We start from the raw sequence: 72,089 nt of genomic DNA, 5'->3' as shown, positions 1-72,089 counted from the left end.
CCGCGCTGCTGCTGCTGCTGCTGCTGCTGGTGCCGCTGGCGCTGCTGGCCAGGCTCCCGCGGCAGGCAGCGCTGCAGCCCGCCGGCCGGGCGGTGCTCATCACCGGCTGCGACAGCGGCTTCGGGCACCTGCTGGCGCTGCGCCTGCACCGCCTGGGCTTCACCGTCTTCGCCGGCTGCCTCTGCCCGGGCGGGGAAGGGGCGCGGCGGCTGCTGCGGGAAGCCGCTTCCGGCTCCGGCCGCCTGCGGGTGCTGCCGCTGGATGTCACCCGGGAGCGGGACGTGGCCGCGGCTAAGGAGTTTGTGCTGAGCAACCTGCCGGAGACAGGTGAGAGCATCCTGCGCCCACCTCCTACTCCGAAGGCAGCGCGTTCACACGGCGCTGCTCCGGGCTCCGGCTCCTGTCCTCTGCCCCCGGCTGCCACCTGCCAAAGGCCCTTCCCAGAGACAGCAGCCACTCGCCCTCTGCACCGGGGCCAGGCAATGGGTGGGGGAGCTCGGGACACTGGAGTAAATCCGGAGCAGCGTTTGTACCGGTGTAGGAGCAGGGTGTGGTCCTAGACTCAGGGCTGGGAGTTCAACCAGGGCAGATATGGGGGCAAAAATAGATGATCATCAATAAACTTCCATGTGTTGTAAATTCCTTGGGGCAGGGACTCTGCTGTCTTTGTCTCTTGTCCAGCTCCAAGTTTGCTCTGAGGCTTCATCAGTAAAATGTATTGACCTGGCCATCAAATATCAACGGAAACAAAATTGTAAACAAAGTTCCCCAACGTCCCAACCTCCTCTGCTGGTGCATACCCCTTTTATCTGGGGTATTTCATAACCCTGCTGTATCCAACCATCTGACAGAGCTGAATACACCATTTGCTGGGAGAGGTGCTGAATATATGCTGCTGGGGACAGAGGTTCATGAAATCTTTCTTCTGAGGTTTGGCTGCTTGGGGTTTGCGCTCCTGGGGTTTGAGCTCAGAGATTTTGGTTGGGATGAACCCAAAATTCAGCTGGGACTACTCTCAGCCATTTTTTTGAGACTTAGCCATAAACCCACCCAAACTGTTGTTAATTTGTCCTGTGGCTGCACCTAGGAGGCCCTACATGGACCCAGGACCCCTTGTGTGAGGTGTTGTGCAAACACCGAATAAAAAGACAATCCCTTCCCCCAAAGAGTTTACAAGTATGAGCCGCCAATAAATCTTGACTAATCTTCAAGTTTGTAATAAAAAAGGAAACCCACCGAGTGTTGCTTGTCTGCGGGTTTCTTTGTGAGTATTTTGCACAGATCTAATCACAGGTTGTAATTGGTAGGAGAGCAAATTAAGATGTACAAGCAAGAGAGAAAAAAAGTTGCTTCGGGAGTGATTTGAAAAGAGGCGAATAAATTCAGGAAAGCTGCAGAAAGGAAGGCTCTTGTACCAAGAATGACCAATTATTTATCATTCTAATGTTTTGTGTTATAAAGCTAGTGCATAGGACTTGGTCAGATTTGGGATGGATATTGAAAAGCAAATGCAAAGTCTAAGCCTTATACGGTGTGACTGGCTGACCTGACACCAAAGGGAGCGGAGGGGAGATGTGCTCATTTGAACTCCTCATTGGACATGTTACCCATGGTAGCAAAAATGAGGCAATTTCTCTTAAATTAGGGACAGCATGTAACCAGAATTGCGTTGTCAGCTGGGCATGCTAGAGATAGAAGAGTGCACGGGAAGCCTCCTTGGACCAGCTCCCTGTGCCACCTGCACAGCAGAAAGGTCAAATTTCCCTCTAGCATGAGCAATGAGATCCATGCAGGAGGACACCTTTGCCTGCATAGAGCTGCATTAATTTCAGCAGGGCTGTGTACTAACACAAGTGCACCCACAATGATTTCTCTGCAGAACTGGATGGTTGGGCACAAAGTTGGTGAGGGGATGACAGCACCCATTAGCCTCCACATGATACATGAACTTAAGGTACATTATATTGTCCAAAATAATCACAAGCAGCACAAATCCCTGTTTATCCTATCAGAATAGTGTTAGACTGCCATGAGTGAACTTACTGGATCCAAAGCATGCACAAATTAATATGTGCCACGCAAGGCAAAACTCTTTATAGACTTAAGTCTGCAAGGCGTAAACACTTCTATTATCCATTGAAGCCAATGGAGTTGCATCGGGGATGGATGTAGCCCAGTACATTTACTCAGTACTTTGCAGCAGAAGTTAAGTGCATTTGTAATTCTGAACAAATGATTTTCATGAACACAAAAATTATAATGAAGAATAAAGCACATGACACAACCATGGAAATGCAGGCCACATTCTTGACTAGCTTGTTAGGATATGTCATGGTGAAGAACAAGAATATAGAAAGTAAACAAAAGCACAGAAGCCTCTCATTAAGTATGTGTATTTATGGGTTATCCTGACCTCAACTGATTAAGTCTTCCCCTTTTAAGTTCTTTCCCCAGCTTTAGAAACAGCAGCTGAATCCCAAGGGTGTTTATAGGCTAGACAGAGCCCAGGGACTTAAAGGAACATCACGCTGAAACTTCTGTTCAGGGGCAATTAGTTGTACCTTATACCAAAGCAGTAGCTGGCATCTATTCAGCAAAATCTTGATTAATAAGGTTAGCTTGCCAAATTGGGGGTATTATGAAAGACTCTTACGGCAAGGCCTGATTCATGGGGGCAGCAGGGAAGGGAATTTTCCAGGGATTATGCTTGTTGATTCAGCTCATTTACACGTATCAGAGGGGTAGCTGTGTTAGCCTGGATCTGTAAAAGCAGCAAAGAATCCTGTGGCACCTTATAGACTAACAGACGTTTTGGAGCATGAGCTTTTGTGAGTGAATACCCACTTCGTCAGATGCATGTCATTTACACGGAATGTCCAGATCATGATATATACATGATCTTAAATTGATCTAGACTTTTAAGGCCTGATCCAAAGCCTAAGAGAGTCAGTGGAAAGATTCTCCTTGCCTTAAATGGGCTTTGGACCAGGCCCTTAATGAGACAGTTATACCTATTCTGTTATATTACATTATACATAATCAGGATCTTGTATGTATTATACATCTGATGATGGCCTTTCACTTTTTTGTTCAACCTCTCTGCTTGAGCAGCTATTGAGTGTGCCATGGAGAAAACCAGGTAGTCAAAAGGTAAAGTGGTTTTACAAATCCTACCAGCATGTACTTTACTTCTAAATTACTAAGCAATCTTTCTCCTACAGTATATTAAGTACAATGGAGCCACTGGCGTAATTTAATATCTGATTCAATACAGTGAATTCCAAAGGCCTTATTAGTGGTTTGCACAATATAGGGGCGTAAAACATTAATTTCAAGTGGCACAAAAGCCGAGAAACCGATGTATGTGGGATTGACATTAGCAACCTCCCTCCATGGGCTTCTTCAACAAGCCAGGATGTAGTGTGATCCATCTCTTTAATTATAATGGGCTAGGTTGTGCCCTCCCTCCTTTCATGATTGTCCTGTATGCAGGGGCACTGGAACAATTTGTATCATGGTGGTGCTGAGAGCCATTGAACCAAACTGTAAACCTTGTATATAATGAAAACCACTTCAAATGAGGAGTGCTGCAGCACCCCCAGAACCCATAGTTCCAGCATCTATGCCTGCGTAGGTGGACAGAGTAAGGACCCTGCCTCCTTTGTGAGGCCTGGATAAGGGTCTCCTAGAATTTCTAACATTGTGCACATGGGAGGACACAGTGGTTTAGAGACTGTTTCTGAGTTGCTCGCCTCCTCCTTCCTATTTCTCTAGAGCAACTCACCGTAAGAGGGTGGGCCAGATTTATGTGTGGGTGGGTGTTTTGTGTGATAGGATGAGGTGCTCCTTAATGCGGTGTAACCAGTTACTTTCTCTGCAGTGCAACCTGGAGCTCAGAGCATGTATGGTCTCCAGGGGACATTTCACCTCCCAGGTTAGCCCAATATTTCTGAGGGCCTAACTCTGCAGCCCTTACTCACATCATTCACTTCCTTGGGACTCTTGATGAAAGCTATTCACCTCAGTTGATTTCACTTGGACTCCTTGTCCAAGTAAGCACTTCCTAGTGTGAATAAGGGTTGCAGAATCAGAACCTAAATGAATGAAACATTAAAATGAGAACCTCATCTCCCTTGTCTTAAAAAAATTATAGATAAAATTCTACATCTCATTAGGCTAAATATTATTTAGCCACTAGATAAGTACTGCACTCTGAGTGCTGCATAGAGTTCCAGACAAAATGTAGTGCCTTTTAAACAAATCCAGATCAAGCAGGAACTCAAGCTGTCTAGAAGTGTTCACTTGTGCCTGTAGATACAATAGTTTTTTATAATAAATTCCTCCTGCTTAAGAAGGACTGTGATCCTGGAATTCCATATGCTGTGACACAGATTAGGCAGTATTATTTCATGCATAATAATGACCTTCCAGCCAAATCTTCCAAAGGGGCCACAGATTTTGGGTGCCTCAGTACAAAGACTTCAGTGGGAGTTGCGGGTGCTCTGCACCTTGGAATATTGGGCCTAAGTGACTTGTTTATCAGTAACAAAAAAAAAAACAACTAAATTAGTGAACCATTTGGATAACGGTTTTAATACAAATTTTGATACAAATGTCGCAAATGTATTTTTTGGGAAAAGCAATCTTTCTTTAAAAAAGTCAATTTTTTCACCTATTTTTCTGTCTTTGAAAAAAAGTACATCTTTTTGTTTTGTTTTTTCACAAAAAAAACTCTTTTCATTCAGAAAAAATCTAACCTGTGTAATCATGACCTACAACTACCTACATGGGGAGAACATATCTGATAGCAGATAGCTCTTTATCTAGCAGATGTGGGTAACAAGATCCAATGGCTGGAACTTGAAACTAGACAAATTAAAGGTTAAAAAAAGGAGCACATTTTTAACAGCGAAGGTAATTAACTACTGGAGCAGTTTATGAAGGGATCTGGATTCTATATTATACCCAATCTTTAAATCAAGATCAGATATCTTTCTGAAAGATATGCTCTTGTTCAATCACAAGTTACTAGGCTTGATGCAGAAATCCTTGGTGAAATTCTTTGGACAGCCTGATGCCGGAAATCAGACTAGATTATCATAATGGTCCCTTCTGACCTTAAAGTCTATGAAAACATCTTTCATTAGAATAAGTTCACCTAAGGTTTCCCATTCTAACTGACGAGGATAGCTAGTTTCTAGTTTTAAGTATTGCTGAAGAATTTTCTGACGCTCTTAATACCGTGAAGAATACAATTGTATGCATGAAAGTGGTGTTGGAAATTTTTGAGTCACTAAACAGACGTGATCTGGCAAATAGCTGTCTTCTGAGCCCCCTTTCTTAACTGATAGGCCAATATTGTGTCATCTTTGTTTCCTTTGTCATAAAAGGAGTATTTATTCACTCTTTTTCTCTAAGGAGCTGATTCAGTTTTCCTCTAGTGTTTATTACATCTCTAAATAATATTTCCTCCACTTTGGCCTTCTGCAGAACATCCATTACTATTTGTATTTCACTATCACCTAGAGACCCCAGAGAACATCAGGGCTGCATTGTGCTAGGCATATATATACACGTGGTAAGAGACATGCTCTGTTCTGAAGACCTTATGGTCTACATAGATAAGACAAGCAGAAGATAGGGAATTGAGGAGCAGAGAGATTAAGTGATTAGCCCAAGGGAATCCGTGAGAGACCAGGAATGGCATCCAGATCTCCTGAATCACTGGATCACTGTTGCCTTAACCTAAAAAGCATCCTTCTTCCCAAGTCCTAACCTATGTTCTCCATCTTTTCTAGGGCCCCTCTGTAGGCTGCAGGTCCTTTGAACATCGTTCACTCATCAGGATTGCTTTGGCAGCTTTCCGTAACACATCATCACGACAGCACTGTGTTCCTCGTTTGCCATGTTCTCTGACATATCACTTCTCACGTTTTTAAGGCTGTTCTCCTTTTGTAACATAGTGTTATGTGGGACCTAATGCTACTGGACCCATGGGAAGTCATACTTCAGCAAAATCAGTACCAAATCAGATACCAAAGTACTGGTAATACTTGATTGGATACTCTCTCTCTTTATAGATTGTTTCTCTCTGTTGAGCTATGGTCTATTCTAGACTATAAAACCAGGTGCTTCTGAAACTTGTTTTCCATGGATATGTTGCTTTCTCTAGACAATTTCTGACAATTGTGGATTCCAGGGGTCTGTTATCCCTTTTTATTTGTTTTCAGGGCTAGGAACCCAGTTAACATTTCCTGCTTTGTAGATGGTTCCCTTAATACATTTAGTCAGAGGCCTTGTTATCGTGCTTAGGTCTGAGAAGGTTGTGTCATTCAGAGCCTGATCTAAAGCCATGGAAGTCAATAGGCATCTTTCCACTGACTTTAACGGGCTGTGGATCGTTATTTATTATAGTAATCCTCTTGTCATAAAAACATACCCTGCAGTAAGATGTCTCCCAGCTGTTCCCCTTACAGTTGTCTCAACTCACAAGGAGAGTCCTCATTTAATTAACCTCTCTTCTTTTCCTCCTTGTTATAAGTGGTTGCATAAACTTTACTTTCCAATAATTGTTGTCTTTTATAAGGGAAGATGTGTTCCTCACAGGGCTGTAACGTCAAGATCTATTTTTTCAGGTGATTAAGTACTTTCTTCCGCTTGATTGGATTGTTCTGTCTGTGTACATTCCTTGAAAATACCTTTAAATTCTTGAATCTGATATTTCTGAATCTATTATCCAGGATAGGTCCACGCTATTATATTTTTCTTCCAGTTTGCCTGCAGTCATGTACTCAATCTGGCAACAATAGCAATCATGACAACAGAACAATGTAATCAAAACCACCAACTATTCTTGGAAAGAAGCTATTCTGATTAAGGCACTGGTCTGGGACTCTGGAGACTTTAGTTCCATTCCTGCCACAGACTCCCTGTATGACCTTGGGCAAGGCACTGGATCTCTCTGTGTCAGTTTTTCATCTGTAAATGGGAAATAATGTGTCTTTTGTCTGTCTCATCTATTGATATTGTAAGCTCTTCAGGAAAGGGACTGTTACTCTGTATCTTAAAATACTTAAAATACTTACGCTGTATATCTAAAATACTTAAAACAATGGGTCCCCAATTTTGGTTATGGCTTCTAGACTCTACTGTAATCAACATCATCATCACTATGGAAGATGGTATAACACAGAGCCTTCATTACTGAAACACCCTCTTAAACTATTTATAACATAACAAGCAGAGCTAAACGAAAAGTGGCAAGTATGTTTCAAATGAAAAAAATAAAAATAAAAAATGATTTTTTAAATGTTTCAGTTTTTGAAACCACACAAATACACACAGAAATAAATAAATCAGTTTTTTTCTTCCTCTCTCTCCCCTTTTTTCTTTTTCTCCTTTTTTCATTTTGTCACTGAAACGGAGGTGGGAAAGGGAAAGAACAGGGAAGTGGGGGGAAATGAAAGATTTCCATTGGAAAAAAATATCAGTTACATTTTGTTTTAAAAAAGACCATTTTTTATCAGAAAAAAAGTTCAGATGAATTTTTTCAACCAGTTCTAATAACTGTACTTTTTTCAGTGGATTCTGAATTGCCAACACACTTCAATACATGTAAGGAAGCAGGAATATTTGCTAACAATATATTTCACAGAACCAGTAACCCAACTGGCATCTATCTTGTAACACGTTCTCTGGTTTTATATTCCATAAAACGTGTGGTTAAATACTCCCTTCCACATACAAAATTTCCCTTCCTGTCTGACTGCTCATGCATAACCTGGAGAATCTCAAAAATAATTAAATTTGATATTGCAAAAGAGAAATAAACCTAGAGACAGTACATTTTTTATGTTGCTTTTCACATTTTTCACCCTCTTTTCGTCTTGGATTCTCATTTGCGGATTTAGAGTGCAGTTTCCTATCCAGGGAACTATTTAGATTGACAGACCATGGGCTTCACTGCCCAGTAGCCTTTTGCAAGAAGTCAAGGAGTTTATTAGCTTCTTATGGATGTGCCGAAAGATTTGGGTTTGTTGTAAAGAATATGCAGCTTTGCAATGTGCCACACTGCAGATGTGTACCCAGCTCCATAAGATTTTATATATTTTTAAACCAGAGTGAATTGTATTATATTTTTCTCTGTTTCTACCCTAACATCAGAAAGAACATCAGGATACCTTCTTTATATGAAAGAGACATCGTTTCCTGTGGCAGGGATAGGAGTTTTTCTTTGTCCTTGTGAGAGCCTACTCCCCTTCCTGGAAGCCCCACTAATCTTAAATGAGGTCTCCTAAAGTGAACCTCCAGATCCTCTAGTTTATCTGTTAATCTTTGTCCTCAGAATCCATTTTAACGACCATGGTGTTAGTGAGACTCTCCCCCCAGTCCTCTAATTCTGTTTGCAGTTTCAGTCCTTCTGTTTCTGATAGAATCTGTACTTTGCCCAATGGCTGTCCAGCACTCAGAAACTGCCATGAGCTCAAGTGAATGTGTGTGTGTGGGAGGGGGGCACAATTTCTGAGAGCTGGATAAACATTGACTGAGATCCTGACCAAGCACTGCCTTGACATCTGGAAAGATAAAATCTAGTGAAACCAGCCTAGTGGCTTTGCAAAGGCAGCTGCGAGAGAGGAGAGTCTGAGCAAGGAGATCCTGGAGCCTGCTCCACTGGGGTGGTCTTGGGAGAGGCGTGATAATATCCATTAGGTCTGTGAGCGACGCTGCTTCCCTAGCCAGGAACCTTGCTGGTGTGGTTGCAGCAGGCTGTGGTCCCTCCTACAGCTTTGTAGCCATAGATAACTGGGCAGATGCCCAGCACCCCATGTCAGGATTAAGAGGAAAGATTCCATTACCCACTCCAGCCCCTACAAATACACCATTTTCACTGATTCTGTGTAGGGCATGTGAAACTGACCATTTGTATCAAATGCTGCCTTCAGATAACAATGTGCAAGGCCCCTGGCAGGGCTCACAGTAAGCAGTAAGCAAAGATGACGAACCTGGGAGAGACTTAGGGGAAGTCTTCACTGCAAAATTAAATCAACCTAAGTTACGTTGATGTACAGCCACTGCAGTAATTAAATCGCTTTCGCATGTCCACACTGCACTCCTTGCGCTAGTGGTGCGTGTCCTCACCAGGAGTGCTTGTACTGACTGTACTGTCATTCTGGGGCATTGTGGGATGGCGTCTGAAAGGCAGCAATGGTCGGTATAAGCCCAGTGTCTACACTGACCTAACTACAGCGACCTAAGTGCTACACCTCTTGCAGAGGTGCAGTTGTTAAGTCGGCGTACTGGGCAAGTTACATTGATTGGAGCCATATTTTTGTATAGACACTTGTAGTTAGGTCAACATTACGTTAACCTAACTCAGTTATTGAGTCTAGTACACACCTCCCTATGTGCTTCTTAACTGCTGCACAGGTATTACAATGCTGGTCAGCCTGGAAATACCTGCAACAAGTATCTGAGGACGGGATCTGGAGTAATGTTTTTGACTCAGTCTCATCTTTTAAAATGACTTAGGAGTCTAAGTCCATTGACTTTCAATGGATGTGGGCTTCTAAATACCAAATCACTTTGGTGCTTGAGGGGGAGGGATAGCTCAGTGGTTTGAGCATTGGCCTACTAAACCCAGCATTGTGAGTTGAATCGTTGAGGGGGCCACCTCAGGATCTGGGGCAAAATCAGTACTTGGTCCTGCTAGTGAAGGCAGGGGGCTGGACTTGATGACCTTTAGGGTCCTTTCCAGTTCTATGAGATAGGTATCTCTGTCTCTCTCTACATATATACTTCTTAAAATAGGATTTAGGCTCCTAAGTTACTTAGACACTTTTGAAAATGTTACCATTTGGCCTTTAGTCTGCTTAATATTGTTTTCACAAAGGTGGTCTGAGTTACATAGGCCTGGTCTACACTACGCTGTTAAACCGATTTTAACAGCATTAAGTCGATTTAACGCTGCACCCGTCCACACTACACTGCTCTTTATATCGATTTAAAGGGCTCTTTAAATCGATTTCTGTACTCCTACAAAACGAGAGGAGTAACGCTAAAATCGATATTACTATATTGGATTAGGGTTAGTGTGGACGCAAATCGACGTTATTGGCCTCATTATTTTACAGAAGCTACCCACAGTGCACCGCTCCAGAAATCGACGCTAGCCTCGGACCATGGACGCACACCACCGAATTAATGTGCCTAGTGTGGACGTGCACAATCAACTTTATAATATCTGTTTTATAAAATCGGTTTAAGCTAATTCGAATTTATCCTGTAGTGTAGACGTAGCCATAGTTACATGTAGTTAAAATACTTTGGTGCACTATTTTGGCAGCAGAAAGTGGCCTCCCAGATCATGTTACTCATAAATAACTTAAGGAGACAATATAGTGAATGATTATTAAATAGTGCTCAACAGTCTGATATGGTCCAGATAATGGCCACAATTATGTTGCTTCCTTAAGAAAAATATGCACATGCTTATGAATACAAACCTAAAATATAATGTAGCAAAGGACTTATTTCAGATTGCTCTCATTGTGGTGTTCGGTGATAATTCAATATATAAGCTGCTTGCAAGAGCTCGGCTTTATTCTAGGTCAGTTCCAACGGGGTGGGCTTTAGAGTGCCTCACCCAGCCTCTGTCTGGGAAGCCTAGTCCTCAAATGCACAGACCAAAATGACGCCCATTTTATGAACATTGTTGAAGCTCTGACGGTGTTGTATCCAGTTTGTCTGGTGGTTAAATATGTTGCAATCAGGAGAAAATTTTTCCCCCTTCAGGTTTTTGGGGACTGGTGAACAATGCTGGAATATCGACATTCGGCGAGACAGGGTGGCTGCCTATGGAGAAATATGAAAAATTTGTGGATGTGAATCTCCTTGGGTGTATAAGGACAACGTTGGCATTTCTTCCCCTTCTAAGGAAATACAAGGGTAATCCTAATCCAATGTCATCTACAGTTGTAGAATAATTAGTTTACTATAGTTAACTGAAACAAAACCAGTACGTTGTCCAATTTCCTGAAATGTTACCTAAGAGGACAACTTGATCCTAACAAGAGGACAAGGACGTATAAGGTGAAATAAGTAATTAGTTTTAGTTTATGAGGAATCAATGACATCAATATCTGTGATTGAAAACAGAGGGAAATGCTGAATGATAGTTGTTAGCATTCTTCCTTCGAGTGCAGGAGACTCAGCATTGGCACTGGGACACATGCAGCATGGGCAAGGACTTGCTCTGGTATTTAGATTGTACTATTTTATTGTTCTTTGCTTCTGGGAGGAAAGATGATCTTGTGGAGAAGGACTCAGGAGATCTGAATTCAATTTTGGCTCTGCCACAGGTTGTCTGAGTTTGAGGGCTGGTTCCTTAATCTTTCTGTGTCTCTGTTGTCCCCATTGAACAGATTGGGGATAATAATATTTCCTTTCTTCCACCTTTTGTCTTTATTGCCTTAAGCTCTTCGAGGCAGGGATTGTCTCCTACTACGTGTGTGTACAGGGCCTCTCACAATGAGGTCTCGATTGAGGTCTGGAGGTGCTACTGTAACACAAAATTAGAAAGGACCCTGTGATCCAGAAATGGATGCTTTTATCCTACCATTTATCCCTTAGTCACAAATACACAGCTGTTCAGCCTCCTAGTAACACTGCTTATGATTTTTCAATATACGGGAAAAAATGTAATGAATCCTTAACACACTGTAAAATGAATGGCCATGTTACGCACATATCACAAGAACACAGCACTGCGTGTGCCTCTTTAGAAGCTATGGAAGTGCTATATTGCTAATGTGTGGGACACGGTCACTCTTCTTCTATGATATGTCGCTGCTGACACTCTATCACCTAGATCCTGCAAAGACTTTTATGCATGTGCTTAACTGTAGGCACTGTATGGTGATCCATTGATGTTATTCCTGAAACACTGCCATGATTGTAACAACTTATATTTTGTCTGACCCCAGCGCCCTCTCATTCTGGCCAATGAAGATAGGTCCCGTGCAACGGAAGTGCAGAGTGATTCTGGAGTGGCCAGGCTGCCCTGAGGTTCCTGGGCCATTGTGTCTTCCTAGCACAGTACTTAGTACAATAGCACCTAGATGCCAATATCAGAGTCTCATTGTATTGAGTGCTGTACATACATACACATACTCTGGGCTTGTCTACACTAAGGGGGGAGATCGATCTAAGTTAGCATGAATAACGTAACTGAAGTCGACATACTTAGTTCTACTTACTGCAATGTCTTCACAGCGGTGTGTCGATGGGATATGCTCTCTCATCGATACCCCTTGCGTTTCTCACGGAGGTGGAGTACCTGAGTCAATGCTAGAGCGATCAGCAGTTGATTTATCACATCTATACTAGACATGATAAATTGACCCCCACTGGATTGATCGCTGCCCGTGCAGACATGCCCTAAGATGCAATCCTTGAGCTGAACAGTTCACATTCTAAATAGGCAAGGCAGGGAAAAGGAAATACTGTGATCCCCATATTACAGGGGAGCTTTGAAGCACAGAGACATTAAGTGGCTTGCCAAGGTCACCTGGTGACTCTGACACAGGAGTTGAACCCAGATCTCTTGAGTCCTTAATCACAAGACCATCCTGCCTCTCAGTACCTAAGGTATCATCATACATGTAAACATTTCTGGTTCTATGGTATAATTATTTGTGCAGCTATAGGAGTAAGTTGTTGAGATGGGCCAGAGCACAATTCCTTGTTCTGGATACCTTTGAACTTCAGTAGACTGGTACATTTGACAAAAATCATAAAATGATTATAACAATGGCACAAGCCATGGAAATCACCGCCAAATGGAATGAGAAGACACACATTAGTGGAAATTAAACTACCTTTCCAGGGCTAACCTTCTTTGAAGTCCATGAAGTTGCACTGGTATAAAACTGGTGTTACAGTGAAATCAGACCCATCATGATGAATAATTAGACACTGTCTCTCTCCCCTACTACAATCCTCCTTTTAGATGCACAAGCCCTTCATTTTTATTTCTTTTATTTACGCACTGATTTCAGGAGTTGCCTTGCTGCAATCTGTTTCCTCCTCTCTGTGAAGTAGTTATACAATTCCTGGTCTTCCACAGTTTCCAGAGAGGACCCGGATATATTTCACCAAGGAGCTCAATAAATGTAGGAATTTCGTGGGTCAGGGAATCTCTAGTTGCTGCTTAAAGCATGGATCTTTGCATTTATGTCCTCACGCTACACTCTTTATATCTGAACTTACTGGCTCAGAACTGGTAGGATGCAAGTTGTGACTATATTACACTTAATCTGGTTCAGCACCTGCAAATAACCAAGAAATGAGACTTTTGGAGGAAGCTTGGTTTTCTGAGCTACAGAGCTGAACATACTATAGTAAGGTTATGCTAGGAATGCACATCTTAGCCTCGATGCAGAGTTAGGCAGTTATGAGGGAAAGGTTATGAGGGAAACAAGGGATTTAAATATGAAGTTATTTGAACATTTGAACAATGTTTCTTTTCCCCCTCCAGGACGTATGGTCTTTATGTCTAGTGTTACTGCATACTTTACTTTGGGGAATGGCGTTTACTCTATGACCAAAGCAGCCATAGAAAAATTTTGTGATGCCTTAAGACTGGAAATGAAGAAGTTTGGAGTGCTGGTAAGATAGTTATTCAGCTATTTTCCCTCACAAAAGCTGTTTATATATTTCAGGAATAACCATTAATTTTGCGGGAAGAAAAGATGTATTCTATATTTATATAGCACCTTTCCTCCTGAAACTCTATACACATCACCGACCTGCCGTTATTTCTGGGGTGGAGGGAAGCAAGCAGCTGACGCAGAGGATATTGCATATTGATGAGGGGAAAGGGACATTTTGGCCAAGCAGACTCTTACTCTTGTGAAAAAACATATTTAAAAGTCCCTCCCGGTAAACAGCATGTAAATGCTTATAATAACACTGGAAAGATAAAGAGCCGAGTCAACCCTGGGATTCCAGCCTCTGATTCCAGGATGTCTAAGATACAGCTTCTTCTAGGATTTATGCTGGTTTCTAGGTATGTGATCCCCAGTGTGGCCTAGTGGATAGGATACCGGCTTGGGAGTTGGGTGCTCTGGCTTCTATTCCGAGCAATGTGGGACTTTGGGAAGACACCTCCCCTGTGTTCCCCCTCCCATCCTTTGTGTGCCTCATCTGTTTACATTGTAAGTTCTCTGGGGCAGGAACTGTCTCTCTCCCTGAGTTTATACAGTGCCTGTCAAGACGAAGAGGTTGAAACAACACACTGTAACTAAACCTTCCCTTCAGTGGGGCTGCTGCTTGCGAGGATGAGGACTTCAAAAGTGAGTGGTGCGGGGTAAGAAGGGAGTGGGACCAGGTTGCCCAGGGAGTACATTGACCTGGTGTCTTTCACTCACAGAGCTCCTCTGGAGTTTCCAGAAGGAGGTGAAGGTTCACTCCTCTGGTAGAAAACCTGAGTGCAGGAGACATCCCTCCCCACTAGATTGCCAGCGGCTGCGCTGATGGTGAATATACACCCCCTGAACCAGGGCTCCTCTGCTGATGGAACACTAATGAGCAAACCTAAAGCTTAGATCACTGAACAGCTCATCTAGCTTTGTCCCTTTGAATCACTCCTCATTTAGTGCTCACTAAATGTTCCCCCTGAAGTAAATACTACAGCAAAGACTAACCGTATGCACTGCTCACAGCAGTTTGGTTGTGGAAAAGCTGTTGCTGTGTTTCAGCAGCCGCCCCCTTTTGGAAAACAGTATAAAATCACTTGCATTATACACTTTGAAATACCTACGACACGATGAGGATTTGAACTGCTTAGCTAAGGATAATCTTTAGTGCATGGAAGTGCTTAGTTTAAGAGGTTAGCTGTTCTATTTGCTTGGACTTTAATGTTCAAAACTATATTTCTCTAATAATTACCTTGCAAATAAATATAGTGGTGGTATTTATGAAAATTACTTTTATATCCACTCACTATGGGCTAATCTGTGGCTGGCCCTTAGCTAGTCCCCCTTGTCCCCTTCACTGCACAGCCCGCCTAAAGGCTGGCAGAATGCGTCTCCTTGAGAGTCTCTCCCTCTTTTCTGGAGCCACTCTCCCAAAAGGGGGCAGGGAGCAGATGGAGCCATGGCTCTACATAAGAACATAAGAACGGCCATACTGGATCAGAGCAAAGGTCCATCTAGCCCAATATCCTGTCTTCCAACAGTGGCCAATGCCAGAGGGAAGGAACAGAACGGGTAATCATCAAGTGATCCATTCCCTGTTGCCCATTCTCAACTTCTGGCAAGAAGAGGCTAGGGACACCATTCCTGCCCATCCTGGCTAATTGATGGACCTATCCTCCATGAATTTATGTAGTTCTTTTTTGAACCATTATAGTGTTGGCCTTCACAACATCCTCTGGCAAGGAGTTCCACAGGGTAACTGTGCATTGTGTGAAAAAAATACTTCCTTTTGTTTGTTTTGAATCTGCTGCCTATCCCCTCTACACATTGGCCAGCCAAACTAACTGCCCACCCAGTGCATAGTATGTTACAACTATTAAAGGGATACAGCAGTTTGTGCTCTCCGTAGCAAGGCAGGCCATTCATCCAGTAAATGGTCCTGCTTTTCTAAGGTTTGTCCCCCATCCTGTACTGAGACAAAACCAGGCATGGTTTTGTCTGGGGGATGCCATTTTGAAGAGTGTGCTGTCCTGCCCTTGCCAGCGTGACCGCATACACATCATGAGTGTGAGGTCCAGTGCTCCTTGCTTTGCATTGGGTCTGTGCTGCCACTTACAACAGGCTGTGGCTAAATGCCACAATCTAACCCTATGGAGTAAATCTACACTATAATTAAAAACTCATAGCCGGCTTGTGCCACCTGAGTTGGGCCTGTGGGGCTTGGACTAAGGGGCTGTTTAAATGCAGTGTAGATGTTCAGGCTGCCTCGCAGCTCTGCAGGGTCCTAGAGTCCATGCTCCATCTCGAGCCTGAATGTCCACACCACAGTTAAACCGCTCCTTAGCCCGAGCCCCTTAGCCCAAGTCTGCTGGCACATGCCAGCTGCAGGTTTTGAACTACTGTAGACAAACCCATAGTGTCACTATTATGCAACACAGGTAGTTTTAACACATATGCTGTTAACCACTTAGCACTAGTCAGATATTCCAAGTCAGATGTGCCTACTGTAGTGCCAAACATGCCCTAACATTCCACTGCGATCTCTGGGACACTAACAGAACAGCAGCACCAATGCAAGCAAGGAGAATGGAGACCCATCAGCAAAGGATTTGGAAACTTTGGATGTAAACCTACACATACAGAAATCAGTGGGAGTTTTGCTACACACTCCAGTGGGATCAGGAACATGATCTTTGTCCCTATATACTTGGAAATCAAAGTCCATCACCTGTTCCTTAGAACTGCTAGGAAAACAGAATTTCCATCCTATGAGAAATTCCAATCTTTCATAATTTTTGTTTCTCTCTCAATGGGACAAAAAGTTGAAATCTCTAAATTTACCATGTAACTGAAACTCAGAACATTTCATTTTGGATCCATCGAACTGACCTTATCAAATTGTTTCATTTAGATAATGTCAAAACATTGTGTCCTGATACTGTTTCATGGTTGTAAAAAATAAAAAAAAGTTATATACATATATAAATATGAAATACACTATATTACACATAAAATATATAAACATAAATAAAAATGTAAGGAAGTTAAAAAAATTAAGCCAAAGTGAAGTGAAACAAGAAAGTTGAAATGAAACAAAGTCAAAATGATATACTCCATTTTGATTGTAATCAACTCATTCCCACGAAACATTTGATTTTGCAGAAGCCACATTTTCCAACAGAACTATTCTGTTAAAAAACAAACAAACAATATCAACGAGCTCTATTGCTCATATTATTTCACTGAATTCAGAGCAGCTGATTATATTCTAATAGTTATTTTCTAATTTTGTTTTCCTTTTAGGTTTGTGTTATTCAGCCAGGAAATTACGCACGTTCAACTAATGTTCAGCCACCAGTCAATGCGGAGCAGATCTGGAATGAACTTAGTGAGGAGGAAAAGGCAGTGTACAGTAAAGAATATGTGCAAGAACGTTCGGACTTTTTCAACAACATACTTAAGGAAGGGTGCACCACAGGCCATGAAGTTGTAGATGCCATGGTGGATGCTTTAATGTCACCTGCTCCCAAAGCACGTTATATGGTTGCGAAGCTAAAGGAAAAACTGTTGGTCTTTATATGCACAGTTTTCCCAACTGTTGTGATGGATTCAATTCTGTCCTATGCACTGAGTAAAGTAAAACTCACATAGCTCTGTGGAGAGAATATTGACCTGTTTCTGGTCTATAATTCAGGTTGGACAACTTTTGTAAGCAAAGGATTTACAGTTTGGTTTAAAGGCCATTGAAGCCAATGGACAGACTCCCATTGACTGGCATGAGCTTTGGATCAGACTCTTATTCAGGACTGTAACTTTTGCATACTGAAATATATCTGGAGTTGAATGTAAAATAATTCACTTGCTGTACTTTGGGATACAGCATTTCTCCACTTCTTGTAAGGATTAACTCACACACTGCTGTATTCCTTGCCTGTTGAATCTAATGCATTTTATTTTTCTATTGAATCTTTCATATGAAAGTACCACAAAATGCTTCCATGTCAGTTATAAGTAGAGTTTACCCTACAAGAGCATTGATGGATACAATCAGGCAGGGATGAAGAATGCAATAGTTTTGAGAGCCTGGAAAAGTATTTTATTGTTTTGTTAGAGGAAGAGCTAGGAATGTTAGGCAGGGAGTGAGAAATGGGCCTTGAAATAGGTTTGAATGGAGACAGAACGGTGCAGAGAACTAGGAAGCCTTAAATGAATTATGAAAGTCCTTACCAATGGAAACAATAGCTACCATTGTGAAGTATTTTAAGCTCACAGATATTTTGCTTAAAATCTGTAACATCAGAGCAAATATGTCATATGCTTTGTAAAATAAATAAGTAGCACATTCCACTTACAAATGAATGTTCATTCCTAATACGATGTATTACCTGCCTCTAATGTCCAAATTAACCAATACATTAAGCTAAAGTGCGGTCAGAGAACTAAACACAAAAGATGGCAAGTCGGCACAATCAGCAGCTAGTAGTTGAGGAAAGTCTGCACACATAGCTTGTAGCTCAGTTTGATGTTTAAGAGGTGCCATTTCTTTCTGTCAATATAGGAATTCATTAAGGGTCTGGTGAAAAATCTATTGAAATCAATGGGAAAAGTATCATTGACCTCAATGGGAGTTGGATCAGAGCCTAAATTTTTTTGGATGTATATGAATTTAGTGCTCACTAAATGTGCTAAATTAACACACGTGAAGCTGCTGCCCCATCAATCTGCATACATCCATACTGGAGACTGCTCCAATCGGTGTTTTCCCCAGGAACTGAAATTAGAGGAGATGTTCGAATTTACAGGGGAGTGAAGGCCGAGGAGCAAGACCATAAGGGTGAAGGTGGGCTGCATGGCACCATAGTAAAAACTGAAAAATGTTTCACAATCATTTTATTAGATTTAACTCATGTTTTAAAAATTATCATACAAATGAAAGTTGGCTACTCAAGCCTTCCATGAAGCACTACATCTACATCCTTCTTGGTTTCTTGTTGTAATTTTGCACAACTCTGTTAATGAACTTCTCAAATGCAGTGTGTTCATCTTTGGTGGCTTTTTGTGTGTCTGGTATTTCTAATCCTTCAACTGATATGCTCATTACTTCATTCATATGATCAGGCAGAAGCTGATTTTTATCAGAATGCAAACTTCTATCAGTGATGAAAAAGAACACTCAACTGTAGCTGTTGCTGTAGCTAGGAGTAGCAAGAGATGCATTCCTGCTTCTTTCATCCCAGGAAACAGCACAAAGATCAAGTTGAGCCACTAGTGACGATTAAAAAAGAAGTTGAAGTCAAATCTTCATTCATTTGTTCTATGACATTCCACTCTGTGTTCAAATTCTCCATTCTGTCCTGATCTCATGGCAGCCCCATTGCTGGTAGTGCTTCACTCCATTCACCTGTCAGTGTTTTATAAGACGGGCATCTTTAAAAGCTATGTAGAGGTTGAGTAGAATCCAGAAGTCGCTGTTGTAGATTTGTAAGGATCAAGTTTGTTCAGCTGGCTTAACAACACTTCTTGTCCTCTTCACTTAAGGATTCGATATAAATGCCTTCATTAGTCAACTTCTGGACTGAAGTCTTTGCTTCTTCCAGTATGTTTTCAATGGAGATCTCTCTGATTGATCCAAGTGTAGCTTCTGTTGCTGGACAAAGATCTGCTACTGTTGAAGCAGATGCCTGGATGGCATTGTTTAATGACCCAAGTGGTTTCAACAGTAGACTTACAAAGAGAGAATGGAAATTGTCTTCTCTGAATGTCTTAGCAAAACTAGTCCACCAGCCTCACTACTTAGGTCCATCCCCTCCTGGTAGATACTTTCCAAAGCCAGTAATAACGACTGCAGTAGTTTTAAGACAATAGCCAAGAATCACTCATGAGAAAGCCAGCAGGTTTTCCCAGGTTGGACTAATTTTAACTTCAGTTCCAGAGCATCATCTATTTTTTTTCCCAAGATGTTCCGTCTTTTTGGACTCTTGTTGAAAAAAGAGTATAACGAAGACTTTAAATTTATGGCTTTTTTAATGTCTTTTCAATATTCTGCAGCTCATACTAGTGCTAGTTGGAGTATCTGCCCTCTGCAGTATGTATAGGAGAGATTAGAGTTACACTTTTCTCTGAGCAAAGCTTGTACTTCATCATGTCTTCTAGAGAAGTTTGCAGCTCTATCAAATGCACAAGCAGCCATCTGGTTGGGGTCCAATTTAAAAGCATGTAACTCTTCTAAAATGTGGGTTATCAGCGATTCAGCTGATGTGTCTTCTATAACCTGATCATCTAGAAATGCATCTCCTGGCCTTCCACTGACATCAAGATAACGTAGGCAATAATTTAATACTTGATTCCCATTTGCACTGGTGCATTCATTAGCCATGTACACAAGTCTTTGTTCATACTTTTCAAACCTATTATGCTTTTTCAGGTACAAGTATTTTACCATATATATGCTTTTAAACTGTGTATTAATGTTTCAATTTCAATTCAAATTTCCAACCAACTAAATAGAATTTTTTTTAAAACAACTAGAACAAATTGGAAAATGACTAAATTGGTAATACCGTACGTAACTAGTTGACCGATGGATGGAAGAGTTCAGGGTTGGTGGCTTTGGGAAACCCCTGGTTACAGGGAAATTGATTTGTATCAGTTGTGTTGGTGATCTCTGTGACACAGATTCTTCCCCCTTTTGAACTGGACTGAGTTCGCCAGCTCATTCCAGGCCTGTCACTGAGGATCCTAGATGGTCATGAATTTTTTTCACAGCAGAGCTGAGACTGATTTGAACCAGTGTCCATTGGCTAATTTTGTTATTAACAGAGGACTATTAAGGGAGGGAGTGCATAGCACAGGAGAATGTTTTTGTAAGAGTTATTAACGAATACAAAGAGAAATAAGAGTATTTAATTTGAGAAAACTGAGGCACATTTCAAGCTCTGCTTCAAACATGTTGCTGTAATCCTGCCTTCCTACTGCAGGTATGTTCTCTGAAATAATCATTACACAAAGGAACAGCAGTAATTCCTTTGGAAGGAGTTATACTAGTACAAAGTAAGTCACTGAGCACATGAGGTTGATTGGTAACTATGATCTGAATCAGGGGCAGTGCATAGCCCAGGAGAAGAATCAAGGAATGCATTGAAACTCGCAGTGTTATAATTCCTCTCCTGAGGGCCCCTTGCTTTGCAGGGGAACAGCAAGTTACTTCATCCCTTGCAGAGAAGCAGTTTACTCCCCACCCCCACCCCATCATGCTTGACTAGCCACATTGGCTACCAAGTAGGGAAGGTCAAACCAGAGCTCTTCTCACTCTGTGGCCCACTCCATCCCTTCCCTTCCACCACCTGCTTGCAGTGGGATTATCAGTTATGTAGCCCTTGCTCTCCTGATCAAGGCTGCACAGGTGAACAGGGTTGGGGCTTCCCATAGACTTAGCAACCCTCCTTCCCCACAAAGCCAAGTTGCTTTAACCTGGGAATTACAGCCATCTTTCCTTACATTAGAAAATCATAGAATATCAGGGTTGGAAGGGACCTCAGGAGGTCATCTAGTCTAACCCCCTTCTCAAAGCAGGACCAATCCACAGATTTTTACCCCAGTTCCCTAAATGGCCTCCTCAAGGATTGAACTTACAACCCTGGGTTTAAGGAGGCTAATGCTCAAACCACTGAGCTATCCCTCCTCTTTAGTGTAGCTATACATTCTTCACATAGGGTAGGTAAACTGTGTGCCTGGCTCACGTGGGGTTAGCATTTGATACACTCCCACACTGAGGTAGCACTTTATGCCTCAAGGAGATCCTTTTAGATCAATGGCACTGCTTGTGGAGAAAGGGACAGCACGTCAGTAGGGGTTTCACAATCCAGCACATGGTCATTCTGCTCCTTCTGTCTCAAAGATGATGTTGCTTTTCCACTACATGCTGTTTTACTTTCCATTTACAGGTTACATTTCCAAGAGGTTCAGCAACAATTCAGGGTTTACAGGAAGAGAGCAGGCATTTCAGAAGAGCTGTTTTCCCAACCCACTTCTGTCTGACATGCATTATTATCAGCTGAGAATCGATTCATTGCTTGCTGCATATGTGATGTGATCAATATTTAATTCGCCTTGTTCATAAGAAATGCTAGATGGATGACTCACTTGAGCCTGTTTCTTATCAGTCTGGCAAACTTAAGTAAGAACCTACAACGCATATTAGTTTACAATAGTGATAACGTAACAGCAGGGATCACAGGGGGTTGGACATTAGCGTATGCAGTATCAAACAGTCTAAGATACACTTGGGTTGCCAACCCTCCAGGATTGGCCTGGAGTCTCCAGGAAATAAAGATTATGACATCTGATGAAACCTCCAGGAATACACCCAACCAAAATTGGCAACCCTAGCTATGTCTCACGATTACTAACCTGCCCTAACTACACTAACATTAATGCAAAAGAACTACAAAAAGAACTCTTTTCTTACTTTTTTTTTTTGTCCTAACGATAGCTGTCTACAAAGAACTAATGAAAGGAGTGAAGTGGATCCTGTATTCAATGGGCTTTGGCCTAGGCCCTTAAACAGGTGGACAAAGAAGACCTGAGGAATGGTTAGGGGACAGTAACTTATATCTCCTCAATTCCAAAGCTTAAGATGCCTGGAGCACCTTTTGAGAGTGGGGATTGGATATAATAAAGTAACCTTAAAGAGTTAAAGGGTGGAGTCACCCAAAGCACATTAAAATTCTGATCCTCTCTCTTTTGTGCATCCAGAGCTCCTGCTGAAGCGAGCGGGAGCTTTGGATGGGCAAAGAATGCAAGGCAGGGCCCAACACTTGTACTTAGGATGTTAGGGGACAAGTAGAGCTGTGTGAATAATTGATTTTTCAGTTCCCTGGCTGGAGCCCGACATTGAAACGAGACATTGTTTTAGATTGACCCCAAATTAATTTCCCTTCCCTCTCTTGGTGAAACAACAAAAACCAAAGCCAGAACCAAATTCATTTGGGGTTGACTAGAAGAGAGGTAGTAATTTGAGAGTCCCCTTTATGATGTCTCCCCAACCCTATACACCCATCCAGCTCCAGTGGCCAGGTCGTGACAGGGAGAAGCTAGGGCTCAGTCCAGACCTGCTCTTCCCTACCCGATCCCGACTCATTTGCTCCTATGAGGTTCTCTGCTCCCTCGTGAGACAGGAGGAGTGATATGGGTAACGCTCAAACAGTTGTGCAGGAGCTCCTCCATCCCTATAGTGTCTAGGCACAACCTAGTCCTTTGTTAGGAACAATGTGTTATTTAACTCTGCCAAGACTAATACATTCCTTACCCAGGCTAAAGTGATCTCACACTCCTGCAAGTGTTTAACATTATTTATGATCCAGATGGACACTACAATTAGCCACATGCTAGGCTTGTGTCCTTGCACTATGCATCAGGCTTGCAAGCTGGTACGGAGAAGAGCATACAACAATAGGAAGACTCTTCCAGTAACATGGAACTAGATGAAAGAGTACAATAGCAATTAACCTTGGGAAGATAATGAGTGGAGGAGCAACAGGTTGAAGTCACAAACATGCTCAGTGTAATACAGAACAGCATGTAATACCAACCAAAATCATACTAGGCTCCAAACCAGCTATCACTGAAGTCAATATGGCTGAAATACCACTCTTTGTGTCTCAGTTTCCCTCATCTGCATAATATTTCTGACAATATACAATGCCACCTCACCTTCATAGTTCTAGTGCTTTGGGATCCATGGATGAAAGTCACTATACAAATTCAGCATGCTGGTATATTGAGACTGCTAGCAGTGTGCTGCTCCTGTCTTGTAGAGAGAACTTCTCCAGTTGCTGTCGGCCTGGTGCCTTTCACCAGCAGTGAACAAAGCACTCAAAAGCTCTTATATTTAAATTCCAAGCACTCTGAAGCAGCTGTTCTGCAGCAAAATCTTTTCATGAGTAATTAGCTCATCCTGCTGCTGTGCAAAGTGAGCACGTTGGTAGTGGGAGCTTTACCCACCGTAATATGAGGCACTCGTGCTGTCTGAGTCATTGAGGTTAACACTTAGCATGTGTAAAACAGGATGAAACAAATTCCCTTCTTACACATTAGTATTTTATTGATATAGTGCTGTTTAGGAACTAATACTTCATTTATTTCTGGTCATCTAACGATCAGAATCTGCTGTTAAAGCCTGAACAAAATGATGCCTCCGGTATCCTGTTCCGTCGATGGATCAGATTAATTCCTGGTGTAACTCTTTGGAGAACACTTGAATTTGCTCCATCAGTTACAGTTTTCCTTTTGTTTACCACAGTCAAGGGCAGATCTTAGCCTTTGGTTCGGCCTTTTGTGTCCCTCCAGCAGTACCAACAGGGCTGTAAACTGTCCTAAATGGGGCAGCTGAAAATTCACCTGGCGTGGGGGAGTCCCCACAAATTTCTCATGTCCCCCGCAGTGTCAAGATGTGTGCTGGGAGTAAGGGGGTGTGGCCAAAGCATGCACAACTCTAGTAATTCCTGGACAGCTTAACAGACCTTAGGAACTGTTACAAATTAGTGCAGGTTAAAGCAGCTCTGAGGCTGCCCTAACTTATGACATGGATTAAAATGGCTCTGCCCAGCTCTGCAGATCAAATGAGCACAAAGGTATCATACAGCAGCTTTGCCTGCTCCATTGAGCGCTACATCAATGGCAGCTCGGCCACATCAAAGTAGATCAGGATCTGATTTTTCCTGTGTCTTGATCCCAAATTCTTCACCTCCTCTGGCTGATTGATCCCTCCATCTATGGAAGCTGTTTTTTCCCAGTCACAGATCTTTGTGGCATAGTCAAGGCTCTGCACCATCCATGTTTCCTTAGTGAATGCAGTCTCTCTACCGCCTACATGGCATCATACTTGGATCATCTCCAAAACTGAGCTGTCAACCAAGAAGAGCTTGTTGGGGGTAAAAAGTTGGGAAATGGAGTCACAAGTCCATTTAATTTAGGCTTAATCTATTTTTACCTTTATTTATACAATTGCTGACAGAATTATTGTCACTTATAGTGTCTGGAGATACATTTATACCAGACATATAATACAGACAAGATAGAATTGGTAAATTGCCACATTCTGCCATGATAGTTGTCACCCTCTTTGATCTCTTGGCCTGGTCTGGCAGCCCCGTTCTTCAGTTTTCTGGTCCAGTGTCTCTCAAGTTTGGGTCCATGTTCAGTTAGGTCATTTATACATTTCCACATTACAGATTACTTAATCTTTATCCAAGTGGTTTTAGCATGTCAACTGTTTGGATTTTTGGTAACCTATATAGTACACCTGCACAAGCTTCAGTTACCCAACTTCTAGTTACTTCCTGATGAATTTGCAGTTTCTAGCTCATGTTGTTTTTGTGTCACCCTGCCCAGGGCCTTCCCAGGAAAAGGGTGTTTTTTATCTATCATGACACATTTGTGTATCTTTTACTTACATCTTCCAACACAGCATGTTACCTTTGTTCTCCCAGCAACAACATTTTAAGCAGATTTGCAATTCTATGTAAAAGAAGAATTGGCAAAGCCACATTTATGCCAGCAAAGACTTGGCCTAAGTGTTACCTCATCTGTACTCCTTCACTATACAGAATTACAAATCATTAAAAACATCAAAGTTCCTAATCTTACCATTAATAATTCTCCATTTTATATTTCAGGTCATTCTGTGCTATCCTATTAGAAAGGGCAGGGGCAGTTATGGAAAACATGATGATTCTTTAATGTCAACATTTGTTTTCATCTGTAAACATGGGTTTTTCGTTCAAATTCAGCTTTGTGAGTCATTAAAAAGAAACTTCCTTAGACATTTTCCTGTGAATGCATTTTGATGGGTATCTCAATTTTAGAGCCTTGATACTTAGTTGTTTCTAATGGTACCCCAACAAGCCTGGCAGCATCAGGCTCCAATTCCTGTATAATTCTTTTTGATGATTTTTTAATTCAGGGATGTCGATCCTTATAGCATATGTTATTGAGAGTTTCTCATGCAGGATTTTGATCTAGTCCTGTCTTGGGAGTGTGGTCAGGGTTGTTCTATAATGTCATAGTGGCAACTGTCTAGGCAGAGACAGACTTCACTCTTGGGGTAATGATGCTGTGAAATACCTAATTGTGTATTCTACAGCTGCTGAAAAGGGATATTTTCCCCTTAAAATCATGACTCCCCAGCATCATTCTCAAGAGCATGAGAGGATATAGGGCAATCAGACTGCGTGGTCTGAGGGAATGAGGCAGTCACTATAAAAGGGGGTTATGCTCCACTTGGAATAGAATACAAATCTCAAAAGTTCCCATAATGTATTAATTTGAAGGTCTCATTCTTATTTTGTGTGTGTGTGTGCTTAATTGGGTCTCCAGTATTTTGGCATGAAACTACATCTCAGATTAAGCAGGTTGGCATTTCCCATCTTGAACTGTCTATTTTAAAACCAAAAATGAAAAAGAAATATTTGCAAAAGTTTCTCAGCATAGAATTTTGCCAACCATGTTAGTGTAAGTCTTGCTTTTGGAAGGTACAAAAATATAGCAATAGTAGCAACAATATGGGTGAGCACACTACATTTTGTCCTGCCATACAAAAGCACAGTGACTGTGACACCAGCCTAATGCAATGGGGCATGTACCTCTGCCAAAGCAGGAATGATCAGCTGAACTAAAGTAATAACTGGCCTACAGTCTGGCTAACTCAGGTTACCACGATAAGCAAATGCTAGTTGGAAGCAGTTACCATGCAAATTGCACTCCTGTTAGGAGAAGCAGTAAAAAGCTCATTTACTGAGAGGAAGCAACAGGAGACATCCTGTTTTGTGGCAGCAGGATGGCTCTTCTTTTGGACCTGGATCCGCCTATGCACCGCCGCCCATTCTGATGAAGGTATTTGATACATAGCAGGACTATCAAGTGATTGAAAAAATTAATCACGATTAATCGTGCTGTTAAACAATAATAGAATATCATTTATTTAAATATTTTGGATGTTTTCTACATTTTCAAATATATGGATTTGATTTCAATTACAACACCGAATACAAAGTGCATAGTGCTCACTTTATATTTATTTTTATTACAAATATTTGCCCTGTAACAATAGAAACAAAAGAAGTACAGTAGTATTCTTCAGTTTACGTAATAAAAATACTGTAGTGCAATTTCTTTACATTATGAAAGTTGAATTTAGAAATGTACAATTATGTACAAAAAATAACTGCACTCCAAAATAAAACAATGTCAAGCTTTAGAGCCTACAAGTCCACTCAGCCCTACTTCTTGTTCAGCCAATCGTTCAGACAAACAAGTTTGTTTACGTTTATGGGAGATAATGCTGCCTGCTTTGTGTTTACAATGTCACCTGAAAATGAGAACAGGTGTTTGTATGGCATTGTTGTAGCCAGGCACTGCTGTAGCTGGCATCGCAAGATATTTGCATGCCAGATGCGGTAAAGATTCATACGTCCCCTTATGCCTTAACCACCATTCCAGAGGACATGCGTCCATGCTGATGATGGGTTCTGCTCAATAATGACCCAAAGCAGTACAGACTGATGCAAATCCATTTTCATCATCTAGGTGAGATGCCACTAGCAGAAGGTTGATTTTCTTTTTTGGTGGTTCAGGTTCTGTAGTTTCTGCATGAGAGTGTTGCTCTTTTAAGATTTCTGTAAGCATGTTCCACACCCCGTCCCTCTCAGATTTTGGGTCGAGTGCTGTATCTATCCTTAGAAATCTCACACTGATACTTTCTTTGCATTTTGTCAAAACTGCAGTGAAAGTGTTCTTAAATCGAACAACATGTGCTGGGACATCATTCAGGACTGCCATAACATGAAATATATGGCAGAAGACAGGTAAAACAGAGCAGGAGACATACAATTCTCCCCCAAGGAGATCAGTCACGTTTTTAATTAACAGATTTTTTTTTCAATGAGCATCATCAGCCTGGAAGCATGCCCTCAGAAATGGTGGTCAAAGCATGAAGGGGTATACAAATGTTTAGCATATCTGGCATGTAAATACCTTGCAATGCCAGCTACAACAGTGCCATGCAAACACCTGTTCTCACTTTCAGGTAACATAATTTGTAAAGAAGAAGTGGGCAGCATTATCTCCTGTAAATGTAAACAAACTTGTTTGTCTTAGCGATTGGCTGACCAAGTAGGACTGAGTGGACTTGTAGGCGCTAAAGTTTTACATTGTTTTGTTTTTGAGTGCAGTTATGTAACAAAAAAAATCTATATTTGTAAGTTACACTTTCACAGTAAAGAGATTGCACTACAGTACTTGTATGAGGTAAACTGAAAAACACAATTTTGATTATATTTACAGTGCAGATATTTGTAATAAAAATAATAATATAAAGTGATCTCTGTACACTTTGTATTCTGTGTTGTAAATGAAATCAGTATATTTGAAAACATAGAAAAATATCCAAAATATGTTAAGTATCAGAGGGGTAGCCGTGTTAGTCTGGATCTGTAAAAGCAGCAAAGAATCCTGTGGCACCTTATAGACTAACAGACATTTTGGAGCATGAGCTTTCGTGGGTGAATACCCACTTCCTCAGATGCATGTAGTGGAAATTTCCAGGGGCAGGTAAATATATGCTAGCAAGCAAGCTAGAGATAACGAAGTTAGTTCAATTAGGGAGGATGAGGCCCTGTTCTAGCAGTTGAGGTGTGAAAACCAAGAGTGGAGAAACTGGTTCTGTAGTTGGCAAACCATTCACAGTCTTTGTTCAATCCTGAGCTGATGGTGTCAAATTTGCAGATGAACTGAAGCTCAGCAGTTTCTCTTTGAAGTCTGGTCCTGAAGTTTTTTTGCTGCAGGATGGCCACCTTAAGGTCTGCTATAGTGTGGCCAGGGAGGTTGAAGTGCTCTCCTACAGGTTTTTGTATATTGCCATTCCTAATGTCTGATTTGTGTCCATTTATCCTTTTCCGTAGAGACTGTCCAGTTTGGCCGATGTACATAGCAGAGGGGCATTGCTGGCATATGATGGCATATATTACATTGGTGGATGTGCAGGTGAATGAACCGGTGATGGTGTGGCTGATCACCATTGCACCGTGGTGTCTAGAAAGTGGACCTCCCATGTAGATTGGTCCAGGGTGAGGTTGATGGTGGGGTGGAAGCTGTTGAAATCATGGTGGAATTTTTCCAGAGTCTCCTTCCCATGGGTCCAGATGATGAAGATGTCATCCATGTAGCGTAGGTAGAGAAGGGGCGTGAGTGGACCTTTAGTCCATTTGGTATGATGTCCATCCGTTTGCATCTGGAAAGGAAGATGATATCTGTCTGTATTTGTGCAAGTTTCTTCATGAGGTTGATGGATTTCCACTCCATACGGCTAAATGCAGTGCCTTGCATGGTGTCAAGTATCAGAGGGGTAGCCGTGTTAGTCTGGATCTGTAAAAGCAGCAAAGAATCCTGAGGCACCTTATAGACTAACAAATGGACACAAATCAGACATTAGGAATGGCAATATACAAAAACCTGTAGGAGAGCACTTCAACCTCCCTGGCCACACTATAGCAGACCTTAAAGCTCATGCTCCAAAACGTCTGTTAGTCTATAAGGTGCCACAGGATTGTTTGCTGCTTTTACAAAATATTTAATAAATTGCAATTGGTATTCTATTGTTCAACAGCGCAATTAAAACTGCCATTAATCATATGAGTTAACTGCGATTACCTAATACATAGCAAGCGTTTGGCCCTATGCTTCAGTTGGCTCTGAAGGTGTTTTAGAGATGTTTTAACAGTTCTTTTGAATAAGAAGTGGATAACTTGCCTGATTATGATAACCAAACTGATGTTAAATGTAAGGATCTGATCCTGCCAACAATCAGTGTCCACGAAGCTCCTGTTGAATTCAGTGGGAGTGTTGAGCTCAGACTAGCTGGCAGAGTCCAGACCCAGATGTTGAAATCAAAATCTGATCAAAACAGACATAGGAGAAATAGCTCACTCATCCCAAAGGGTGGAATTTTCAAAACCTTCTAAATGACTTAAGAGCACAAGATTTTCAAAAGGGCTTTGTACTTCAAGTCTCTTACACTTTTTTTCAGAATCTTTCCCCAAAATATCTACTTTGAATGCTCACCAAGTGCGATTTTCAGCGATGCTGCCCCTTGAGGATTTTATATGGCGGTCATTTTGGAGATTACCCACGCCACTAAGGGGTTCTGTCACCACCTGCCCTGTAACCTTGGGCATCTTTATATTATGCTGCAGAGCCCTGACATGTGCAGGTAGCCTAAAAGCATAAAGGTTTTACCCTGCAAGGAGTAACTAGGTTGGTGGCACCCAGGGTGACCTTAATGGTTTTAGGCTGGCTACAGGTGTCCAACTATTGAGCGATAGCAGCATGGCATTAAGGCAACCCAGGTCATTGGTCTGGGTGATCCCCAAAACATCACAGCCACATGAAATCCTCAGGGAGCAGCTATGGAATTTTGGGCATGGGTTAGACACAGATTTCATTCACTTCTTTTTCTGACAATAAGCTCTAAAGATATAAATGTGACCTGATCGGAATGTGCTCCCATTAGGAGCATTGCTACACCTAGTGCTGCTGCACGGTGATGTTAAGACCCAACTTGCTTGCACAAATCAAAATCGGGAATGGGGTGAGGGTTAGCGGAAGCCTGTTGCTCAGAGGAGCAGTGCATTTTGCATTGTGAATTCCAAGACTCTGAGAGCCACACTGTATTACATTTAGTGTGCACATACCTTAAGGGTCTCTCCTTTCCAGGGGACCGCACAGGGAAAAAAGCTATGCTGCTCTTTTTTTCCCTCTCTCCGCACCCCCACTTTCTAAAGCTTTGTGGCAAACTGGGCCGCACCTTGCTCCCAGGCAGAGAGGAGCAATATTCCAAACCAGGGTTAGTGCAAATCTTCCCTGTTGTTTCATGCGGAGTTAGGAACGCAGAGTAGGTATGCATCTGATGAAGTGGGCTGTAGCCCACAAAAGCTTGTGCGCAAATGTGTTAGTCTTTAAGGTGCCACAAGGACTCCTGTTCTTTTTGCGGATACAGACTAACATGCAGGGGCAGCTCCAGGCCCCAGCACGCCAAGCACATGCTTGGGGCGGCAAGCCGCGGGGGGTGCTCTGCCGGCACCGCGGGGGGGCAGGCAGGGTGCCTTGGACGGCTTGCCTGCAGGAGGTCTGCTGGGTCCCGCAGCTTCTGGACCTCCTGCAGACAGGGCTGCGAGAGGTCCGCCGAAGCCACTGGACCAGCAGACCTCCCGCGGGCAAGCCGCCAAACCCAGCCTGCCTGCCGTGCTTGGGGCAGCGAAATGCCTAGAGCCGCCCCTGCTAACAGGGCTGCTGCTCTGAACCCTGGCAGAACAGGGTGTGAGGAGGGCACAGGGAACTGCAGCAGGGAACTGGGGCTCATGCACACTGCAGGGGACAGGAGGCTGCGGATGAGGGGCTAGGGTGGGTGACCAGACAGCACATGTGAAAACTCGGGACAGGAGCGCAGGGTAACAGGAGCCGAGCTAAGAAAAAGACCCCAAAATCGGGACATGTGGCCACCCTGTGAGGGGTGCAAGGCGCAGGGCAGCAGACTAGGAGGGCGGGCCCAGAAGGGGGGATGAGGCTGAGGGACCAGGGGACGCGGAACGGAGCGCAGGGAGGCGGGGATGGGGCGCAGCTGGCGGGACTCAGCCCGCTCCACAGCAGCAGCGCGCGCGCGCCAGGCGGGAACGCCCTGCGCGGGCCGCCGAGAACCGGGGGCCAGGCTGGCATTATGACGCACGTGCGGGCGGGGCTGCCGGTTGCTATGGGAGCTGCGGCTAACAGCCTTCCGCGCGCTGCCTGTCCCCGGGCGCGCTGCAGCCTTTCCAGCGCGCGCGCCTGAGCCATGCCGCGCGACCGGCGGGAGGTGAGTCCTGGGCTCGTGCTGGGTCCCCAGGGAGCACGCGCAGGGTCCTCCCGCAGTGCATGTGGGGAGGACCCCCCCCCCCCCCCCGGGGTGTTTCAGTGCGGTGATGTGTTCTCCAGGGCCTGAGCTCTCATGCGGTACTGGGGGTGCAGCGCCCGCCCCCAGAGGTGGCTGCATTTTAGCAGTGGGTGAAGGGGTGGGGGATCCCGGTGGATCGCTGTGGGGAACTTTTTCCAAGTTTGTTTTGTAGGAGGAGATGTGCAATAGAAATGCAGGGTGGCTGTCCCTAAAGCCTGCACTCCTGCAGATACTGACACACCTACTCCCCTGAACCCTGGCCTGAGCAGGAGTGAAGCCGTGGGGCTGGCCCATCCTTTGCCAATTCTGGTTTGTTCTCCAAGTATCCCTCGTTAGAGTTGGGGGGGAGCATGTCAGTCCGAAATGTATGTTATCCCATCACTGTGTGAATGTATTTCTCATTAATCTTAATAGATGTTGCAGAGGAATAGATACATTAAGCCCCTACTCTTTAACTTCAAGTATCAAAGGTGTAGCCGTGTTAGTCTGGATCTGTAAAAGCAGCAAAGAGTCCTGTGGCACCTTATAGACTAACAGAAGTTTTGGAGCATGAGCTTTCCTGGATGAATACCCACTTCGTCAGATGCATGTCACATGCATCAGGAAAGCTCATGCTCCAAAACTTCTGTTAGTCTATAAGGTGCCACAGGACTCTTTGCTGCTTTAACTTCAAGGCGTGCTTAGCCCCAGGTCTCCCCATGTGGCGCTCAGGATTGGCCCTTACACCCCAGTCATGCAATGGATCTGCACAGGCAGATACGTGTGCCAGCGTGGAACCCTGCTACCTTCCATGGAGGTCGACCCATGAGGAGCTCAGAATAGGAACGGGAGATTTAGCAATTACAAATTAAAAACAGACACTGGAGCTGACTTTTAATTTTCTAGATGGGTGCGTGAGTCAGGGGTGAAGTCCCCACAGTGTCCATTTGCTTCTACGCTGTACAGTATATCTCTGTCCAAACAGAACATTTTTTGAGAAGTGACATACAAGTTAAAAATAAAAGGCTTAGAAGGGAAGGGGATATCTAACTGAGCCGTACCTGTAGCCTTGTAGTTATTTGCTGTACTGGGATACATTTTCATCAGACTTTTTTGCTCATCTCTCATTAAACATGAGTCAAATGGAGCCTTTATTTGTATAAGGGAATAAACACAAGGTATTGTTACATATTAAGTTCTTTTATGTCATAATATAAGGCTCATGCTTAGATACACTGTCAGTCTGTAAACTAATTAGAAATTTTAAAATGCCTATTTTTTTTAAAATACAAAGTCTGTGATAACGTTTACTGATTTGTGAACAGTCATTGTTAAAAGGGACATTGTCAACTTGAAATTTAGCTTTTAAAAAAGGAGTAAAAGTAGTTTCAGTGTCTGTACCTGTCCTTGAATTTCTCTGCCAATTTTTATGGTTTTACATTTTCCAGGGTTCTTTTTTTATTTGTGTGTGTTTATTTTTGTTGTTGTTGCTGGGTGTGTCTCCCACACAAACAATGGGCAAGGAGCCAACAATATACACAAAGTGCTGACACATGCACACACTAAACAGAGGAAGAACATTTCCCTTTTCTAAACTCTTAAAGCCTTGCTTTATCAAAGACTTATTGTAATCCTTGAGACTATGTTTGTGAGTAAAACAAAGTGCGTATGTAGGTATTTGCAGGTTTGTGCCTTAGGTGTTACTGGTAACAATAAGGGGGGAAAATCAGGCACGGTGTGATATTTTTACAGTTGATAATGGCCTTTGAGAAACACAGTGGGGGAGATTTTCAAGGGCACAAGGGGCAGATAGGTCCCCACCTTCCATGGAAAGTCAATGAATAGGAGTTGGACATCATCTACTCACACTTGCGTGCCCTTGAAAAGCTTCTCCTTGTGCATCTAGCTAGTTTGGCAAGTTCCAGGCTGAAAAAAAAAATCTGCTTAAAAGGAGCTTCCTACTAATTGGTGCACTGGAAAAAATAATTAAACTGAAATTAAAATGTTTTTTGTTTCTCAGCCTAGTCCATCACAAAACCACGATGGAATCTGGCACAATTAGCTAGTGTCTCCCTCAGTGTTTTTCAAGAGAGAGAGAAGTGTTACAGGTTTGGATTTAGTTTTATTGGCATAGGTATGTGAGATGTTTGCTAGAGTGTACCTGGCTCAAGGCGATGCCATCAGTCCTTCCTCCCAACAAAGATTAATACGTCACAGGTAAAACTGATTAAAACTATGTAATGAGTTTAGTTCCTAATATTTGCTTAACAACACAGACTAGCAAGATGCTGAACAATATTAAAAAAAAAAATCAATACCAGTGTAGTTGCAAATTGCACAGAATTAGAGTTGGTGTTGGTAACATCACCCATGTTTTAATGTTCCCTGACACTTCTCATTTTAGTATCCTGTTTTCAGTTGTTTATAACTTTGACAAACTGTAACTGCTTGGGCTGGAATTTTCCAGGCTGAGTGTTTGTCTGAAACTGAATTATTTAGAAAAGTTTCAGCAAAAATGGTTCAGCGATTTCCAAGAGTGAGTTTAGGGAAAAATGTTGGTTTTTTCCCCAATTTTTTTTAAAAAAAATATTGTACAACCATTTTCACAAGAAATTCCAACTCCTCCGTGCTTTGGAGCAGGGATTTGAAATTTGTCAGGGACGTTGTGCTAGTGTCAGGGGTGTGCCTTCTGCGGCTGTTGGGAAAATCTGCTAAAATTGGCCAAATTATAATCCTCTTAAAAAATCAGTTTGCACATGCTCGGTAGTGATGTTAGGAGAATAACTTCATACCTGGGTTTTTTTGTGTTTTTTTTTTTTGCCCAGAAAGCATTCCCTTTGAAGAAGACTAGCTTCAGTTGATCAAAGATGTCTTTGACAGACAAAAGACTTGAAAATTTGCAGATCTACAAAGTTCTCCAATGTGTTTGCCAGAAGGACAAGAGGCAGATAGAGAAGCTGACCAAACTTGGATTCCCAGAACTCATTAATTTCACAGAGCCTGTCGATGGAGATAGTGCCCTTCATTTGGCATGCATCGCAAATGACATAGACATGTGCAACTTCTTGCTGGAGCAAGGAGCTCATCCAGATGTTCAGGACCGAATGGGACGCACTCCTGCAATGAAAGCAGCAGAGCTAGGCCATGACTTAGCCTTGGATAAACTAGCGAAGGCTGAGGCAGACATGACCATAGTTGATAATGACGGAAAGGGTAAAAAGAGTCCTGCTTAATCATATTAGACAGAAAAAGTATCTTTGGAGCCAGAATCAACACAAATTGCAATCCTGCTTTCTCACCACATATCATGTGCCAGCTATGTTTGTTATGTCCCCCTCTAGTGGCTGGTCAACATAGTGGGTCAGAGTCTTCTGCTGCAGGACTGTTCTTTGGCTCATGTTGCAAAGGTCTGTGGCTTGAACATCCTAAGATTCAACCCAGAGTGGGTGTTCACTACACATCCAACCCAACAAACCCATTTTTCTTAAGAGCTTTTATGGTGTTGAAAGTGAAGACATTTTTACTGGATCAGGCATTTAGGTCGTAGCTCTCTCCAACTGTTGGTTTATATGTGCCTAACTATTAAGGTCAGATTCTGATACCCTCACTCTCACTGAATATTGCTTTACTCCACAAGTGGTCCTGTTGAAATCCCAAATATCATTTCATGTGTTCATTTCTAAAGTCCTCATCCCGTAATCTGATTCAAATGAACAGACCCTTATGCCTGAGAAATGAATGGGTCTCTATACTGGTTCAAGGGGTCTGTCTGTGCAGATCAGATTCCTGAATCAGGGCCTTTCCTGCTACACCTTCTACCCCGATATAACGCTGTCCATGGGAGCCAAAAAATCTTACCGTGTTGTAGGTGAAACTGTTATATCGAACTTGCTTTGATCCACCAGGGTGTGCAGCCCCGCCCCCCTGGAGCGCTGTTTTACCTGCGTTATATCCAAATTAGTGTTTGTTGCTTAACAGCCATTTTGTTTTTTGTTCCAGGCATTTTGTTTTACTGTATTTTACCTACGAAACGGCACTTCCGCTGCGTTCAGATTGCTTTAGAATACGGCGCAGATGTTAACAACTGCACTATCGATGGGAAGCCAGTATTCCTACAAGCCTGTGAACAAGCACACGAGATTAAAGAAATATGTCTGAAATTTTTGGAAAGAGGAGCAGACCCCAATGCGATAAACCTAGTAGGAATGTTCCTATAATTAAATATGTATACATGCTATTGTAATGCAGTTGTAAGACCACTACAATATATGACCATAAATCTTTAAATTGAAATAATAACGAGACACATCAGGCCGTTAACTTCTGGGCAATGCACAGATTACTGCCACTGATAGCACCTCTCCATCATTCTTGTTTTATTTTACTGAGGTCCCACACCTGGATCATTTATCTCCTGTTTTGGATTTTGGTAGGTTGTGATCCAGTTATTTATATGCATAAAAACAACCAGGTCATCTCCCCAAATGGTGTGAAGTGCTATTGCCCGTTGACTTCAGTGAAGCTGTGTCCATTACACTGGCCGAGGGATCTGGCCTATTGTTTTAAATGTTGAAATTATATCCAATAAAATTAGAAGCATGGTGTGGCCGATCCTGCACGAGAACCAAGGCAGTGAGATGTTACAAGAAACTGTATCCTTTACCCTCCTTTCCATCTGCACAGCTTTGCAAGGGGCAACCATAATCCAGGTCATTTATTTGTTTATCCAGTACAATGAGACATTTTAAAAAAGCCAGACCAGTGCTCAAGGCACATTCAACGTTCCAAATGTTTCAGGTAACCACAAATCCAGCAGCTTATCCTCATCACTCTAGTTAAAGTCCAGACATTCCTCATGTGCCCACAAACATCATCCCTCACCGCATTTTTGTCTCCCAAGATGACCATGCATTAAAAGTCAAGAGACTCAGGCTATTTCAGCCCAAGAGGGGAATGAGTTCCAAGCCATTCACAGAGAGTGCCCTTCCAGTTGCCCCTCTTTATTAAAGTGTGGGGGCCTCCAATTGGAATGGCTTTACTGACTGTGGGTGATATGAGCTCCAGTGTGCAAAGAAAGGAGAGTGTTAGTAGCACAAATGGGGCAAGACACTCCATAGGGAATGGCTTAGGGATATTGCCCTGCTCTCCCTTAGTATCAGCTGGTGGACTGAAGCTGGAACAGGGACCTGCTGGCTATGCCTCTCTTCCCTCCCTCCTCCCGCCCCAAAAAAAAAACTCAATAGCATTTCTCCACAGTAAACTCCCTGAGCCCCACAAGACACATTTAGCCGGCCTGGAATTTGCACAAGCATAATCACTCCAGCCACTGGCCAGCAATACAGCAGCTACTTCCGAATATACCCTTTGAAATAGACCAGAATAATGGATGAACAACCAAATTTCTTTACTTATTAACTATTAAGTTAATCTGCTTGTTTTTATTGGGTCAAAAAGCAGTGCAAAATTTAACAATTTTTTTTAATAAGATAAAAGAATCCCTGGCACTTCCTCCTAACAGTGATAGGCAATGAGGAACATTTTAATACTGGAGCTTAGCCGTAGGGAATTATTTTCTGCTCAGTCAGTATCTTCACCACTCCCTAGCACAAATAGTTTTCTATTCACTGTGACTCACCGTTTGGCCCCAGCTTGTACAGAATAATTTTCAAAGGAAGAGAGTCGCATTGCCTGGCTTGCATGTCCAGGGTGATGCCAAGGGGAAGGAGATTCTATTTCCTCCACCTCTTGCCAACTAATAATACTTTATCTGACTGGAGAATCTCTTATATTAGAGTGCTTCACAAACAATATATATATATATATATGTAGATGTGTGTGTGTGTGTGTGACGCCACTGAAATGTGCCTGCCTCTGGGGTTTAAAGAACAACAGCACAATGTCTTAATAATTCTAGACTATATTCCCCTTTCACATAAACACATTTGAAAGAGACAAAACGTGCAGGCAGCTATGCAGAAAGGTAGCGATCCAAGTAATTCTGCAATATACACTTGGATTGGTGCCTAGCCCCAGGCATCAATAAACCCGTCATGTACAGCCCTATCCTGTGGTTATCTTACTGGAATTTAAGCATAAAGCCACACTCCAACATGTGGGTCTGCCGTAGCAAGTAAGGGGCAGAGCGTGTGCCACTGACTATCTAAGAAGATATGCTGTGCATAAGGAAAGGTCTCTGGGTCACGTAAAGCCAGATATTCCTAAGAGTGTGTATTCTGTTGTAACAAAATGTATACAAATGTCATGCATAAATGTGATGTTCGTACTCGCATATGCTAGTTTTGCTTGGGAATATGAGAATACTGGTGGAATTCCCCAAACCCTGCCATATTCTAATAACCCACCTCCTCCTTGACAGAACTGGTGCATTGAATCAGTCTTCGCTTGCACGTCCATCTTACCACATGGACACATCTAGCACAAGTGGTTTTCAGGCACATTTTGCAAAAAGTTCTTGGTATTGGCTTGAACAGTTGCTCTCAACCTTTCCAGATTACTGTCCCCCTTCCAGGAGTCGGATTTGTCATGCATATTGCCACGTTTCACCTCACTTAAAAAGTGCTTGATTACAAAATCAGACAAAAATACAAATGGCATAGTTCACTATTACTGAAAAATTGCTGACTTTCTCCTTTTTACCATATAATTATAAAACAAATCAATTGGAATATAAATATTGTACTTCCATTTCAGTCTATAGAGCAGTATAAACAAGTCATTGTATGAAATTGTAGTTTGTACTGAGTTCACTAGTTCTTTTTATGTAGCCTGTTGTAAAACTAAGCAAATATCTAGGTGAGTTGATGTACCCCTGGAAGACCTTTGCATACCCCCAGGAGTACATGTACCCCTGGTTGAAAACCACTGGGCTAACGGAGCCTATGGTCCCGTGTCCCTCTCTAGGTCATCTGTGACATGGAAGAACAACGGTACTCTGTTTTAAATTTGTATCCACAGTTGTGGAACTCCTAAGCAAGATCCAACAAGCCCTTTGAGTGTATGAGAACAATGTCAGTTGCTGGATGAGAAGCATGTCACTGAAGTACCCAAATGGCTGAGCTGAGCTTTTCTGAATATCTAAGGGCTGATCCCATAAACATGCCTCTGTGTAATTTTCCTCAAGTGAGTAGGCACAGTGACTTCATAGGGACTACTCACTTGAGTAAAACTATTTGTGTAGTTATAGGGTTGGGCTTATGTGGCTTGATCCTATAGCTCTTACTCAAGAGAAGACAGTGGGACTGCTCATGTGTTTTAAAGACTGTAGGATTAGGTTCTTAAAGGTGACCTGCAGAAGACTTTTGAAATTATTGGGCTTGCACCCACTCTTTTTTACTTCTTTATGATGCATAAAGGAGGCCTTCAGTTCTTCTATCCCCTTGTGACACTGGCTTGGGCTGTCTAACACGAAAACAAACATAAAAAACTGTTTAATTTGCAGGCTACTGGTCGCACTGCCTTAATGGAAGCAGCAAGAGAAGGCGTAATAGAGGTGGTGCGTGGCATACTTGAAAGAGGAGGAGATGTTAACATATTTGACAATGAAAGACACAATGCTGCACATTTTGCCGCCAAAGGAGGCTTTTTTGAGGTATCTTTGTTGATAGTACTGAAACTTAACTTCAAAGCTACCCAGCCTGTTTTTTTTCCCCCAAGCCAAGCAGCTTTGCTGATTAAGCAGAGAAATCAGTATTCATGAATGGCTTCTATTAAACCATCGAAGGGAATTTAGAAATTATGGTATTTCTCTTATAAATCGGCAACAGTTTCCTGTGGGGTACCTATAAATGCATGTTCCTACTTATATCTGATGCAGGTGGGCCCATCAGGGCAGAGGGGTCTCACAAGGCCGTGGGTCATGGCTGTCTCTCACGAAGGAAGTATTGCTTGTAGATGCCCAGTGATGGGGGAGCGGCTTCTTTTCTTCCCAGTTGTCTCTAAGGCATGTTCAGGACAGCTGTGGATTTGGCCTCTGTAACAGAGATCTTTGGGGTAGGAATGGAGGCGTAGTTGCTGCAGATCAGTTCCCACACCTCTGTAATTTCAACAGAGGTGTGGGAACTGATCTGCAGCAACTACGCCCCCATTCCTACCCCAAAGATCTCTACATTTCTGCTATAGAGAAGCCTGAAGGCAATGCCCATCCCATTAGTACCATGTTGTTTGGATCTAGGGTCACTTACTGTAGCAGTATTGTTCTATCTGTCACAGGTAACTGCTTCTTAAAACACAACAGCCTTGGATGGGTTGGTGGTAATAGAGATTGAACGTGGGCATTCTGGATTTAAAAGCACAAGCTCCTACTGCCTGGCTAAGGAATCACAAAACTGTAGCAACCTCATAAACTTTTCGATGTAGACTAATCAGTGGAGAGGGACAGAGAGCTGCACAGTGTGGGGATGGATTACACACTATTTCAATTAGGGTTGTCAAATGATTACAACAATTAATTGTGATTAATCGCCGTTTTAATCGCACTGTTAAACACTAATAGAATACCAATTTAAATGTATTATAAACATTTTTTGATGTGTTTCTACATATTCAAATGTACACACAGAATACAAAGTGTGAAGTGCTCACTTTATATTATTATTTTTATTACAAATATTTGCCCTGTAAAATAGATAAACAAAAGATAGTGCAGTCTACAAGTCGAAGCATGAAGGGACATACGAATGTTTAGCATATCTGGCACATATATACCTTGCAACACTGGCTGCAACAGTGCCATGCGAACACCTGTTTTCACTTTCAGGTGATGTTGTAAATAAGCAGGCAGCATTATCTCCTGTAAATGTAAACAAACTTGTTTGTTTCAGTGATTGGCTGAACAAGAAGTAGGACTGAGTGGACTTGTAGGCTCTAAAGCAGGGGTCAGCAACCTTTCAGAAGTGGTGTGCTGAGTCTTCATTTATTCTCTCTAATTTAAGGTTTCGTGTGCCAGTAATACCTGTTAACGTTTTTAGAAGGTCTCTTTCTGTAAGTCTATAATATACAACTAAACTATTGTTGTATGTAAAGTAAATAAGGTTTTAAAAATGTTTAAGAAGCTTCATCTAAAATTAAATTAAAATGCAGAGCCCCCCGGACCGGTGGCCAGGACCCGGGCAGTGCAAGTGCCATGGAAAATCAGCTCATGTGCTGCCTTTGGCACACATGCCAAAGGTCGCCTACCCCTGCTCTAAAGTTTTACATTGTTTTGTTTTCGAGTGGAATTATGTAACAAAAATCTACATTTGTAAGTTGCACTTTCATTATAAAGAGATTGCACTACAGTACTTATATGAGGTGAATTGAAAAATAGTATTTTTATCTTTTTTACAGTTCAAATATTTGTAATAAAAAATAATATAAAGCGAGCATTGTACACTTTGTATTCTGCATTGTAACTGAAATCAATATATTTGAAAATGTAGAGAAACAAAATAATATAATAAATTGGTATTCTGTTATTGTGTAACAGTGCGATTAAAACTATGATTAATCACAATTAATTGTTTAATTGAGTTACTCTGTTTTGAGTTGAGTTAATTGTGATTAGGGTGACCAGATAGCAAGTGTGAAAAATTGGGACGGGGTGGGGGAGGGTAATAGGCCTCTATATAAGAAAAAGCCCCAAATATGAGTACTGTCCCTATAAAGTCAGGACATCTGGTCACTCTAACTCTGATTAATTGACAGCCCTAATTTTAATTATTAAAGTTTTTTAAAAAAAAACAAATCCCAGTCATTTTAGTGCAGGGTTTTTAATGGCATTGACTTTGCTTTTCTAGATCCTAAGAATTATTTCAGCTTATAATGGAGATGTGGGGCTCATTGCTATGAATGGGAACACGCCACTTCATTACGCTGCTGCTGGGGGGTTTGCAGATTGCTGCAAATTTATAGGGCAAAGAGGTAAACAAACAATGTGTATTTACATAGATCATACAAATCTTTGTTTGTCTTCTGTGCTAAATACAGGATTTCACTTCTCTACAAATGGAGGATTTGACTTTCCAGAACTGTCACAGTTGCACGTGTAATGAGCATTTAATCCACTGACAAATATAGATTGTCAGGAAAATTTTCCCAGCTGTGTGACTGTGAGCCTGTAGAATAATTCTCAAAGCAGGCAGTGGATGCTTAATAGATTTGAGTCATTTAAAACTACGCTGGGCTAAGTATTTAGGCATACAAAAGTGGGAACGATATTCCATTAGCATTGGGATGGATTTAATTCTTTCAGAAGTGAGTGCCCACAGCTGCTTTTGAAACTTTTACATTTCATAGGAAAATAATCATTGTATCACTTAAAGGGACTGATCCAGAGCCTATTGAAATTAACCGAATGACTCCCCTTAATCTCCATGTGCATTGGATCGGGCCTCAGAGAAGCTGTGTTCATGCTGACTAAAATCAAATTCAGTGACACACCTGGAATTTAACACGGTTTCCACATGAACCTGCAAAATCTGTTCATGCTCTGTTCATGAGGTCCAACATTTTAAGTAATGGCACCATACATAGCCAATTCTTGGGTACAGAATGGTGAATTAAAAATAGTATTTCAACCTTAGCTCTGCTCTTCATGGCTTCTTTTATTGGTTTAAGTAAAATCTTTAACACTTTCAGTGTAGTATTTGTGTTTAATAATTATCCCACTCCCTAGTTAAAAAGTGCAATTTAATAGTTCTGTCTAGATCCCATACAGTATAAAATTATAGACCCATGTCAATAATTATCTGCAGCAGTTTGCGGCAAATCTGAATTAAGACTCAGCTAGTTTTACTCACCATCTTGTTTTTGCAGTAAAATGATTTCTGTATGTTTAGGTTGTGATCCTAAATGGAAGAACCTACTAACAAAAACCCCAAGAATGACTGCCAAAGAAAGTGGTTTTAAAGCAGCATCAAAGGAACTGCGCAAAATTGAACGACTCCATGCTAAAATCTCCAAACCTGGACTGAAGGAAGACAATCCACGCTGGGCAATGAGGTTGCATGATTGGTCCTTAGAACACCAGACAGCCCTTCGTGAGGCATTTGAGGTGGTGGACAGAGGGGATGGAACAATAAGCAAAGATGACTTTGCATCAATTATTCAAGAGAAGTGTGCATTTGTGGATGCTGAACTAGTACAATCTGTTGCCCAGGCGCATGATAAGTCTCGTGCTGGGGGGATTAACATTGAAGAGTTCTTTAAAGGTTCCAAATACTTGCAAAAAGCCTATCTCATTTCGTCTTTTGGACCCAAAAAGAAGAAAGGGAAGAAAGGAAAAGGCAAGAAAGGCAAGTTTTCCATTCCCATGCCCATCTGTGTCATACCAGAGAGCTTGTGCCCACGCCGAATAGATGGCGGGACCCCTATGTACATGATTGAGAGCTATCAGAATGTGACTGATGGTAACCGCTTTCATCGGGATCACCCCCCTGAACATCCTTTGCAGGATGACTCTGCGTGGTACATTGATGAGCCGGAGAAGACTTACACCAAGATCAACTATCTTACTAAAGCAGGAGACATCGTGTCACTGAAAAAAGCATTTGAAGAGGGGGTCCCAGTGGACATTAGAGATGTATATTATAAAACTCCTTTGATGGCTGCATGTGGAAGTGGAAACATGGATGCTGTGAAATATCTTCTAGAGAAGGGGTAAGTTTTTGTGAGGAGGGTTGTTTTTGTTATTTTTGCTCACTGTATATATTTGATAGTCACTTAGACACAAAAGAAAAAAAGTGGAGATATTTAACTTTATTTTTAAGAATTTGCATAGTGTTTATCACTGGACAATCAAAGCATTGCAAGCAGTAATGAATTTAGCTTCATAACACCCATGAGGTAGGGTATTGTTATTATGATCCTTGTTTTTGAAACAGAAGCACTTAAAGGTGATCTTCAAAGTTGGCTAAAGCCAAGCTTATGCTCAAATAAATTTGTTAGTCTCTAAGGTGCCACAAGTACTCCCGATCTTTTTGTGGATGCAGGCTAACATGGCTGCTACTCTGAAACATTTTCAGAGTGTTTGTTAATTTAGGGGATCTGAGCTTTTGGTCTTTCAGAAGTGCCAGGTACTTACATATCCAGTTGAAGTCAATGGGATCTGCAGGTGCTTAGCACCTCTGAACATCAGCCTTGGCGTGTCCCAAATTGGGCATTCCAAAAATGGAGGCACTCAAAGTAGTGGATGCTTTTTTGAAAATGTTGGCCTAAGTGACTGGCCCAAGGTCACACAAGCAGTCTGTAGCAGAATTGTGAATACATCCTGGATCTCCTGATTCATATTGCCTTTAGAGGCAAAGATGTGAATGAAACTAGTGCATAAAAGCATTACTTCTATTCTACCGCCTTAGCAGGTTGACGTGTGCTGAGTAGATCAGGCTTAAGGCTGTAGTCAGACACTGCTATCTAATATATTCACTACTTATAAAGTTCTGCAGCAGATTGTAGTCAGCAGACACACTAGGGAAATCTTAATAATAAAAGGTAGGATTTTTATTTTGAATGATAGTTAACGATTCATTAAAGTAATTTGGGAGATGTTCCCTTAGGCATTTATCTGAATGACTGTAGGGCTATACCAGAGCATGACAGGTGTCTATTCAAAGAGGAGAACAAAAGAGCGGTATGTTATGTTATATGCAAAAATCGCTACACACAAGTGTGATGGGTTTTTAAAAAAAAACTTTATTTTTTTTAAAGACAATGACATTTACTTTAGCATTACTCTCTGCATGTAGAAATTCCAATTTCCAAGGGTGAGCAGTTACTTTAGGGTGACCAGACAGCAAAGACCCCAAAATCGGGACTTCCCCTATAAGATCGGGACATCTGGTCACCCTAAGTTACTTACAGTCTTAGGCTCTGTTGTTAGTGAAGCCTTGCTGAAGTTGGTACGTGCTCCTGTATCTGTCAGCTTCACCAGCAGCTTGCTGATTCAGCAGACCTCGATGTTCATAGGCTCGGTTCAGTGCCGAAGTGCTCAGCCAGGTTCGTTGTAGACAAAGCACAGTTCCAGTGCCCCACAGGAGCTACAGGTACACCACTATGTGTATGCCTGCGACAATGGTACCAGCTCAATGAGGACACTAGGATCCGGTCCCCTAGGCCAGCAGAAAGTTGTCCCTTCTTTGTCTTCTCCTTTTATACACCGATATAAAGAAGTTCCGTATTACATTCCATATGCTTTTCATTATTTTCTTGTACCTTGCACCTGCCAGTTTTAACAAAACATCCTCATCCATTATCCTGTCATTCCCTCAGTATCTTATGATGGGTCTGTCTGTCCCTGAACCATCTCCTGGGAATGTGTTCATGCAATTACATGAGAACTCTGGGTGTTCCTGTACCATCCTCTCAGGCCTGGAATGTACTTACTTGGTGTTAGCTAATACCTGGTGCATTGAAATTTTGCCAAGGAGAGGCTTCCTCTGGTTCACAGCCTTTGGTTCTTACTGTTAGCTTGCGTAGGGCTCCAGTAATGGCTATACTGCCTACAAGCCCCGGTCCTGAAGAGGCTTAAACTCGTGCAATTTAGTGCATTTCAGCACTCCCATTAACATTGATGGGATATTTCTAGAGTTACGTACATGTTTAAACCTGTGCATTCTTGGGGTCTAGTGGTTATGCTCATTGGGCCAGTTAATCTTTTCTGACTTCATCAAACCTCCGCTGAGTTCAGTGGAGTTACAGCTAGGATAAATTTTGCCCCTTATGTTTACCATTTGGACCTTGTAACATGGTAATGCACTGTTAATTTGGGGATTTTAAACAGACAAAACCAGGAAATTCAGAGGTAAAGCGCCATAGTAAATGTCAGCTTTGTACCTTTCAGCAGGATAGAATTTCAGTATGTGGTGAAAATATTGCTATGGGAATCTAACTGGGCTCCTTTTTATAACGTGGTCTTTCAACAAACCATATCGAGTGGAATACAAAGTGTTCTGTATGTTCATCTAAGGTTCTAGAAAATGATGCAGTTTGAACAGAAATCGGCAGTGCGTGCTGTGGTTTGTTTGCATGTTTTAGCTGGAGCAGGATTGTAAATCAGTTTGATTAAAAAAAATACAGCAAGAGACAGTGCTAACATACAAGTCCTGTGTGAATCAACGTTATGCCCACCCCTGGAATTCTCTGTTCAGATCTCATCAGCTTGTCCTTGAAAGGATAAAATAGAAGCAGAGGGGGTTCAGTGAACAGATGGAGAATATTGCATATGAAGAGAGACTGGAAGGCTTGTGGCTCATTGACACCAGAAAGGAGATGAATAGGAAATGATAATGATGTATAAAATAATGAATGGAATGGAGATGATTGAGTACTTCCCCTCCCCCGCTTTCTTACACAAGATCAAGTGTTATCCAAAGACACCGAAAGCCAGCAAATTTAAACCTGGTAAACAAATAACTCTCAATTAGCCTGTGGAACTTATTGTCAAGATGTCACTGAGAGCAAGATTTCAGTGGGATTTTAAAAAAAGATTAGACATTTATATAGATTACAAGAACATCTAGGACTACATTAGTAAAGAATGTAAAAGACGTGTGGATGGAATGCAAACCCTTGTGTTTCAGGGCATAAAGTCACCTTTTGGCCAGAGTGGTTTAGGAAGAAACTTATCCTGAAACATCTTATAACTGCGGGGTTTCTTGCATCTTCCTGTGAAGCATGCGGTATTGGCTGCTGGACTAATGTTCTAATAGATGCTTCAGTTCAGCAGTTTTTTACTCCTTGTAAACCCACGCAGTGGGGCTTCTGAGAGGCAGCAGCCTTGGAGAAGATTGTGGGAGGAGCTTGTGGCTTGGTTGAAAACAGGAGGGAGCATCTTTCTGCCCTTTGATAACTGCAAAGGAACATAGGTGAAGTGAGAAACCAGGAGAAGTGGCTGATGGAGCCCCTCCTGGTCTGAGCTCCACCTGAAGGAGGTGTCCCACAATCAGCTGGGTCCCAGTCCTGCACAGATGGACCCCTGCATGCATACAGGGCCTCATTAACTTCAGCTTGCACACAGGTGTCTGCATCCCTGGATCTAATTGCACTGGACTGAGGACAGTCCTTCAGACCACTGCATTTCTGTTAATTCAGTTATTTGCATGTAAATTTTCATTTCCAAAAAGTAAAAAAAAATAATTTAAGAGTGAGTAAAATAAAAAGCAAATGCAAAAAATATGAATGGGGAAATATTAAAAAAAAATGAAATTAACCAGAAGGGAATATGGAAGGAGGAAGGAAAAGTCTGAATATGAGATGTAGAAAGTGTAGAGGCATAATCAGAATCACTATTCAGGTCACATTTTATGAAGCAGCTATGTCAACAATATTGCAGCAATTTTGATTATTTCTGTTCTGTAGTAAAATAAAATATTGATATTCTTTCTGCTAGCTTAACTCTTATGCTTTCTCTCAAGTTGCACATTTCACTTCTGTCATGCCATCATTGCTGTACTGCTGTGTAGGATAAACTGGATAAACAATACTGAAAATACACTCCTCGCTCTCCCCTGATTACACCAGTCTGAAGTTTTTAATACCAATTTTGGTTCTTTCTAGCTCTGAATAATTAAAGAAATACTGTAATTTTCTAACCTAAAGCTGTACTGGCATGCAGTGTTGGATCATGAGCTTGTATAAATCAGCATAGATGCTCTAGTTTCAGTGGAGCTATGCTAATTTATGCCAGAGGTCTGGCAATTTATAATCAGAGAGAGGCTGTTTAGTGTTAAAAGCAAACATGAGTATTATTTGATCCTACAATATGCAGCCATTAACGTACTGTGAACTCTGGGTAGTAAACTACTTGGCCACAACCTTTTTAGGATGTAACTAGTTCAAAATAAAATCAGGGGCACTGACTTTAAAAAAAAAAACAACAGTTGAGAAAAATCTAAAGAAAATCAAAGGAAGCGATGTGATAATTGAATGAGCTTCATCTTCATGTCTCCCTTCACTGTCATCCCTATTTGGAGTCCATAAGCTGTAATTCTTTGAGTGTGGAAGAATATTCAACAGATGAAAATGTTAAACTGGGAGGGGAACCGAAATAAATGATGTAACTGGAATTTAGAGATAGTACCTGGAAGGGTTTCTGCCTCACATCTATTGTGGCCTGTCCCTTGGGCCTTGTCTTCACTGCATCAGTTAGCTCAAGTTAACCTAGCCCTAGTGAGCACAGCCATGCTGCAAAACAACACTGCAGTTACACAGTGTGGTTGGATTATCGGGTGATGAGTTACTGTAAGTCACTGCATCCTAGGGCTTAAAGCACCATTTAACTTGACCAGGACATTTTTGTGAGTGGATGGGAGTTGAGGAAAGAGTAACGCTGGGATGATTACGTGAGCTAACTGTGTTGTGAAGACATGCCCTTAGACCTGCTTCATTTTAGGCCCTGATCCAGCTTCTTTTAGGAATTGAATGGAAATTTTACCTTGGGCTTCAGTGAAAGTAAGATCTGTGTTTAACCCATACTCCCTCTCTCCCTCCCTCATCCCCTCACAGACTTCTTACTTCTCCTACCCACAGCTCAAGTGCCCGTTCTACCTCTCCAGGTACGTCTACACTTGGAGCTGGAGGTGTGATTTCCAGATTGCAGGGACGTGCGCTAGTGAGCGTACTTAAAAGTAGGGTGTCACCATGGCAGCGCAAGCGGTGAGAGGGGCTAGCTGTCCCAAGTAGATACCTAGGGTCTCAGCTGGGTATGTACTTCGGGGGCCAGCCCCTCCTGCCAGTCATGCTGCCGTGCCTACATTCTGTTTTTGTAACGTGCTCACTTGATCAGAGCTAGCACGAGTATGTCTCCTCAAGCTGGGAATCCCACCCCCACTGCAAGTGCCGATCTCATCTCGTCTTCCTCTTCCATTAGGGGCAAGGTCACGGCTTGCCCTGTATGCCCGTACAGGAGTATGAAGTGCCTACTCACTGTCCTGCACACTGTGGAGAGCGCAGCCTTTGTAGGGCTACTATGACCCTTCCTGTGTACAGGGAGGCAGGCCCCTGAGGGACATGAAGAGGCTGTAGCTCTGCCCACCATAATGAGCCAACACAGCTGAGTCAACTCACATGAGAAAAGTAAACTCAGTCTAGCTCAGTGGCAGATTCCTTTACCCTGAATCATTGCTTCTGAAGCAGCAGAGCACCACGGAGTCCCTTAACACAGGGCAGATTTTAAAGTGACAAAACAACTTGAATTGCTCTGGTAAAAAGAATCTAAGAATGCTGATCTTCTGTTAAAGAATGTAAAACACATCCATAAGCGTTAGAAGTGGTGGTCCAGGTGGTCCAAATGGAAACCAAAGGTAGCAGCACTATAAAAGTGACATGTTTGATTAGTGACATGAATCACTGACAACCCTATTGTTCCTCTCCTTATGGAAGCATTCTCACAGTAATGTGAGCAGGCACCGTACAGCTCTTCCGAAATGGGAATCATAGGACTCTAAGGGAGCTCGAGAGGTCGTCTAGTCCAATCCCCTATGGTTATGGCAGGGCTAAGCATTATCTAGACCATCCCTGACACTTGTTTGTGTAATCTGCTCTTCAAAATCTCCAATGATGGAGATTCCACAACCTCCCTAGGCAATTTATCCTAGTACTTAACCACCCTGGTAGTTAGGATGCTTTTCCTAGTGTCCAACCTAAACCTCCCTTGCTGCAGTTTAAGCCCATTGCTTCTTGTCCTATCCTCAGACATTAAGAAGAACACTCCCTCTTCCTTGTAGCAACCTTTTACGTGCTTGAAAACTGTTATCATGTCCCCTCTCGGTCTTCTCTTTTCCAGACTAAACAAACTCAGTTTCTTTCAATCTTCCCTCATAGGTCATGTTTTCTAGACCTTTAATCAAGGTGGTCAGGGATGTAACCCCATGCTCTGGGTGTCCCTAGAGGTGAAATGGTTTGAATCTGGGAGTAGATGACAGGGGATGGATCACTCGATAATTGCCCTAGTCTGTTCATTCCCTCTGACGCAGTAGTTATCAAACTTTTGTACTGGTGACCCTTTTCACATAGCAAGCCTCTGAGTGCGAACCCTCTTATAAGCAAAAAACACTTTTTAAATATATTTGACACCTTTATAAATGCTGGAGGCAAAGTGAGGCTTGAGGTGGAGGCTGAAATCTTGTGACCACCCCATGTAATAACCTCATGACCCGCTGAGGGGTCTTGACCCCCAGTTTGAGAACCCATGCTCTGAAGTATCTGGTACCAGCGACTGTCAGAAGACAGGACACTGGGCTAGATGGACCATTGCTCTGACTCAGTATGGCCATTCATATGTTCTTATGTTTTATTTATTTACAGGGCTGATGTAAATGCAACTGACAATTTCAAGTGGACTCCTCTGCACCATGCCTGCCATGCAGGTCAACAAGACATTGCTGAACTGCTTGTGAAGTCTGGAGCAACGATCGATGCAGTTACAATCAACAGTGCCACCCCACTGATGAGAGCTATTGAGAGCTGTAGACTGGACTCAGTGCAATATTTAATTGATTCTGGTGCAAAAGTCCAGATGAAAAACAGAAAAGGTAAATACCCACATTATTTGTGGTCACTTTTGATTAAAACGGCAGTAGAGAGTTTGGGGTTTTTCTCAGTTACACATAAGCTTTGTAGAAACAGTGGACCGTATTGTAAAAGAAATAAAATGAAGTGGTATGTTCTTTGAGGAGCCAGCCGTACTAGATTTCTGGTTGTTGCCAGCGTGGTGCGCTTGGGATACAGTTAAAGTTGTCTGAGTAAATTTAGCAGCCATGTTCCTATTTCCCAGTGTTTAGGGTTTTCGTTTTTACTATGTGGAACCCACATTTTGAGAACATTAAGAACAGCAATTGGGTCAGACTAGTTGTCCATCTAGCCCAGTATCCTGTCTCTGATAATGGCCAATGTCAGATGCAGGAGCTTGGGGTTCTGTCCCGGACCATCTTGCCTAATAGCCATGCCTATCCTCCATGAACTTCTCTCATTCTTTTTTGAACCCCACTATACTTTTGGCCTTCACAACATCTCCTGGCAGCGAGTACCATAGGTTGACTGTGTCTTGTGCATGCATTTGTTTTAAACCTGCTGCCTATTAATGTCACTGGCTGAATTTCATTCTTATGTTACATGAAGGGGTAAATAGACCTTCCCTATTCACTTTCTCCAGACGAATTGTGATTTTATAGACCTCTATCATATCACTTAGTCATCTCTTTTCTAAACTGAACAGTCCCAGTTTTTTTAATCTCTCCTTTATGGAAAATGTTCCATGCCCCTAATCATTTTCGTTATCCTTCTCTGCACCTTTTCTGATTCTAATGTACCTTTTTGGAGATGAGGTAACCAGAACTGCATGCAGTATTCAAGGTGTGGGCATACCATGGATTTATATCGTAGCATTGTGATACTTTCTGTTCAGGATTTGTGTCGTTTTGTGCTTTTTGAAAAAAGTGAGTCTCAAGAGTTTTGGGGTTTTTTTTGTTTTGATTTATTCTTTATGTGAAGATTCAAACTTAACTCTAGGTTAACAAAGTTCTTTGCAGTGAAATAGAGTGTAATTGAAAACAACTCTGCTAGGACTGTAGTGGCTCCATGGTTTGCAAATCATTATTAGTGAGTACAATAATGAGGGAATGCTAGTTATGTAAAGCAAAACTGCAAAGGTTTTAATTGTGACCACCTGTAATGGCCATTGTGTTTTTACTCTGAATTCTGTACGTGGTACTTGTTTGATGTGCTTCTTCTTGTTTAGCAGTTGGATAGATATTATTCTGCGTTAGCAAAAGTGACAACAAAAATTATCTGGGTTTATACAGAAGTTATTACCTTCTAGCAGCAGTAGAGACAGGGATCTAGTGCAGCTCTGTTAGTTTACTTGGTTTTCACGTGATGTAGTGGGAAAGTCTCATTAACTTCAGTCTGCAGAGGTGTCCAATAGCTGTCATGCATCAGAAATTACTCCCAGTAACATAAACTTTATGAAATTAAAAATATATTGGCTGGGTATTTTGGCCATCTGCTGGTATGAGGATCCAACTTATTGATGCAGTCTTGTCCCCATTGACCTCAGCTGGTAGGGTGACCAGATGTCCCGATTTTATAGGGACAGTTCCAATTTTTGGACGTATATAGGCTCCTATTACCCCCTCACCCCCGTCCCGATTTTTCACACTTGCTGTCTGGTCACTCTATCAGCTGGCAAACTCCAGGGAAGGAATTCTCCACCTGTACTCCGGCCCCTATGCACTCTTGTGTCACCATGCAATAGCCAGAAAAGGGCCACAGGACAATTCTTCTGGTAAAGGCCAGTAGCTCTAAGTAGTTCCCTTAGAAGCCTTGGCATAGAAGATGTGCTGGGGCAAGAAGGGAGACTTCACAGCTCATTCCTTGAAAGGGATTCTGTCCAACTTCAGATTGCAGGCTGCTGTAGTTAGAGCAGCCCTGGAGGCCGTTCTACATTGTGCTGAAGGCTGTGTTACTTGCCAACCAGACCAAAATGCCAACACCACAAAGGTGGCTTAAAGTCCTCTTTAATTCATGCTGTTTAAGTAATAGTAAGGGGACAAGTTTGTTCTGAATAAAAGAGGAAAAACATGATCCAAGTGTAAACGTCACTGTGGGCCAGATTTTCAAAATAGCTGAGCATCTGGTGCCTAAATAAGTAGTTGGATTTTCAAAAGAGCATTTGAACGGCCAGGTGCTGAGCAATCTGGAAATCTTGCCCTTATTTAGGTCTGCAACTGGAAGCTGAGCCCTTTTGAAAATCTGACTCTGTATGTGCATCTTCTGCTTTGTTCTAATCACACCTCTGTGGACAAACAGATTTAAAAGTAGAGGGGAAAAACTTCTCATACTAGCCCTTTCTAATTGTTAAACAAACTTAAAACCATTCCCTTCATGAGCTATAGTGCACATTTAGAGTTTGTTTGGTTTTAAACTATTGTGAAACATTTTAGTACTTTCTGTAAGGTATGATTATGTGAAATGTCAAAATTGTTGGCGAGTATGGCTTTATTCCTGGGTTGAGACGCACAGCAGCTGTTCAACCAAAACAATGATTATATGAGATTCTGTAATCGATGGAGCTGGCATCATTTACAATGAAAACTTTTATTTCTGTTACTGAAAATTTTAATCTTGTAGTTTTGGGTTTTTTTTTAAAGATATGGGAGCATCCAAAAGGGAATAAAATACTTGATCCAGAGGGCCCTCAGTAGAGCTGATTTGGGAAACATAGCTTGTTGAAAAACATAGTTTTGTCAAAAGTGAAACTTTTGTCAGAAAGGGTCGGTTTCGCTGAAGCTTGCATGAGAAGGTTTCTCAGGTCCATGGGGCACTATCTGGTCAAAGGGTGTGTGCTCCCCTTCTTAACCCCCTCCCCCCAATAAGTTGGTGTTAGGGTGCTCACTTGGGATGGGGGTTGAAGTCACTGTCTTTCTCAGATTCCGGTGGAGGGTCCTACCTACAAGACTATAAGGTGTTCTTGGATGTGGGGAGGCGTGTCTCTCTGATTTTTTTTTTTAAAAAGGAACAAATTCTAAAGATTTCAGTTCCCCCCTCCCCAGTGTTAAACTGGAATTTTTTTTTTGAAATCCTAGAAATTTTTGTGGGGTCCCAAAACCATTCCGTATCCAATTCTAGGCCAGAGCCTTGTAATTCCCACTGAGCTCACTGGGAACTGCAGGTGCTCTGCTCCGCTGAGTCTTGCCACAGAGGAATAACTTCTAAAATGATGGTGTTCCATCTGGGGCCTTAAAAGAGGTGGAGATCTATTCTAGCCTGGTTTAAAGCCCTGGCCCTACAATATGCCAACTGCTTCCTGGGAGGTGTTGAGTGCCTCCAAGTAAAGTCAGCATCTTGCTGAATTTGCTTCTACGGGAGTTCAAATATAAACAACAAATGTCAAAAACTATTGCAAGCAAAATGACCAACCCGATAATACATGTGATACACAGTTTAGGGGCTTGATCCTAAAAACCCTTAGTCACATAAATAGTGCCTTTAGTACTCCTTCCTGCAAGTATTTCCATTGATGTCAGCAAGACGGCTAGCATGAGTGAGCACAACTCATGTGTTTCATGGTTAGCAGGCTTGATCTCTCATTGAGTTCAGTGAATTGCAGTGTCATTATGCAATTATGGTGATCAGTGCCACCGTTTATTTTTATGGCTACTGACAGCGATTCTTATCATGAACTTTGCTTTTTGTTTTTCTTTTTTAAAAGGCCAAAATACTTTGGACATTGCAAAGGCGTACGCTGACTTTAGACTAATTGACCTGCTTCAAGAAAAACTGGACCGTTTGCCAAAACCACCAGAAACCAAAGCAGATAAAGGGAAGAAAGTGAAGAAAGCTGGCAAGCCTAAATCAGCCGCGAAGCCCACGCGGGGGGAGGCTGAAACTGCAAAAGAGGAGGTATGATAGACAGCCTGGGATAATGAAATACAGCCCAGGAGGCGATTTGATTTGCCAACAGTTACTCAAATGCTCATTTTCTTCATTTATTTTCCAGACTAAAGCTATAAAGATGCTCTACAAAATACTTAACGCAAACCGTGCTAGCACTGTAACCGGTGAATGTGAGAAAGGATTAAGGCATTGGGTTCCTGGGATTGAACCCCGATCTCCTAACTCAGGCTTCCTTGTATGACCTTGGGCAGTTCCCCCTCTGAAAAACGGCTTGTCTGTTTAGACTGTAAACTCTTTGAGGGCAGGGACAGTGCCCATCACATAGGCCTCTAGGTGCTATTTTCATATTAGCAAAAGCCCGTGTGGCTTGCCCCCAGACAAATGGTATAAGGAGCATTTCAGTTCCACAGTAACTTGAGCTTGCTTTTCTGTTTCTCTGGTCCCTGAACCCTGTTTAGCAGCACTCTCCTAACAGTTACCAGTGCCCCGTAAGGTAGTGCTGTCACACCCGCTACCTACTGGCGTCATGTAAGTCACTTTTTGCCAGCATGACTCCATTTTTAAAAAAGTTTTGCATACCCTTATTTACTATCCCGGAAGATTCAGCATGAGATAAGGTTATTAAAGATCAGACTTTCCAAAATGCAATCTTGGTGGCGGTTCAGGCTGGATTGGGTTGGAATTTAGTTCTTCGTCAAGTCTGCAGGCTTCTGAGCTGACCTGTGATGAGAGGGATGATAGCCTGAGAGTGTGTGCTGGAGGTTTGTGCCAAGCGGACGTAGTGATTGAGGGGCAGTCTGGACGTCGCAGATCTGGAGAATGTTACAGAAGAAGAGCTCAGTTGTCAGTGTTTAGCTGCAGCTCTTTAACGCAACCCCTCTGGCCCAGCAGGAGCCGTGGGAAGCATTCTGCCTAATCTTCAGACCAGAACAGGAATAGCTACAGTTTGCTTCAGGGCCAGGGTAAAGAATTCAGAGGGAGCAAGAGCCTGGCAGCATGGGCCATGAGAGTGGAGAGCATTACAGACAGAAGAACTCAGACACGGGGTTTATTATTATTAGTTGTATTACTGTGTACCTAGTAGCCCCGATTATGGACCAGGACCCCATTATGCGAGGTGTTGTACAGACACTGAACAAAAAGACGGTTCCTGTCCCAGAGAGCTTTCAGTCTAAGTAAGTTAGGTGTCTTTCCAAAGGTCACACAGGAAGTCTGTGTCAGAGCCATGAACAGAACCCAGATCATCAGTCAGACCTTTACTCACAACTTCAGCCTTCCTTTCTGCTATGCCGCACAATCAGTACCCAGAACCCTGTGGTGCTTGCGTGGCCTTGGCTGTGTCAATAGATTTGGCCACTGAAAACGTGCAAGGAACATAATCACTATCCAAGTTGTGGGCATCAAAATGTATTATTGTAGCACTTGACCCTCACCAAGAGTATTTACTTGGTTTAAAGTCTGTACTTTGCAACATGTGGTTTCTGAATGACACTCACCTGCTGCTTTGAACTCGTGTAGTACTCATTCATCAGCTAAAACTGTGGATTGAGTAATTATCTTAGTGCAGGATAGCCCACTGTCCTGCCTGGTGTGTGATATTCCAGGAATTGTGTGTTCTGTGGTACCTAAATACAAGGTAGAGAAATGTCCTTTTCCCTCATATAATCTTTACTGTCATCATGATTGTGATATGTTAAAAGGAGACCTGACCCAAAGCCCTTGAAGTCTACAGGAAGACTTCCATTGAGTTAAGTGGGCTTTGGATAAAGCCCCTTGACTTTTTTTTCCAGTAGTGAGTCTGCAGTTATCACATATTCCGCCTCTTCAGATGTTGAGCTATTTGAGTCATATTTTTCAAACCCTGCCTCTGTTCTGAGTGTTCTTTTCCCTGGTGTGTTCTCTGCACCCCAACCAGAGCCTTGAGTTCCTGATCTTTCCCCCCCAATACACATTCGAACACCAGCGTTAGCAACTTCATCATAGTTAAGGCATTTTCAGTCATGACTTTCTTCTGAGTTTATCAGTGCTGCTTCTTAATCAGCCCTAGGGGACGTTATTTAGAGATGCAATGCAATTATTCCCTCCGGGACTAAAAGTGCTTTCCTTACAGCAGTCCTGCCCTTGACAGCCTAGGGAGAATGTGACTGAGACTAGAAGTCAAACTCTGGTTAACCCCCCTGGTGTAGATGTACTACGGGCTTTTTCTTTGCAGGCTTGCTAGTTAATACTTGTGATACATGGAAAAAGCATCAAGCTTTCTAAACTTGTCAACCAATTATTTTGCAAATGTTAATGTTTCATCTGTAAATTCCCAAGAACTGCATCCATCCGCCTGATTCTTAAAATGCTTCCCTCGTTTTATTTCCAATATAAATGCTTACACATTTTTTTTAAAAAGGTTCAATAATAAAAATCCTTTCTAGAATGGATACACACACACATCGATCTGGCTGGCTGGTAAAAGAAGTATCCTACAACAACTAGTATGAACAGTGTTTGAAAGGGTGACGTATTTGTCTTGTGCTTAAACTTTTGCAGCCACCTCCACCAATCGTAGAAAACTCTATTTTTGAAGAAAAGAAAGAATCCCTTAAGGACAATGTTATTCATCTGAATTCTTTAATAACCGGTGGAGCTACTAAGAAAGTTGATATCACATTCACACCCAGAAAAGTAAGTATATTAGCAGAGCCTCATACTGCTGCATTTTGACACTGAAATGAATATGACAATAGACCCGTATTCTCTGCTGGTGTAAATATCTACTGCTTGATTGAAGTCAAAGTCAATTCAGTGGAGCTGAACCCATTAACACCAGCACAGAATCTGGCCCACTATATTCAGAAGTCTCAAAAATATACAGCTTTGGTTGCATGATTTGGAAATATGGCTTTCATGACTAATGTGACTTTGCTTGCTCTGCTTAAGAGAAATCATTTTATTCTGACTCTAGAAACTAATAGCCTTCAGTATTTTTATTATAAATCAATTGATCAAAGAGCAACAACCTTGTAAAAATTCAGGTGGTTTCTCTCTAAGAAAGATGCTTTCCAGTGTTGACAATGAAGTTGTATAAGGGTGTAGGAATGATCCTGGTGTACCGGGGTTAACTCCAGATCAGCTTTCTTCACCTCTTCTACAGCTATTAAGTGGAAGGGCTATAAGAATGGCTGCTTTGGAGACAGAAGGGAGAGTACTTTTAGAAGAAAGGGTTGTCATTTGTCTGGCTTAAATCCATTCTAGGGAGTCTTTCTACTTACTTCTCAGTTATGTTATTATTTTATTTGACTTTCCTGTTATAAACAATAATGTTTGAAGAAAAGACGTTGCTGAAGACAACTGATTTTTTCCCTAGTCGTTCTCCTCTCCTTCATAAATTAAAAAAATTACAATTAGCCTGTGGAACTCATTACCACATGATATCACTGAGGTTAACATCGTAACAGGATTAAAAAAGAGATTAGACATTTAATGTGGATCCATAGTTACAACTGTAACTATATTAAATGTATGTTAAAAATAAGTAACACTTTTAAAGGCTGTAAACCCTCATGCTTCAAGCATAAGCTGATTTCTAACCGATGGGACTTAGGGGAAAACTTTCTCTTTGGGCAAGTTATCCCATGAGTTCACCTTCCTCTGAAGTAGCTGGTGCTGGCCACTGTTGGTGACAGGATACTGGGCTAGATGAGTCACAGTTCAGATCCGGAACGGCAATCCCTGTGTTACTGTAACAATTAACAGGTGATATGCACACCAGGACCCGGGTTAATCCATCAGTTGCAGGTGAAATCTATGGGAGTTGCACATGCAAACTGACAGAACAGTCAGGCCCCAGTCCTTTTTCAAAGCATGTTTGTAAACATTTGTCCTCACTTACAATGCTCCATTTGCAATAAAGCTCTATGGCCTCCTCTTTCACACAAAGCTGCAGATTTTGCTGCCATCACTGACTATTCAGCAGGAGTGCTGGACAGCCATTTTTTTCTATATCAAATATTCACTGTCAAGCGACAATGGTGAAGAGCCTGTGGCATATGCTTTCCGGCAGCTATTGAAGACGTTTGGAAATGACATTGGGGAACTCTCTGTCACTATGATGTCTTTCAACTGGGAAAGCTATTTGGTTGTACCAGGTATGGAAGCAGGAAGCAATGCTGGATGTGCCCTCCGATGCCCACGAATATTTTACTGAATGAGGAAGGGGTTTTGTAACTATACAGACTATTTTTAGGGTAGGATTTTTTAAAGTGTCTAAGGGGTACGGTAGGATTTTCCAAAGCTTGTAAGTGAATTAGGTTTCCAGTTCTCTTTGGGAGTCAATGAAAGTTAGGTGTCTAACTTCCTTAGGTGTTTTAAAAAATTCCACCCTTAATTGGCTGGAAGTAATGTTATATCAGGGCGAATGTCAGGATTCAAATCACTAATCTCCCAGCTGATAAACTAAATAACCAACCATTTGTCTGTCTGATATTGATACTAATTTTTTTAAAAAACTATATAAAAATGTTAAGACAATTGCATAAGCATTATTAGTTAGTTAGAACATACTAGCGCTTAATTATTACAATTCTGTTTACCTTTGTTTTCCAGACTTGGAGCCCGGAAGCGACAACAGCCAGTCTAATAAGAAAGCGGGAATTGCATCGTGAGCGCTTTACTTATGAGGTGGATTTTGAAGACTTCATGATGCCATTTAAGAAGAATTTCATGGGAAAAGCCCGTGCGTTAGAAATGGCGTCTTAAATTAATTCATGCTGTTCTTTGCATCAAAGTTCAGAAAGGGCTTAAAAGCAGAGGCTCCTTTTTTGAAGACTTAATCATGTTACCCTTATTTAATACCCCTCAATTACGATAAAATTGTAGCAAAACATTTTTTTTCTTTGTACAACTATATAGTTTCCCTGTAGTTAAGGACTTAATCTTATAAGAGGTTGAGCCGCACCAAGATTCTAGAATCCTTAAAGGATCAGGCCCTGATTTACCAGGGTATGCAGACTCTAGTTCCATAAAACGATGCATCCTTTTTAATTTATAAACATAGCCACTGTGGGCTACAGCTTTATGCTGCCATATTCTTGGACACAGGGCAAGACTCGTCTAAGGGCAAGTAGGTTTGTATTTATCTTTCTCTTATTAGGATATTTTTTTTTAAAAAGAACAGTGTAAATTGCAAGCAGGATAAGTCCTCTACTGGGATGTCCTTAGCCAGTGCTATGGGAAAGCATCATCCTCCAGAGAGGTAGATGGCATCATTCCTATTAGTTAAAAACTGAAAATAGACAAGTAATGAGTAGTTCTGGTTTAATTGCTGAACTGATATTTTCATATTCCATCACACACACTTGCAAAATGGACAAATGCAGGGATTTGCTCAGTATTGCTTTACTCCAGTTCTGAGCCAGTGCACCACATATGAGGCTCTGGCCACTGGTATATTTTCAGCAAACTTGCCAGAAGCTGGGACTGGATGATGGGAGATAGATCCCTTGAAATTGCCCTTTTCTGTTCATTCCCTCTGGAACATCTGGCCCTGGCCACTATTGGAAGACAGAATACTGGGCTAGATGGACCATTGATCTGACCCAGTATGGCCACTCTTATGTTCTTTCAAAAATAATCACCAGTGTGATGGGCATGAGTGAGTGAGTGAGTGACTGGGAGTGTTTAGTCTGCAGAAGAGAAGAATGAGGGGGGATTTGATAGCTGCTGTCAACTACCTGAAAGGGGGTTCCAAAGAGGATGGAGCTAGACTGTTCTCAGTGGTAGCAGATGACAGAACAAGGAGTAATGGTCTCAAGTTGCAGTGGGGGAGGTTAAAGTTGGATATTAGGAAAAACTTTTTCACTAGGAGGGTGGTGAAGCACTGGAATGGGTTACCTAGGGAGGTGGTGGATTCTCCTTCCCTAGAGGTTTTTAAGGTCAGGCTTGACAAAGCCCTGGCTGGGATGATTTAGCTGGGGATTGGTCCTGCTTTGAGCAGGGGGTTGGACTAGATCACCTCCTGAGGTCCCTTCCAACCCTGATAGTCTGTGATTCTATGTAGTGTTGCTCTCATGAGGCTTGATACGAGGCTTTTTGAAATCAGTGGCTGTTCTATGCTCAAGGAATGAAGGCCAGTGAATATTGTCCCTACCTTAGAAATAGGCTTTAGGAGTGATCTTGTGAATTATAGATTGGGGGGCCTTGTTTTAGCACCAGGAAAACTGGTTGAAAACATATTTAAAAAGAGAATTATAAGACACCTTGTTTGTTTGAAGATGAAAACACCCAACGTGATGTTATATGTCATTTAAATAGTACATAAATTTTCCATAGTGCATAAATAACCAGTGGAACTCCCCACTACTATATATCTGAAGACATTTATATGGATTATGAGAACAGCCACAGTTACTTTAGACATGACTTTATTTATATATATATACACACAAACCCTCATGCTTCAGAGCCTAAGCCAATTACTAGTTGAATGTGTGTTAAGAAGAAAGTTTCCTTGTGGCTAGGTTATTCTATAATTTTCCATTGCAGAGATGCTGGTATCTCCCTCAGAAGTATGTTTCTGAGACATGATACTGGACTAGAAGAACCATTGGTTTGACCCAGGGTGACAATTCTTGTATTTATATTTGTGTCTCCATGATTTCTAGATCCAGTTTTTTCAGTTTACAAGGGTGAAAATATTTGGGTTTTTTTCTGTCAGTCCTAACAACTCTGCATGGAATCTGAGAGTCAAGCTGGGTTCTTTCCTTTGTGTGCATCATCCCCAGTAATAAAGATTCTGCAGATCAAATTCTGCCCTCACTGACACCTGTGCAGCCACATTGTCCTTAATGGATGTGCACAGGCACTGCTGAGGATAGCATGGACTTCAGTGGGAGCTTTGCCTGAGTAAAGACTGCAGGATTGAGACCTTAATAGTGGTGGTACTGTACAATTCTCTACCTATGCCTCTTACTGGCCCAGTTACCCATATGAGCCCAATGCTTTTTACCCTAGTTGCATGTAGGACGATAGACATACTATTCACTGGTATGGGGACAGAAACTTGAAGCAAATGACTTAGACAGCATTTGTTATGAAAATAATTCTTAATGAGCTACGTGCTTGACATTTGAAAATGTTGGGGCCAAGTTCCCAGCTAGTGTAAATGTACGTAGTTCCATTGACTTTACATCAACAGAGCCCTTGTGCTTCCTTTCTTTTGAAGATGAACACACCCAGTGCAATATTATGTGCAATTTAAAATGACCTTATTTAACATATAATTATTTAGAATAGAATTGGCATCATAGCCCTGATGAAAATTCTTAGGGCAAGATGCTTAGCGTGGAAGAATGTCCCAATACTGCTGGTATTGTAGTTCGTATATTTCAGAGTAATGGAGGCCTTTCAAGGGAAATAGGGTGTCCTCGATGGACATAAATTGTTTGGGGATTCTCAATATATGGGCGTGGTGTCTTTGACCGTCAGTGTGAAACTTCTGTTTGTACCCAGATAGTTCAAAATAATAAAATTTTATTAAAACTGTTCAGAGAGAACCATGCAAAGGAGGATGAGGTGGCAGACAACAAAAGATCAAGAATAAAGCTGTATCTGTACATACAGAAAAAGCATAAGGATTGATTTGATAAATCATACACACCAGAATAAAGCAGACTTCACGGATAGAAATGCGGCGGGGAGAGGGAAGATTCATAAGTCATTTATTTCAGAAGGTAAACAACCATGTTCAGGACACGGGTGTATCATGGGAATTAGCTGGGAGAGTTTTCTCAACCATTAATGTCAGCTACTCATTAATATCTTAATAAATAGCCTACCCTTAGGTAATTACTGCTGTGATTAACTAAGGGCAATGTCTTCTTTGGCTTACTCAGATGAGTGGCCCAACTGGAAGGGAGAAGGATTTTGTTTGGATACAGTAGAAGAGTTTAACCTAACCAGTGTACAATGCTATTTCTCCCATTGTTTTGGGTTGTGCAGCGTGCGGCTTGATTGTGACTGCCCTTCGAAAGGATGTGTGAGGAAGCAGCATGCAAAAAGCCTCTCCTGTGCATAATGGCAGCCCCTGTGCACAGGGCCGGTGCAAGGAAGTTTCACGGCCTAGGCGAAACTTCACCTTGCGCTCCCCAGCCCTGCAGCAGCTCCTCTCTGCCCTGAGGTGCACCCCCCCCCCACGGCAGCTCCCCACCCCCAGGCCCGGGGAGCCCTGCGGTACCTCCCCAGCCTAGCTCTCCTCTGCTCCGCGTTCTCTCCGAGCACGCTGTCCTGCTCTAATTCTCCTCCCAGCTTGGGGCACCAAACAGCTGATTGGCACCGCAAGCCTGGGAGGCAGGAGAAGCGAAGCATCGACTGCACGGTGGAACCCCCAAGCTGTCAGCGGCACGCTGACCCAGGGGAACCCCTGGGCTGCCAGCAGCAGCACTCTGACCCAGGGAAACCCCTGGGCTGCCGGCTGCCGCCGGCATTGTGCTGACCCAGTGGAATCCCTGGGCTGCCGGCTGTCTGTGTGCTGACTTAGGGGAACCCCTGGGCTGGCGGCGCACTGACCCAAGGGAACCCCTGGGCTGGTGGCGTGCTGACCCTGGGGAACCCCTGGGCTTCCGGCTGCTGGTGCGCTGACTCAGGGGAACCCCTGGGCTGCCGGCTGCAGCGCACTGATTCAGGGGAGCCCCTGGGCTGCCGGCTGCCGGCGCGCTGACTCAGGGGAACCCCTGGGCTGGCAGCGCGTTGACCCATAGGAACTTCTGGGCTGCCGGCTGCGACACGCTGACCCAGGGGAACCCCTTGGCTGGTGGCACGCTGACCCCGGGGAACGCCTGGGCTTCTGGCACGCTGACCCAGGGGAATCCCTGGGCTGGTGGCACGCTGACCCCGGGGAACCCCTGGGCTGGTGGCACGCTGATCTTGGGGAACCCCTGGGCTGCTGGCATGCTGACCCAGGGGAATCCCTGGGCTGCAGGTGGCAGCTCAGACTCCCTCTTCTTCCCAGCGGCAGCGGCCGCTCAAACACTTAAAAAAAAAATTGGAGGATGCTGCTTTTTGGCGACCCCAAATCCTGACGCCTTAGGCAACCACCTAGTCCGCCTAAATGGTAGCACTGGCCCTGTGCACCTGTGACTGACTCCTCTGTGCATGGACCGTGTAGGGCGCCACCCCTTCTTACACATTGCCCAAAAGTGGGAAGGAAAGGAGGTGAAGGCACAACTCAGCCGGGTACAACTTGCTGGGTGCAGCGGGAGAAGCAGTTTGTATTCTGGTAGCCTGGACAGTCCTTCTGCATGGCAGGCTGCTCAGGGATGGATAATCCAGGAGGCTCTGCCTCCCCTAAACAGGTGCCAGTATATTTATGGCACCATTTGGCCCATAGCGTTTTAAGGTGGGGATAGGATAAAAAGCACCCTCTAAAGCAGTGGTTCCCAAACTGCAGCCCACATGCTGCTTACAGCCCAATCAGCACAGACCTGCAGCCCATGTGATATCCTTAGAGCCATACAGGTAGTATTGGATGCCGGCCACGTAACACGTTGTGGGCCACATATTGGCTCACAGTGGCAAATACGTTGAGAACCACTGCCTTAAAGTAAATGTTGAAAGTAAAACTTTAGTGTGGGGGATGGAGTATTTATAACCTATAGAAATATAATTTTCAGCTCGGAAGGGCAATTCAGAGGCAACAATAGTTTTTAAAGACCTAGTTTGGTTAATTTTGGACCTGACCGTACAAATGCATGCTCACATGAGTAATGGGTACAGTGTTAGCATGCAGAATCATATCCTTTGATGGCACAATTTTCTCCTGTTACGTTTTTTGTTCCATCTGTACCAGGGACTTTTAGCAAATCAACAATCTGCACAACAACCAACTTTTTTTTTTTCTAATGTGGAAACATCATTTCCCTTTGATGCAGCAGCTGCAATAAGTCACTCCAAGTGCTGCGTTTCTTGGGATTATTACACTCAGACTTGAAGGCATTCAGTATTTTACCTCATGCCTCAAAGCACACCTCAGGTGTCGTATAACCTCACAGATTAACAGCCCTCATTGTACAGAGTTGTGAGGAATGGAATCCATTTCCATTCGGTGTTCATGGAACGACTCATCTGAGTAAAGGTTAGCACGTACATAGTGTTTACAGGATTGGGGCCTTAGATTGTAAGCTCCTCAGAGCAGGGATTGTGTTTTAGTCTGTTTGTAGTCTGACTAACATGCTAGGGCCCTGATCCCTGACTGAGTGCTACTGCACTATATTAAATGATGTTTTATTTGGAGCTATCCGTGAAGGCCACTCATATGCCAAGGTTACATATTCTCAGTTTGGCAGAAAAACTGCAGTTGGTCATTTAGAGCTTCATTCAGCAAAACACTATTTATGTGAATAAGGATTTTGCATGATTTCAGTGCATCTCCTCATGTGAATAGAGATTACTCAAGTGAGGAGTGCTTTTCAGGGTCATGTTACCTTTGAATGTATCTGACATGACTTGCTAGATATAAATATGAAACTGTATGAAATATGTGGAATGTTCTGCCTTAAAATTATCCACTTGTTGGTTGTACCTGTTATATGTTTGAAAAGCTCCAGTCCAGGAAGCCCAGGGATGTGTGTGGAAAAACTTTTGTTACTTGTTTGTTTAATAGCAAATCAATAAAGTATGTATTCAATAAAATCATTTACAGCTAATGCAGATTCCTCAAGGGCTTTCAGCAGCAAAAGTCATTGCCGCCAATGCTATAGGGGAGTTTAGGAGGTGAGCCGCAATTTTCTGCAAGACTGCCAGTGTGAAGATAGTGAAAATATCTGTGAATGAGTGTGGAAAATAGTCGTTCAAACCTGCAGTACCACTGAACAGAAATCAGTCTGCAAGTGTGTAGACAAATCAAAATCTTGTATGTGAAAATAACCTGCATCACATGACAGAAAAGAGAGAGATTTGTCTCTAAATTGTGCTCCATGATCTGCACTTGGGTGGCTTTTATGCAGCAGTTAGAGTCGTGGTTTAAGCCCTAAATAAGAAGGTCTATCTGCCTAAGGGATTGTTTGCTTTATGTCCCTTCATTGAAATTGAGAGTGGCTGGGATGGAATGGCCTACCATCCCTCTGGAGAAATCTAGAAACAGATTCTTCTCCATTTAGGAAGAATCTGCAGAATTCTCTGATCTTCAGCAAAAATATAGGGGGTAGGGGGCATCATTCTGGACTCTGTAGCCCTCAGGACTTTTTCAGTTTTATTTTTGTAGGTTATTTTGTGTAATGAACTTTACATAGGTTGCGTGGTTCTGTATTATTGTTTGAGGTACACTGCTACCTTGATATAATGCTGTCCTTGGGAGCCAAAAAATCTTACCGTGTTATGGGTGAAACTGTGTTATATCGAACTTGCTTTGATCCACCGGAGTGCACAGCCCCGCCCCGCTGGAGCACTGCTTTACTGCGTTATATCCAAATTCGTGTTATATCGAGTCGGTTATATTGAGGTGGAGGCGTATTTCAGACTTTGTTCCTTCTGATGCGGCATATAAACCCCACACTTGCAGCGACAGGTAAGGGACACTTGGAGAGAAGATGGGTAAATGTGGACTATATCTAGTGAGAGAGAACTGGGCTGGGTGGTTCCTATAAAGGCAGGACAGCTGGGCCAATAGGCAAGGGGCTTGGCAGGTGTTATAAGTGCTAATGGTATGAACATGTAGCAGCTGTTTGTAAAGGGAAAACAAGACATGGTAAACACATGGGAAAGCATTCCTATGAAAATTGCATAGCAGGGACACAGGTCAGTTGTGGTAACTACAGTGGTAACCATAGTTGAGCACATAGAGGATTTGTTGTGGCAAGGCAAGCTAAAGAGATACAAAAGACAAAAACTGTCAATAACATATCTTATGCGGAAACTGAAAGGAGACTCATAGCATGGGATGGAGAAGAAAGGGGCAATCAGCACAAGAAAAGGGGAACTGCAGACGCAGCGTCATTCTATAAAGAATATGATAAACACCATGTAAGAAATAGTCAATGATCTACTAGTAATGAAAAAAGGTTTATTGTGTTTATGGTAAAAGTGATAAATTGTACATCATGAACCGGGAAAAGTCAGAAATTAATGAAAGTTATAGAAAGGGCAGTGGAGAAATACTTGTATATTAGCAACCTGTGAGTGGACCATATATTCATGCAACTTTGAATGAAGTTAATGGTCAAATACAACTAGTATGGGGATTTCAAGCTTTTGTTGGAATGCGCGCTGCCTGATAGCACACGGTCAAGAACTAAAAGATAATATCCTGGAAACAAAAAATAAACCAGATGTCATATGTACCCAGGAAACGGTTGGTTGAAAAGCTTGCCTTTAAAATTCCAGGGTTAGACTGAAGATAATGGAAAATTACCCACCTGGAATTTTAAGAAAGCTAACTGGGTACTATTTACAAGTAAATGCACTGAATTTGTGAATAATCGTTGTAAGAGTGGGGACACAGAGCATTTCAATGATAATGTCACAACGGGATTATTAGCAGCAGTTACTGTAGCCAGACCTAGGATATTAAAATACCCTAAAACTACCAACTGACTTCTGTGGTAGAATGAGATGTCAACATTTCAGTTAAAGAAAGGAATAAAGCCTATAAAAAAGCAAGAAATACCATGACTAGTGAAGATCTAATGAAGTATAAAAGAAGTAAGGCAACAGCACAAAGAATTATAAAAAAAAATCAGAGAGAGTCGGAGGAAGTACTGTGAGTGGTTACAAAGACATTGGAAATATGCAAGGCAAATTAGAAGAAAGAATGGAATTCAGATAGGCACGTCCCAGTTCTTAGCGTTATGGTTAGAAGTTCTGATAATGTGAAAGCAGAAGTTTTAGCAGAAACTTTCCGAGGGATGAATGAGGATGAAAACCAAAGTGAAGTTTTCACCAGGTTAAGACAGTTCATTGAAGAGAATCCCGATCTATTATGCAGTTGAGGTGAACATGAAGATATTATACTGAATGAGTGGTTTTGTATGCAAGAACTTGAGAAAGCTATCGATATCAGCAAGAATAATTCCCAGGGAAAGATAATATATGTAACATAATGTTGAAATCTCTCTCTGAAAGCAATTTGAGGGTTATCTTGCAATTATTTAACACTATATGGGAAAAAGGAGTGATACCAGTAAGGTGGAAACATACAGTAGTAATGCCAATACAAAAAACAGGTAAAGTGTCCACAAAAGTGGATAGCTGTAGATCAATTGCCCTCATGTCTTGTCTGCTTAAAATTATGGAGAGAATGGTGAATGAAATGATTGCCTATTTGAAAAATAATAGTATTATACACAAGATACAGAGTGGCTTTAGGAGAGGAAGATGCACCATTGATTATATTGCTAAATTAGAAACTGAAATACAAAAAAGAATGAAGCACAGCAGGTTCATGATAGTTTTCTTTCTAGATATCAAAAAGACATACAACCTGCTATGGAGACAAGGCTTATTGTACAAAATTGGTACACTATGGATAAGGGGAAGAATGGCTGAGCTGGTTAGAGACTTTTTGAGTAAAAGGACCAGGTCAGAGTTGGGAAAGGTGTGTCAAACATATATAATATTTAAAATGGTACACTACAGGGAACTGTTATCAGACCAACTTTATTTTATATTATGACACATGATCTCCCCAAAAAAATAAATGCTGGAGTAGGTGTCACTCTATTTGCAGATGGTTGTGCCCTGTGGATTAGGAGTAGGAATACTGAGGTGGCAGAAAAGAGAACCAACAAAGAGTTACGAGAGACCTCTGATGGGGAAATGCCTGGGGTTTCAAGTTCTCCATTGCTAAAATGAAAGGATTGATCATAACAAAAAGGAAAGTTACAAAGGAATGTGAACAGTATCTGTGTGGGAAAACAAAGTTTAAAAGTTCAAATTCTTAGGGGTCATATCTGATACTAAATTACTTTGGGAAGATCATATAGATGTCCCTGGGGCCTTTGCTTTAGATTCAAAAGTTATGTTAGGCCATAAGAATTAAGACAGCCAGTTGACTGGATTATTGTGGTGATTTATTTTGAGTTGCAGAAACTATAGCAGCTGTACATTTCCATTTTGCAATACATGGACACAGCAAAAGATGCATGCAGTGACTAACAATTTTAATCTAGGTCAGGGGACTCTCGGTTTCATAGCACCAAAGCAAATAAATCAAGAGGACAAGCTAGGACAACTGCCCTGCCAATAAAATGTCAGACAGTGTTTACAGACATTGCATGACACAAGAGGCACCTCTGGTCTCTATTGTCCAATAATCCCACTTACACAATCACCATCATAAAAGGAATCTTCTCTTTTTTGGCTAAAGAACGCCTAGTGTCTGCAAAAAGATTCTGGTCTATGGATGCAACTGTCTTGTGTCTTACGCAAAGGTTAATTAACACTTAAAGGTGATTGTGAGTAGAAACATACCCACATATTTAGAGGAACGGTTTTGCTTTCTTCCACTTGTGGGGCTCAAGACTGGCAACATTTTGGGCAGTGCGACCTGCATTGGCCTAACAAGAATGAAAGGAAATCAGAATTTTACACATGCCCAATTTAATATATATTTGTGCCTTTGCCTCAGTATCCCTTAACAGGAAAGTTGTCTTAATGGCAGTCATGCCAAAGGAGTTCCAAATCAGTGGGCTTTAAAAAAACAAACAAAGTTGATCTAGTCTCAAGGAATAGATATGAGAGCACTGGAGATATCAAAAGTGATTTCACTCATAAATATTTACAGTATGAGGTCTGTATCGGAGTCAACATTTCTTTGCAGTACAGATATAACCCAGAGTTGACCATCTTTACTCATATTGGGCCACACTCTTGGCTAATACAGATCAAATAGTACCTTGTTCATCAAATAAACCTATTGATTTCAGTGGAAACTGCTCAAGAAGCAACGCAATACTCAAGACTAGCAAAAGCAGAGCAGCACCACAAAGTGGGAAATGCAAGTAAAGAAAGAAAAGAGAGGAAAAAACAATAAATATCTAGTTATCAAATGGGCTTGAATAACTTATACAGTGGAGTGGAAACATAACAGCATAAACCTAGCACCACTAATGTTTGGAAGTGCTTTGCACTCAATACACGCAGAGCGCTGTACGGACATTAACTAATCCTCACAGTGCGCATTTATTCCAAGCTATGAACATTAGTGGCCTAGCTGAGGGATGGGGCTGCACAGAGGTTTTTGGGACCTGGGGCAAAATATGAATCTGGGACACCCCTGTCCCATCCTTCCAAACAAACAAAAAAAAAGGTCATGGAGACAAAAGTTAAGAAAAAAGGAGGGGCTGGGGGATCAGAGACAGCTGAAACCTGTGTGGTTCCTGCCCTCCCTGTGGAGATTGGGAGTTGGGGAAGGGGTATGTGGTCAGAGAGGACCCAGGCCTATGGGGTTGCTGCCTTCCTCACAGGGATGGGGAGGTTCTGCCCTGCATGCAGCCTGCGGGCTGGTCCTGGTTCCACCTTTTCCTGAGCTCTGGCCCTGCTGCCAGTCACGACAATATCCCCCTGACCCTGCTTCTTCCTCCAGGTTCTCAGCCTGTGGGTTGTCTCAGGCCTGGTACAACGATGCCAGCAGTGGCCATGGTGGGATCTGGGCCCAGCTGGGGCAGGCAAGTTGTTCCTCGTATTATTGTTGGCAGGAGCCAAACCTGCATGGCACTGTGACCCCATGCACCAGGCTGCAGCACTGCTAGCTCAAATAGGGCCCAGCCACGCCTCCTTCATTTTGGGGACCCTCTCAACTGTGTGGCCTGAGGCAAATTGCCCCTTTTGCCCACCCTGACTCCCTGGCAGCCCTGCTAGGGCTCAACCTTGACACTGTGACAGGGAGCAACACTGCCCCCACTCAGAGTGTACCCCTGCTGCAAGTACCCCCTCTAGCACCGCCAAATGCTCCCTCCCAGTACACACACACACCCCTCAAAAAAAAAACCCAAAGACCCCCTCCAGCTCCCTTTCCCCCTCTACCTGGGGAATTTGAGATCTGGTAACCCTCACTGCCTGGCCCAGTCACCTGAATATATAGTCAGGAAGTGCTGTGTACTTGTCCCAGCTCTTCCACTGACTGGTTGTATGACCTTGGGCAAATCACATAACCTGTCTGAAATACAGCAGCTGTCGCGCCATAGGGCAGATGCTTCCTACATAGATAGAAGAGGTTTTTCCATAGATGTAGATAATTCCCCTCTCCAAGAGGGCGTAGCTAATTGAGTGGAAGAATCCTTCTGTCTACCTAGCTGCATCTATTCTGGAGGTTAGGCCAACATTACTATGGGGCTCAGAATGCAACATTTTTCACACCCCTGAATGCTGCAGCTAGTTTGACTTAAGTTATCTGTATAGACCAGGCCTGTTTCCCTGTATGTAACCCAAAGATAACACCTACCTCACAGAGGCACCATATGGACTAAGTCAAAGTCAGACTGCTGAATATGTAAAGAGCTGTGTGAGTGTGAAATACTATTCAGTGTCTCTAGTCCCTCAGTTCTCTTTCCGTAGCACAGACTAGTGCAGTGGTTCTCAACCAAGGGTAAGTGTCTTTTTCAGTAATAGCATACTGTGACACACTTGTATTTTTATGTCTGATTTTGTAAGCAAGCAGTTGTTAAGTGAGGAGAAACTTGGGGGTACAGACTCCTGAAAGGGGTACAGTAGCCTGGAAAGGTTGAGAGCTATTTGGGCTAGTGCACTGAAGTGGGACTCAGGAGACTTAGGTTCTATTCCTGGCTCTGCCACTCTCCTCTTGGGAAGTCACTTCACTGCTCTGTGCCTCAGTTTCCCCATCTATAAAGTGGGGATAATGATACTGACCTCCTTTTTAAAGCACTTTGAGATCTATGGCTGAAAAGAGCTAGTTAGTATTAGATGCTACTGCCATCCACACAGTAATAACACATCACTATAGGGAAATCAGTGGAAAATTCCATATGCCAAAAATGTGCAGGATCAGATCCTCAGCAGGTATATTTCTTCTTACTGGCTCAAGATAAAAGCGTATCATAGTTGGGTCACAGTAAAAGGATGGTCAAACTCTTCAAATGCCTCCTCAAGAGCAAATAGTACAATCTGCATTCATTTTCCCTTTTAATTGCAAGTCCCAAGACACATGTGTGCCTTCCTACTGGCATTTAAAACAGGGTGCTACATGTAATATATCTATGTTGTATTTGTGAAACTAACTAATGATGCTTTAACTAGTTGGATCAGGAGATTACATATATGGAGAAACTAAAAAATCAGGAAAACAAAATAAAGACATCTATCTTGGATTCCTTCCCTTGGGGCAGGTTTTAAAGCCGCATATGCCTTATCTTCCCATCTTTTCATGATCAGCTGGATCTGCCTTTCGCTCCAGCTTGTTCTGTCTCAGGAAAATGTGTTGGACCAACAAACACTTCTCCTTTAGCTGTGATGCTTCCTGAAATCTGGTGGAAGTCAGGATTGCTACTTGAATAGCTTTTTACAAAAAGGCCTTCTTGGTGGGCAAGAAAGTGACCAGTCTGAAAAACAGAGAACGTTTGAAGGCTGGAAATGCATGAATAATATTCCCCTCATAAAAATACCACCCTTATTCCCAGCAGCAGGCAGGGCCGGATCTTTGCTTTCCCCCATTGATTTCTCAGACGTATCATTTACTCTTTTTTTCAGTATATTATAGCTCAGTTTCACTGTCCAGCTTCAAAAAGCCTAGCTCACGTTCTTTATCTGGGCTTGATTTTCAAGGCACTCACCTTCTCTTTCCCTAGCAATGTAATCTTTGGAGGGTCCATTTTCAGATCTTTCTTTAACCTCTCTCCCCTCCATTTGGGGCCTTGTCTGTTCAAGGAGGATAAAGCAGCACTCTTTCAGCAGGACTCTTCAGGGCACCAGGCAGTACCTCACTTCCCGTGGACTCACACGTGCAGAGACATGAACCAGATGTAGAGGCTGCGTCAGCGAATACAGCCAGGTTGGATCGCAGCAGCAGCAATCCTGTATTTACTGCATACCTACGTCCTTGTTGTGAATGAAATAAC

General features: G+C 42.4%; 2 protein-coding genes across 4 annotated transcripts in view; both read left to right on the top strand.

Moving 5' to 3' along the window:
• LOC115647613 (D-beta-hydroxybutyrate dehydrogenase, mitochondrial-like) overlaps positions 1 to 17,914 on the top strand; it is a 17,927-nt gene extending 13 nt beyond the window's left edge. The window contains exons 1-4 of the mRNA XM_030554312.1: positions 1 to 327; positions 10,792 to 10,944; positions 13,535 to 13,665; positions 16,998 to 17,914. The exon at positions 1 to 327 is cut by the window's left edge and continues 13 nt beyond it. Of these exons, the coding sequence (XP_030410172.1) occupies positions 1 to 327; positions 10,792 to 10,944; positions 13,535 to 13,665; positions 16,998 to 17,345 (959 nt within the window). The 3' untranslated portion in view covers positions 17,346 to 17,914. The remainder of the gene's footprint in view (positions 328 to 10,791; positions 10,945 to 13,534; positions 13,666 to 16,997) is intronic.
• Positions 17,915 to 31,545: 13,631 nt separating this feature from the next.
• Positions 31,546 to 59,526, top strand: ANKEF1 (ankyrin repeat and EF-hand domain containing 1). Of its 3 annotated transcripts, XM_030558008.1 has the most exons (10): positions 31,564 to 31,596; positions 34,479 to 34,866; positions 35,653 to 35,852; positions 39,113 to 39,262; positions 41,448 to 41,571; positions 42,489 to 43,308; positions 49,951 to 50,177; positions 53,855 to 54,045; positions 56,578 to 56,712; positions 58,633 to 59,526. In XM_030558008.1, the coding sequence occupies exons 2-10, from the start codon at positions 34,521 to 34,523 to the stop codon at positions 58,783 to 58,785; spliced, it is 2,346 nt and encodes a 781-aa protein (XP_030413868.1). In that variant the 5' UTR covers positions 31,564 to 31,596; positions 34,479 to 34,520; the 3' UTR covers positions 58,786 to 59,526. The 3 variants fall into 3 exon arrangements, with proteins under 3 accessions (XP_030413870.1, XP_030413868.1, XP_030413869.1); XM_030558010.1 differs by lacking the exon at positions 34,479 to 34,866 and having other exon boundaries at positions 31,546 to 31,596; XM_030558009.1 differs by lacking the exons at positions 31,564 to 31,596; positions 34,479 to 34,866 and having other exon boundaries at positions 35,762 to 36,082.
• Positions 59,527 to 72,089: the final 12,563 nt, after the last annotated feature.

This window comes from Gopherus evgoodei, chromosome 3 (assembly GCF_007399415.2).
Source record: "Gopherus evgoodei ecotype Sinaloan lineage chromosome 3, rGopEvg1_v1.p, whole genome shotgun sequence".
NCBI classification, from domain to species: domain Eukaryota; kingdom Metazoa; phylum Chordata; order Testudines; family Testudinidae; genus Gopherus; species Gopherus evgoodei.
Note: the sequence above shows the minus strand (reverse complement) of the source record. Positions and strands in the feature narration are given on the sequence as shown.

Excerpts from the sequence above, each read along its gene's own strand:
- ANKEF1 (XM_030558008.1), top strand. The coding sequence starts at position 34,521 with ATGTCTTTGACAGACAAAAGACTTGAAAATTTGCAGATCTACAAAGTT. Across the intron at positions 43,309-49,950 it reads AAATATCTTCTAGAGAAGGG|GGCTGATGTAAATGCAACTG; the intron begins GTAAGTTTTTGT and ends ATTTATTTACAG. Across the intron at positions 56,713-58,632 it reads TCACATTCACACCCAGAAAA|ACTTGGAGCCCGGAAGCGAC; the intron begins GTAAGTATATTA and ends TTTGTTTTCCAG.